Source organism: Coregonus clupeaformis, chromosome 40, assembly GCF_020615455.1.
Source record: "Coregonus clupeaformis isolate EN_2021a chromosome 40, ASM2061545v1, whole genome shotgun sequence".
Classification (NCBI taxonomy): domain Eukaryota; kingdom Metazoa; phylum Chordata; class Actinopteri; order Salmoniformes; family Salmonidae; genus Coregonus; species Coregonus clupeaformis.
The window spans coordinates 33,926,398-33,998,486 of NC_059231.1; the positions used below are offsets into that span (position 1 = coordinate 33,926,398).

At 43.9% G+C, this 72,089-nt stretch overlaps 1 long non-coding RNA gene across 1 annotated transcript; it reads right to left on the bottom strand.

Annotated features, from left to right (window-relative positions):
* Positions 1 to 34,570: 34,570 nt before the first annotated feature.
* LOC121554852 lies at positions 34,571 to 35,491 on the bottom strand. The gene is made up of 3 exons (XR_005997815.2): positions 34,974 to 35,491; positions 34,764 to 34,867; positions 34,571 to 34,636 (listed from the first exon to the last, which is right to left on the bottom strand). It is a non-coding gene; the product is annotated as an uncharacterized LOC121554852 (long non-coding RNA).
* Positions 35,492 to 72,089: the final 36,598 nt, after the last annotated feature.

The following is a 72,089-nucleotide window of genomic DNA, read 5'->3' on the forward strand; positions in this document are numbered from 1 at the left end:
CCATCTCGTCCAAAAAGTTGACTCAAGTTTGCCAAAAAGCACCTGGATGATCATCAAGACTCTTGGAAGAACGTTCTATGGACAGATGATTCAAAAGTATAACTTTTTGGACGACATGGTTCCAGTAATGCCTTGCGAAAACCAAACTCTGCAGTCCACAGTAAGAACATCATACCAAAGGTCAAGCATGGTGGTGGTGGTGTGATGGTTTGGGGATGCTTTGCTGCCTCAGGACCTGGACGACTTGCCTTAATAGAAGGAACCATGAATTCTGCCATGTATCAGAGAATTCTACAGGAGAATGTCAGACCATCCATCTGTGAGCTGAAGCTGAAACGCAGCTGGGTCATGCAGCAAGACAAGGATCCAAAACACACAATCAAGTCTACATGAAAATTGCTAAAAAGCAACAAATTGGAAGTTTTGGAATGGCCTAGTCAAAGTCCAGACCTAATCCCAATTGAGATGTTGTGGCAGGACTTGAAACGAGCAGTTCATGCTTAAAAACCCACACGTCACTGAGTTAAAGCAGTTCTGCATGGAAGAGTGGGCCAAAATTCCTCCACAGCAACGTGAGAGACTGATCAACAACTACAGGAAGCATTTGGTTGGAGTCATTGCAGCTAAAGGTGGCACAACCAGTTATTGAGTGTAAGGGGCAAATCGTTTTTCCCACAGGGGAATTGGGTGTTGCATAAATTTGTTTATGAAATAAATATGTAATTGTTGTGTTATTTGTCCACTTATGTTACCTTTATCTAATATTAGGTTTTGGTTGAAGATCTGCTAACATTCAGTATCACAAATATGCAAAAGTAGAGAAAATTAGAAAGGGGGCAAATACTTTTTCATAGCACTGTATATGAAGAATTGCCTTAGAATACAACTGCAGGTGAAATATTCTGTGTTCTGAAGTAAAACATAACGGGACATGGATTATGATGGGACCGTTGTATCGGGATCTGTAGGCCTACTGATGAGACTGCAGCTCAACCCATCCATGAGGGACGTGCAAGTGACATTTTCCAAGCAAACTATAAAATTGCAGATTTCAAGAAAAATCTGGGCGTCTGGAGAGACAGAGTGGATAGAGGCATTTTCGATATGTTCCCCCTATTCTCAACTCTGGCTGACGTGGTTGATGTAGACATGGATCAAATGCATAAAGTAATGGTGTCACTGAGCAAAACTCTGCTCATATTCTAGGATTACTTCCCCTCACAATCTGATCCACACCCGGGAAAGCAGTGGATGTGTAATCCGTTCACCAGCACTGAAGAGACTCACAGTTTGTCACCGGTTCTTGATGATAAACTATTGGAGCTGTCCTGTGACCAAGGCCTGGCGCTCATTTTAATGACATGCACTTGTCCACATTCTGGCAGTTCAGCAGCGGAGAATATCCGCAACTCTGGGAGAATGCAGTGAAGACTTTAATCCCCTTTCATTCTACCTACTTATGTGAGACCAGATTCTCCTCTCTTGCTGCAACAAAATAAAAATATCGCAACAGACTGGCTGTTGAAAACACCTTGACACCTCTGGGGTGTCCCTGGCACAAAAAAAGTTTGAGAAAGGCTGGCCTATGCTATACGAAGAGCATGCTCGGAGAAGCACAGGGCAAAGTTATATTTCTAAGAAAATGTACTTCCTTCCCGAGTTTTTGTGCTGATGGGATCAACAAGCTCTCACAGTCTCCCGTCATAATTAGACGTTCAACCATGTTTCTCAAACGTCAAATTTCAAAGTGTTTAAGGTTAAGTTTAGTTAAATTAACTCCACACTTTTTAGTTGAGGGTTATGTTTAGGCATTAACTCCAAAATCTTAAGGTTAGGCATTAACTGTGAATGGTTAAGGTAAGGGTTAAGGTTTGGAATAGGCTTAAAACTAAAATTTTAAAAACTACTTTCTATCACTGGATTTGATCATACAACCTTTTGCACCAGCGGCAGATGCTTACACCCATCTACTATCCCGATCCACAATGCCCTATCAAAACTGAAAACTACTTGAAGGTAATAGCGCTCACTGTTGAAAAAAAAGCAATATCTGTTCGCCCGGACTAGACCTACTGATGTCCTGTTCAGCTTGCGAGGGAGAGTGAGAAGATGAGAAGGAGGACAGGAGGTAAGCTTGCTATTGCTATAATTAATTTTAATAAAAACAATATATTTCATTGCCCATAATGAAGCTAATTATCATAGTTATTGACCTCACAATAAGCCATATTCGAGTAATTTACATTCATTACTACGAAGCGGCAGCCGTGGAGATGGACAGCGCATGGGTACTGAAAGTAGGCTAATTCAAGAAGACCTAATTCATTTAAACAGTTCATTTCAAATTTACTTTAGGCTACAAACAACAACAGGGCTTTCTTCCTATTCAAGAAATAAGAGGTAGGCCTACCTGTTTCACAGACAAAATTATAGACTACAATCCATAGATTTTGTCAGCCAATTCCTTCAGTCACCATGCACCTCCTAAATATCTCAGTGTCAGTGAAGAGCTTGGTGTGTTAAGTTAAAATCAGGGCTCGAATTAAAGGGGTATGTGAGGGTATTGTGGCTTTTGTGAAAGAAAAAAGCTTAAAGCATAGGCCTACCCCTTGTTAAATAAGGATTTTAAATAAATATGGACCTGATTATATAAAGCGATCTATAACGACACTTTAATCCGCAATGCTAGAATCAAGCTGTAAAATGCTGGGGAAAGACGTGACTCTGATGCACATGGGACATATTTGGTTTGTCTCTATGACATTCAGAGGCTGCGCTAAATCCTTCTATAGCTGAGGACGAGGAGATTTTTTAAAACTTTGCTTGGGATAAAGATTCTGTCACTATCAATGGATGTTCGACATTTCAACAGGCTACTAAACAACATACTAACTCTAAATCAGTCATGAGCAAGCCATGAGCAAGCCATGTTCCTAAGAAGGAACAGAAATTAATAATTTAGGCTATATTTAAGAAATAAATTGTGAAGCATTTCTGACACACTACATGCTGGCAGGAGCCCTCAGCATTTCAACAACACATCAACAACAGCACTTCAACAACATGCCTATACATTTAGCATTTAGGATGTATAAAATGAAATGTAATAATTACTCAGAATTAAAAATAATGAAACAAAAAATGCCTTATTAGGCTACGCTGTCATTCTACAGTGTCTTTGAATTCACACAAGTTTGACCAGTCTTTGGTTTGAGGATCATGTGGTGAGCTAGGCATAACTAGTTTGTTAATTTAGCCTAGAAGATGCTCTTATACTCCCATGCCCTAATCACGGTCAACACAAATCTATTTTGTAACAACAATAAAATTGATTAAAATATAATAAAATAGAAAATGATAGTTTCCCAAATGAAAAGTATGACAAGTGCATACCTAATGATATTTGGCTGCTGTGTTAAACAATGAATGGCTTTTTCTCTAAATCATTAATGATCAGATTCTTCAGTTGTAACTGGTTCTGTTGCGCTCAATATTTACAATTGATAGACAACTTTAGCACTGTTCCAAACTTAGACTATGTTATTTTTTAACAATAGCCTGTATAGAAATCAAAACGTCTCCGGTGCTGCAGCATGCGCTCATTCGTTCTCATGCTCTGTTGTGGTATTAAAAAATATTCTGTTTGTCTCCAGTCATGTAAAATTACATATAATTGCATGAAATGCGTTTATAAAAGGTCATTCTGTCTCAGACCGCAAATAAGATGATAGATTCATGCAGTGATTTTATTATAATGGATATCTTTTCACCCTTGTCAGCGGTGGTCTGCGAATCCACAACCTTCTGGCTACTTTTCCATGTAATGCCTACAAAACGAAGAACAGTTTCTAAAACTGCATATCTAAGGCTCTGGTCTGTCCTAGGAGTGAGGCTAAATGGTAGGCATGTTATATGCTACCCACTTTATGTTTAAATTATTATTTTGGGTATAGGGGAGTTTCTTTTTTCAAGCGTTCAGGGAGGGTAGGGTAAAAATTTATTTAACTGAAGGGAGGGCCATCCATTTTCATTTCAGAGAGGTCCGATTTACTCCATGTATCCCTCATTATAAATAATGTATAGTCCGTTACAATTCATCACATCATGGGTGAGCTCACCAGTGATCGAAATAATTAAGAAAAACACTTTCTAAAAGTCTAAAGTAATCCGACGGTGGGTAGTTTGTGCGCACTGCCATGTTTTTTTTTTTACATCAACCAAAGATAAGAAGAGGTGATGTTGCATGTTGAAGGGGGTGTGTCATCTACCATCATTCACTTCCAGAAGTTAACTCGAAAGACGAGTGAACCATCCCTTCACCTCGTTTTGTTATAATATCTTTGATCTGACAGACGTTTACGAGACACCCAGCATGCATTGTATGATGTCACACACATGGCACTGCACATAGGTGGATATTAGCTTAGCATTAGCTCATCATAATCAGTACAATCTTCAAAAATATATTTTACACATCATATGTGTCCATTATAATCTATGCAAGAATCAGAATGCATGATTTGTCATCAGTACTTGAAGGTGTGGATAAAACAGCAAATAAATAAATAATTACCACACAAACCATTTTCTGATAATGATTTATTGATACAAGTGGCACATGCCGGCAGTCAATCACGTAACCTCTGACACTCACTTGGAGCCATTCAGTGTTGTTGTTTATGTAAGGAGTTACTGGGCTAAGCTGTAGCATTATTTGGAGGAATGTATATTTTCCTCCAAAAGGCACAGGTTTTGTCCAGGACATTATAGTATACACAGGGTCTTCCACTGGCATCCAACATTATGTGGGGCTTAGGGTGTCCGGGTCCGTGATGATGATCATGCTGGCTCCTCATCTCGGGAAGGGCCACACTTTCTATGTGGACAATTGGTACAGCAGTCCCACATAGGGCTGTGGCGGTCATGACATTTTGTCAGACAGTTATTGTCATAAAAAAAAGACTGCGGGTCTCACGTAATTTACCGTTAATTAACATAAACACGTATAGCATCTCCAGGCCTCCATGCATACAAACTGCATACAAGCTGTTGATGTGCGCCTTTGAAACATCTACATTTAAAAAAGTTAGTTTCGATTTAGAATGGGCCATTATCAAATGGGCAGGAACAGGGCCAGGGGGAAAAAGACATGTCATCTGTATGTACTCGAATAGTGAATGGAGGCTGGGCGCTTTCTCGCTGGTCCATTTTTCAGTGATGCAGGGTAGGCTACTTCTGTTTTATAGTGGAGCATGTGCTTAATATGAGCTGCTGAGAAATAAATATAAGAACACTTATTTCATTCCAGGCATCAACCACTGTTTAAGGAGAATGCTCTTGCTGCACAATAGGTGATATTCCGCCCAAACTCTGTATGCTCTCCAACCTTGTTGCTGCATCTACCCAGTGCTTGATTTGGGAAACCAAGTGAAATCTGTTCGGGAACATCAATAATTAGCATGTTTTCGCAATGAAACATATTTCTCTAAACTGTTGACAGCCACTCTGTGTGCTTGAGAAAGTAGTGAAGGAGAGAGAGGAGGAGATGGAAACGCATGGTGGTGAGATATTCTGTATAGATAAAGGTAATGTGTCACCCAATGAAATATATATATTAAATATATATATATATATATATATATATATATATATATATATATATATATATATATATTACTAGGCTATTCAAAATCAAATACAAATCCACTATAATTGTAGGCTAACTTTTATTTGTCACATGCGCCGAATACAACAGGTGTAGACCTTACAGTGAAATGCTTACTTACAAGCCCTTAACCAACAATGCAGTTTTAGGAAAGAATACCCCCAAAAAATCACACACAAAAATACAATATAAAATAATATGAAATAAAAGTAAAAAATAATTAAAGAGCAGCAGTAAAAATAACAATAGCGAGGCTATATACAGGGGGAACTGGTACCGAGTCAGTGTGCGGGGGCACCGGTTAGTCGAGGTAATTGAGGTAATATGTACATGTAGGTAGAGTTATTAAAGTGACTATGCATAGATAATAAACAGAGAGTAGCAGCAGCGTAAAAGAGGGGGGGAGGGGGGCAATGCAAATAGTCTGGATAGCCATTTGATTAGATGTTCAGGAGTCTTATGGCTTGGGGGTAGAAGCTGTTTAGAAGCCTCTTGGACCTAGACATGGCACTCCGGTACTGCTTGCCATGCGGTAGCAGAGAGAACAGTCTATGACTAGGGTGGCTGGATTATTTGCAATTTTTAGGGCCTTCCTCTGACACCGCCTGGTATAGAGGTCCTGGATGGCAGGAAGCTTGGCCCCAGTGATGTACTGGGCCGTACGCACTACCCTCTGTAGTGCCTTGCGGTCGGAGGCCGAGCAGTTGCCATACCAGGCAGTGATGCAACCAGTCAGGATGCTCTTGATGGTGCAGCTGTAGAACCTTTTGAAGATCTGAGGACCCATGCCAAATCTTTCCAGTCTCCTTAGGGGGAATAGGTTTTGTCGTGCCCTCTTAACGACTGTCTTGGGGTGGTTGGAGCTTGTTGTGTCATCTGTAAGCTGCCCTGCACAATCAATGAACCAACAGCATCGCCTAGGGATATATGTTCTTCCCAGACTCATGGATAGAAATGTTGGAGCATAGCATAAGGTAACCAGTCCACCCTGTATGCATAATAATACAGTTCACACTCAAAGACGATTACTCAAATTTGTTTAATAATTTTGGAGTATAGGCTAGACAAATTATGTACCAAAGACATCTTAAATCAGTTTTGTTTGATGTATTTCTGCCATGAGTAATATGCATTAGGTTATCTATTGTATAACGGCACAATCATAATTTGTGCCGTTATAATTTGTGCCGATTTTTTTCCGGCCTTGGCCTCATAAGCCTATGTGTATGCATAAACTCTACTATGCGTATGGGTGTTTTGAATTAATCATCACCTTAGAAAGCACTGTCCATTTTGTTGTGTTAGGCTTTGAAACAACATCCACACTGACCAGGTTTTACATTCAGTTTCAACCTGCTGTTTGTTGAACTTCTTTCTTCAAATTGATCATCACAGTGAGGTGAGTTTTAAAAGCACAATGCTGTTTTGATGATAAGTGTTTGATTTGATTTTCAATTGAATTTGCATTGATGTCAGAGTGGTTAGAGGGACAATAGAGCCCTGAGTACCAAACTATTAGGGCCTGATGGTCATTAGTGAGGTAGGTACTACCAAGCATGTCCGAACAGGATGGGGATGCCGGCATTCGGAAGCAGGAAGATGCAGAGGGGGAGGTGGAGTTCAAGGAGCTGGTCAAGAGCTGGCAGCAAAGTGGCATGACAAATTAGACATCCATGTCCTCTCCACTGTCCATACAGCAACCATGTTTGACACAGGGAAGGTGGACCACCTGACGGGACAGAGAAAGATCAAACCAGACTGTGTGCTTGATTATAATCTCAAAATGGGGGCAGTGGATAAGGCGGACATGATAAACAGCTTTGTGGAATGCGCTCAGAAAACTACCAAGTGGTATAAGAAGATCTTTTTAGATCTGATCAACACTGCTGTCCTCAAAGGCCACATAGTTCACCGCCAGCTAACAAGGTAAGATGATTTATGTATTTAGGTTTATTTGTAATTGGGCATACAGTTCACATACAAATCACATACAGTTCCATTATGCAATTATAGACAATATCTCACCCACCTACCAACTCCCTTATCATCCTCTCCACTCCCTGATCCTCCTCACTCTCTCTCCCTCTCCCCCATAGCTGAGGTAATTACCTATCAAAAGACAGGGGGAAACTCATGAGAGAGCTCCTGGAGGAGCACCACACCGCTCGGCATCCATCCACTGGGGGCCATCCTGCTGCAAAAAATCCCCTACGCCTTACTGCATTTTCCCTCCGAAGTCCCTCAAACTGTACATGTGTTTAGCTTGTGACACACCCCTGTGTGTTGCACCATGCTTTGGGGAGCACCATCTGCAGAAATGACTGACTGACTGACTTGACAGGTGACCTGCCATGATTCTACACCTTTAGTGGTGGGGGGTGGGAATGCAGTTGTTGTTCAATCACAACATGAATATTGAAATATGGGTTTTACATATTCATAAGTTGTCAGTCTTTTCTTGCTGTTTTTTTTCCTTTAGTAAAACTAGTTTTTGTTTTTCAACCACTACCAATAGTTCAATAAAATAGACAGCCATTACATATAGGCCTATGTCTTTTCTTGCTGTTTCTTTCCTCCAGTAAAACTGTAAATTAGAGTATGTTCAAACAGTATGTTGCTAGCATACAAAGCTGTCCTCAGTCTTCGGCAAGAAAGATGTCCAGTTCCAGTTATGATGTTGGCAAATAACGTTCAATACTGTTTGTGTGTGTAGTTTCTGAAAGTACAGAATAAAGAGGAATTATTAGTAATTAGAATACAATTTCAGGATATAGCAATAAAACAATATTATAAAGAAGTAGCATAATAACACTGCTATAAAAAATTATAAATTGCATTGACAAAATCACAAAAGATGGGCGGAATTTTCGGCAAGAAAGATGTCCAGTTCCAGTTATGATGTTGGCAAATAACGTTCAATACTGTTTGTGTGTGTAGTTTCTGAAAGTACAGAATAAAGAGGAATTATTAGTAATTAGAATACAATTTCAGGATATAGCAATAAAAAAATATTATAAAGAAGTAGCATAATAACACTGCTATAAAAAATTATAAATTGCATTGACAAAATCACAAAAGCTGGCCGGAATTTTCGGCAAGAAAGATGTCCAGTTCCAGTTATGATGTTGGCAAATAAAGTTCAATACTGTTTGTGTGTGTATTTTTAACTCATGAATGAAAAGGTTAAGTGAAATTCTAAATCTAATTTGACCTATGCACTAACAAGGCTTTTCAGCATATGCAATTTATGCCTGTTAGAGCAGTGGTTCCCAAAACGTGGGACGCGTGGGTCGTGCAATTTCGAAATTGGGAAGTGCATTTATCAATTTTCCTCTTGTCATGTCAGTCATTGCATACCTAAGAGAGCTATTTATAACATAGAAATTAGACAAAATGTATCAGAATTGCAGGAAATATGTTTTAAAACCTGCAAAATGTTCTCTCCGCCTACAAGAGGGGTGTGAACAGTATGTGTCATGAACAGTGCTTGTGCCCATATAAATATACGTGGTGCGTAGGTGGGGCGCGGGATGTTCCCCAATGCTGGAAGGGGGGCTTGAGTGAAAAGGTTTGGGAACCCCTGTGCTAGAATACTGTAGCTCTATTGATCTACTGTACTTCAACAACCGATCACATTGGATGGGTTGATTAGGATTCAAATCTTCAAACAGCCTAATATATAAACTAGAGTAGGTTTACACAGATACTGTAATGTACTTGTTATTGTAAAAGGAATCTGTTCAATGGTCATTATCTTGGAATATACCCATTGCTTCTACTCTAAGAATATGTATTAGGCTGTTTGAGAGAAGGCTTGAGTCCTACAATCAAAAAAATGCTGGGTTAAAAACAGCCCAATTTGAGTTATTTGGTAACCCAGACCTGGGTAAATATTGGACAGAACAGACACTGGTTTATTTTGACCCAGCCAGTTGGGTTGCGTGAATAACCCAACATGTTGGGTTGTTTGGATTACACAAACATGGGTACATTTAACCATCAGTTGTAGTTATTTTTACCAAACCATCAGATGGGTTGACCCAGCAGCTGGGTCTTTCCTAATATAATCCATGGGTTATTGTCAGGAGGCATGGCCTATTAGGGTGTGGCCTTCAGATTATTATTTTATATAACGCCTGCAACCCAGAAGTTGGGTCAACCAAACAACCCAGCATTTTTTTGAGTGTAATCAACCCATCCAATGTGAATACATCTGTTCTTGAAGTACAGTTGATCAATAAAGCTACAGTAATCTAGCAGCTACTGTCACGGTTTCGGCCGAGGCTGCTCCTCCTCCTTGTTCGGGCAGGCTTCGGCGGTCGTCGTCCCCGGAGTACTAGCTGCCACCGTTCGATGTTTCATGTTTGTTTGGTTTTGTCTGTTTGTACACCTGTCCCTTGTTAGTGTTTGATTTTGTTTCCTATTTAGTTATCGTGTGTTGGGTCAGGTGTTATGTGTGATTGATTTTTGTCAAGCTGTTGCTCTCGGGATTTGCTCTCGTGTTTTGTTGTGTTTCGAGAGTCCGCACTGTGTGCGCTATCGTTGTTTTACGCACTGTGTTTATTTGTGCGTAATTTGTATTTTGCCTCCCGGTTGGGTTGGCTGTTCGCCTGTTTGGTGCTGCTTTCGTTGACTAAAGTCTGTTCACGAACACCCGTGTTTCCTGCGCTTGATTTCCACACCGCATCTACACTCAGCTACTGACAGAATCACACATCAACCCATGGAATCAGCAGGAGCAACCGCGCCAACGGACATCATGGAGGACCGTCTTCGTGGGCAGGAGGACAGGATCAACCAGATCGGTCACGCCCTGGATCGGGTGATGAACACTCTCCACCGATGGGAAAGCAGCGGGGTACCCACGCCCCCACCTACCGGACCATCCCCATCGGTCAGTCCTCCTGTCCCCCTTCCGGAACCCAGCGGGATTCGGCTCTCGCTCCCGAGGGCGTACGACGGCTCCGCTGCCGGGTGTCAAGGGTTCCTGCTGCAAGTGGAGCTCTACCTCGCCACCGTACACCCGGCGCCCTCGGGACACGAGAGCGTCTCTGCCCTCATCTCCTGTCTCACCGGCAAGGCGTTGGAGTGGGCCAACGCTGAATGGAGGAGAATAGACGCCGCTACTATTACCTATGCGGAGTTCTCCCGCCGCTTTCGTGCCATGTTTGACCATCCACCAGAAGGGAAGGCGGCGGGGGAGCGTCTGTTCTACCTCCGACAGGGGATGAGGAGCGCACAGGATTTTGCTTTGGAGTTCCGGACTCTAACGGCAGATGCAGGGTGGAATGAGCGGGCCCTCATAGACCACTTCCGCTGCAGCCTCCGGGAGGACGTCCAGAGAGAGTTGGCGTGCAGGGATATCACGTTGTCGTTTGACTAACTGGTCGACATGGCCATTCGGCTGGACACCCTGCTCGCCACCCGTGGACGTCCCGGGTGGGGGTTGCCCATTCCACCTTACGGCACCTCCGAGCCGAGCCCTATGGAGCTCGGAGGTGCTGGCGCTAGAGAACGGAGGAGTAGGAACCCGAGGGGGGCCGTTCCCTGCACCAACTGTGGCCGTGGAGGGCACACCGCGGCTAGGTGTTGGGGAAGGTCCCCCGGTGGAGGTGAAGGCAGGCCACGCATTGGGGAGTCCTCCCAGGTGAGTAGGCGCCCTACTTACCCAGAGCTTTCTGTCGTTCACATAACCTTGCCTGTTTGTTTCCCACAGGTTGCACCTCGTTCCCAGCATAAGGCGCTAGTAGATTCAGGCGCAGCTGGGAATTTTGTAGATGGCCAGTTCTGTGTAGAGTTAGGGATTCCTCTCCTTCCCGTTGATAAGCCTTTCCCTGTACATGCCCTAGATAGCCGTCCGTTAGGATCTGGGTTAATTAGGGAGGTCACAGCGCCCCTTAGGATGAAGACGCAGGGGGTCATGAGGAGACGATTCAGCTCTATCTGATTGACTCTCCTGCGTATCCGGTGGTGCTGGGACTTCCCTGGTTGATTACCCATGATCCTACTATTTCGTGGCGAGAGAAAGCCCTTAAAGGGTGGTCTGTTCAGTGTGAGGGGCTATGTCTGGGTGTTTCCATAGGGGCGACCTCGGTGGAGAGTCCAAATCAAATGCCCGCACTGCATATTCCCCCCGAGTATGAGGATTTGACACTGGTGTTTAGTAAGACAAGGGCGGCGCAGCTGCCGCCTCATAGACAGGGGGATTGTGCGATAGATCTCCAGTTAGGAGCAGCACTCCCGCGGAGCCATGTGTATCCCTTGTCTCAAGAGGAGAGGAAGGCGATGGAAACTTACATCGCCGAGTCTCTGAGACAGGGATACATACGGGCCTCCACTTCACCCGCTTCCTCAAGCTTCAATTTTTGTGAAGAAAAAATATGGAGGTTTGCGCCCGTGTATTGATTACCGCGGTCTCAATCAGATTACGGTGAAGTACAGTTATCCACTTCCTCTGATTGCGACTATGACGGAGTCATTACACAGTGCTCAGTTCTTCACAAAATTGGATCTCAGGAGCGCATATAACTTGGTGCGCATTAGAGGGGGCGATGAATGGAAGACAGCATTTAGCACGACCTCCGGTCATTACGAGTATCTCGTCATGCCATATGGGTTAATGAATGCTCCCTCAGTCTTCCAATCCTTTGTAGATGAGATTTTCCGGGACATGCAGGGGCAGGGAGTAGTCGTGTACATAGACGATATTCTGGTGTACAGTTCTACCCGAGCTGAGCATGTAGCCCTGGTGCGCCGAGTGTTGAGGAGACTGTTGGAGCATGACCTATATGTCAAGGCAGAGAAATGTCTGTTCTTTCAGAAGTCGGTCTCCTTTTTGGGTTATCAGTTGTCTGCGTCAGGGGTGAAGATGGAGGTTGACCGGGTGTCAGCTGTGCGTAATTGGCAAACCCCAACCACTGTGAAAGAGGTGCAACAGTTCTTGGGTTTTGTGAGGTTTATCCGGGGTTTTGGACAGGTGGCAGCTCCCATAACGTCTCTGTTGAAGGGGGGTCCGGTGCGCTTGCGGTGGTCAGCTGAGGCGGACAGGGCTTTTGGGAGACTGAAGGACCTGTTTACCTCGGCGCCGGTGTTGGCGCATCCGGATCCCGCGTTACCATTCCAGGTAGAGGTAGACGCGTCCGAGGCCGGTATTGGGGCCGTCCTCTCACAACGGTCTGGCACACCACCTAAGCTCCGCCCCTGTGCTTTTTATTCTAAGAAGCTCAGTCCGGCGGAGCGGAATTATGACATAGGGGACAGGGAGCTGTTAGCCGTGGTACAGGCCCTAAAGGTGTGGAGGCATTGGCTTGAGGGGGCTCAACACCCTTTCCTCATTTTGACGGACCACCGTAACCTGGAGTACATCCGGGCAGCTAGGAGACTGAATCCTCGCCAGGCCCGCTGGACTATGTTTCTAGCCCGGTTTGTGTTTAAAATCACTTACATCCCTGGGTCCCAGAACGGGAAGGCAGATGCCCTGTCTCGGCGGTATGACACGGAGGAGAGGTCCGTTGAGCCCACTCCCATACTACCAAAGTCTTGTTTGGTGGCACCGGTGGTATGGGAGGTCGATGCAGAGATCGAGCGGGCGTTACGCACCGACCCAAGTCCTCCACAGTGTCCAGTGGGTCGGACGTACGTTCCGCTCGAGGTACGCGATCGCCTCATTTATTGGGCTCATACGTCCCCCTCGTCTGGACATCCAGGTATCGGCCGGACAGTTCACTGCCTTAGCACTAAGTACTGGTGGCCAACGTTAGCCAGGGATGTGAGGGTTTATGTCTCCTCCTGTTCGGTGTGTGCAAAGTGTAAGGCGCCCAGACATTTGCCCAGGGGTAAGCTACAACCCCTGCCCGTTCCACAACGACCCTGGTCCCACCTCTCGGTGGACTTTGTTACAGACCTTCCCCCTCACAGGGGAATACTACCATCCTGGTCGTTGTGGATCGGTTCTCGAAGGCCTGTCGTCTCCTTCCCATGCCGGGTCTCCCTACTGCCCTACAGACCGCTGAGGCTCTGTTTACCCATGTCTTCCGGCATTACGGGGTACCCGAGGATATAGTGTCTGATCGAGGCCCCCAGTTCACCTCCAGAGTGTGGAGAGCCTTTATGGAACGGTTGGGGGTTTCGGTGAGCCTTACCTCGGGTTACCACCCGGAGAGTAATGGGCAGGTTGAACGTGTCAACCAGGATGTGGGTAGGTTTCTGAGGTCTTATTGCCAGGGCCGGCCGGAGGAGTGGGCGAGATACGTTCCGTGGGCCGAGATGGCGCAGAACTCTCTCCGCCACTCCTCCACCCAACTAACCCCTTTCCAGTGTGTGTTAGGGTACCAGCCGGTTCTGGCACCTTGGCACGAGAGCCAGATCGAGGCCCCTGCGGTGGATGAGTGGGTGCGGCGCTCGGAGGAGACATGGAACGCTGCCCACGTCCATCTGCAGCAGGCCATCCGTCGGCATAAGACGAGCGCAGTGAGGGGCCTGTATTCGCACCTGGAGATCGAGTCTGGCTCTCGACTAGAAACCTGCCCCTCCGCCTGCCCTGCCGGAAGCTGGGTCGGCGGTTTGTGGGGCCATTCAAAGTCCTGAGGAGGTTGAACGAGGTGTGTTACAGGTTAGAACTGCCTATTGATTACAGGAATATTAACCCCTCGTTCCATGTGTCTCTCCTCAGGCCGGTGGTAGCTGGTCCACTCCAGGACTATGAGATAGAGGAGATTCCTCCGCCCCGTTGGACATCGAGGGGGCTCCGGCGTACACTATGAGGTCCATCCTTGATTCGAGACGCCGGATGGGGGTCTCCAATATCTCGTGGAGTGGGAGGGGTACGGCCCGGAGGAGCGGTGCTGGGTGCCGAGGAGGGACATATTAGACCTGTCCCTGCTGACCGAGTTCCATCGGGGTCATCCTACGCGCCCTGCTCCGCGTCGTCCTGGTCGTCCCCGAGGCCGGGATCGGCGCACGGCTGGAGCCGCGTCAAGGGGGGTACTGTCACGGTTTCGGCCGAGGCTGCTCCTCCTCCTTGTTCGGGCAGGCTTCGGCGGTCGTCGTCCCCGGAGTACTAGCTGCCACCGTTCGATGTTTCATGTTTGTTTGGTTTTGTCTGTTTGTACACCTGTCCCTTGTTAGTGTTTGATTTTGTTTCCTATTTAGTTATCGTGTGTTGGGTCAGGTGTTATGTGTGATTGTTTTTTGTCAAGCTGTTGCTCTCGGGATTTGCTCTCGTGTTTTGTTGTGTTTCGAGAGTCCGCACTGTGTGCGCTATCGTTGTTTTACGCACTGTGTTTATTTGTGCGTAATTTGTATTTTGCCTCCCGGTTGGGTTGGCTGTTCGCCTGTTTGGTGCTGCTTTCGTTGACTAAAGTCTGTTCACGAACGCCCGTGTTTCCTGCGCTTGATTTCCACACCGCATCTACACTCAGCTACTGACAGCTACGTATGCTGAAAAGCCTTGTAAGTGCATAGGTCAAATTAGGTTTGGAATTTTCTGTCTTTTTCGCCTTTAGACAAAAGCTAATATTTCACTTAAAACATAATTTTTAGTATTAATATGAATAGTGATTATTTTGTTTTACACCAGCCATCAGTGTCACTACATGTATTAGATTGAAAATACCAAGTTGAACGGAAGTATTACAAGTCAATACACAAAAATCCATAAACATTTCTCTATCTACAGTATCTCAATAAATCCCTGGTGGCCTGAGAATCTTAGCAAAAGGTTCTGGACATGATCCAAAGCGGTGGAAGAAATCCCGACCACCTCTGTATGTGTGTTAGCTTTAATACACTGTCTGTACTGCACCGGCAAGCAAACATCCTCCCCTTTAATCAATTAGCCAATGCTTGTTCTATGCTTGTTCTATGCTTGTTCAGTGTTACTAATAGGCCTGCTGGATTCCAGATTAAATATGTTTGATACAAGTTGGGCATGACACAGGACAGTTAAGATCATTAAGGCAGATAAATCCTTGAGAGAAAGAGGGAGAGAGAGGGAGGAGAAGAGCAAGAGAAAGTGAGAGAGAGGGAGGGGAGCGAGAGAGAGAGAGAGGAGGAGAGAGGGGGAGAGAGGAGAGAGAGAGCAATAAAGAAAGTGATAGTGGAGTGTTCGAGAGAGATAGGGAGAGAGAGAGAGAGAGAGAGAGCAAAAAAGAGTTAGGAGAGAGAAAGAGAGGAAAAGTGTAGGAGAGAGAGATGGGTGTGGATGTGGGAGTTTGACAACTGTGAGTTAGGACGTTTTAGATGGGGGTGAGGAGGTGTTAAACTTGCGGGTTCAATCCCAGTGCTAGGCACTCATTATGTAATTTCAGTGTTTCTGTTTTAACCCTAGCCCAAACCTGAACCCTAACCTTAAACACTCTGAATGAAAGCCTAAACTTCACCCAAACCTTAATACTTAATGGCTAAAGTTAAAGAGCAACTGCCCCTAAAAAGCAACAGCCTATGTGGCATCGATATGAGTCAGAAACATTTATTCTACTGTCAAAATTGAAGTGTTAATAGGATCATTTTGGTCATAAAGTCAGTCTCGTCCAAAACAGAGTTTTGTGAGACTTGTGGTCGTGACTGCATCACAATGTAAATGAAGGTTGGGTTTGTTATAATCTTGCCCACAGCAGGCAGCACACAAGTAATCATCAATTTGGAGTGCAGCTGCACATGACCCAATCGTAATGCCCGTGGTAAATTTGGGTTATCTTTGGATATCCCTATTGGGCTAGTTACCGTCGGTAAATTACACGGTAATAGGACGATATGTTAAAATTCCAATTGCTCCAAATTGCAATGACTTAAAAACCTAAAACCAACTATGAATTGTAGAAATTCATATATAAATATTGAAAGCATTTAATGAGGAAACTAAAAGATGTGCAGCAATTAAATTAAATTATTGTCTAATTTACATTATGTAATTTATTGACGGTCCCTAACTAGCCCCGGAGAGAAGCTATCCAAAGTTAAACCAATTTTACCACGTTTGAATTCAATCATGTCTTAATGAACCAAATCTAAAACGAGAAAAATGCAAATTTATCCAACCTGCCTTGGACCTCCCCTTATGCAGGGACGGACTAGGACTAAAAAACGGCCCTGGACATTGACCCAGACCGGCCCACCACAACCGGCCCGCGGATACTCCACTGCTCCCACCCCGTCGACGTACGCACGCACACACACCACTGGTACCAGCCCCTAATACCACCACCTAGGTGCTTCACAGCTATTGCGCATTAATGCAGTGCTATTTTCTGAGTGCTATAGAACACATACTAAATTGTCATGATTAAACAACATCCCATCATCTGAAGCCTAGAATACAACAGAGAAAGTATAATAAGTAGAATACTAACTGAGACAGAAGCAGACATCATATTTTCCAAGTAGTATTATTATCAGTGGGCTTGGCAAATGACATACAAATTGAACAGTATAAAGCATGGCTTTCTTCGCTGTATGAAAGCCACTTCCGAATGGTGCCCTCTTTAAAACAGAAAATGTTCTGCATCACAGGACTTTTATATATATATATTTTTTTATGGTGGAAACAAAAAAACATTTTTAGGTCGTCTGATTTGTGTCTCTTGAAATAATCAAAAGTTGGGGTGGCATCCTGGCTCTCCCTGACTCTCTCTTCCACTGCAGCAGAACTGAGCCTATCATCAACTTGGACATGAATTAATAAACTAATGAATTACAATATTTTGACAAAATACAAACAATACAGCAGCAGCTCCACCATTTGACATACCCAAAATGAATGATTTATCATGAGAGGGCCATAAACAATAATTACTAATGCTGCATACTTCAAGAAAGACTAAAATCTCACCTTTCTGGTGAAAATAGTTCTAAATTGCTGAGGTGTACTCACTTTTGAGGACACAAGCTCAAGTGTATAGTAAAAATATGATGAAAATATGAAACTATGAAATATCATATATGATGCAGTTCCTATTCAACAAAAGTTGAGGAATAGGGCTTGAAATGACTGATATGGCTGGCATGTACATTAATCAACACACTGTCTGGCTGGCATTATGTTGCTGGTACAGTTAGTTTGATGTTGTGTTATCTATGTCTCCTTCCCTGCCCTGGTTCCCCATTGCCTATCGCTTCGGTTGCACTTACTTTGCTTGTGCTCGGCTCACAATCGTTGGCTATGCTGTCGCTGTCCTCTTCTTTTGATAGTACTCTTTGACCCGAGGCTGCGACATCCTCCATGGCATGGGCTACATGCACGTTGACATTAGCATTGGCACTGGCACTAGCACTAGTACCAGCACTACCGAATAAGTCAGTTAATTTCCTACGTTTGCTGCATCTGACACAAGGGACTTTTTGTCCCCTAACTTTTCAGCCCCACCTTTGCATGTTTTACTGTGTTATTGTTGTTTTTCAATGTTGATTTGGGATTTTGCCTAAGCGCACTTCTCTTGATAGCTACATCAAGGTCTCGTTGCTATGTCACTGTTAGTGTGTGTATGTGTGTGTGTGTGTGTGTGTGTGTGTGTGTGTGTGTGTGTGTGTGTGTGTGTGTGTGTGTGTGTGTGTGTGTGTGTGTGTGTGTGTGTGTGTGTGTGTGAGGGAACAGGGTGGGGTGGGGTGGGGGCTGGACCAACTTTCTAGCCCCCACCCAATAATTTGATCCATTGGGCCGGCCCATTTGTTATTTGTTTATTGTTTGTATTGAGCCGGCACGGGTTGACCAGCCTACCAGGAATTATCCCGGTGCTCCAGATTGCCAGTTCGCTACTGCCCTTCTAATACAAGCTGTATAAACCCACAGAAAACAGCATACTTTTATAGTCAATAGTTGTATACTCTCATCATTACAGCCCACTTTTCTTATCCAACTATTTAAGACTGGGCATAATAGGCTACGGTCCCAATAACATAAACCTGTCCACAGCCGTACAAATATATATTCAGAGAATCTCTCCCATCCCTAAAAAGTCACCACAAAAACGAGCTGAGTGTCTGTACAAAATACAATTAATGCACAGTATAAATTAAAATGACACTTAGGCCCTAATGCACACAGTAGAAACAGAAACAGGTTAAGGGCTCCATTTAATCTGTATCGCTGAAGCGTTCAAGACTATCCTATCAATGGCACCTGAAAAACTGTAATATCCTATGTTCATAAGTGTTGTGGCTGAACGAGAACATGGATATACATCTCGCTGGTTTTTCTATGCATTGTCAAGACCGGACGTCAGGCTCGGGGTAGGAATGAAGGAAGGAGGGGTGTGTCTATTTTTGTTAACAATAGCTGGTGTGCGAACTGTAATGTTAAGGTGTTTTTGCTCGCCTGAGTTAAAATAACCTCATGATAAACTGCTACTTGTTATTGTAGAAGTTATTTTTTTTTCATGTAAGACACACATGCAATCTGCCATCTGGGAATCTGTTCAATGGTCCTTATCTTGGAATATACCCATTGCTTCTACTCTAAGAGTATGTATTAGGCCGTTTGAGAGAAGGATTGAGTCCTACAATCAAAAAAATGCTGGGTTAAAAACAGCCCAATTTGAGTTATTTGGTAACCCAGACCTGGGTAAATATTGGACAGAACAGACACTGGTTTATTTTGACCCAGCCAGTTGTGTTGTGTGAATAACCCAACAGGTTGGGTTGTTTGGATTACCCAAACATGGGTACATTTAACCATCAGTTGTAGTTATTTTTACCAAACCATCAGATGGGTTGACCCAGCAGCTGGGTCTTTCCTAATATAATCCATGGGTTATTGTCAGGAGGCGTGGCCTATTATGGTGTGGCCTTCAGATTATTATTTTATATAACGCCTGCAACCTAGAAGTTGGGTCAACCAAACAACCCAGCATTTTTTTGAGTGTAACCAACCCATCCAATGTGAATACATATGTTGTTGAAGTACAGTTGATCAATAAAGCTACAGTACTCTAGCAGTTACGTATGCTGAAAAGCCTTGTAAGTGCATAGGTCAAATTAGGTTTGGAATTTTCTGTCTTTTTCGCCTTTAGACAAAAGCTAATATTTCACTTAAAACATAATTTTTAGTATTAATATGAATAGTGATTATTTTGTTTTACACCAGCCATCAGTGTCACTACATGTATTAGATTGAAAATACCAAGTTGGACGGAAGTATTACAAGTCAATACACAGAAATCCATAAACATTTCTCTATCTACAGTATCTCAATGAATCCCTGGTGGCCTGAGAATCTTAGCAAAAGGTTCTGGACATGATCCAAAGCGGTGGAAGAAATCCCGACTTCCTCTGTATGTGTGTTAGCTTTAATACACTGTCTGTACTGCACCGGCAAGCAAACATCCTCCCCTTTAATCAATTAGTCAATGCTTGTTCTATGCTTGTTCAGTGTTACTAATAGGCCTGCTGGATTCCAGATTAAATATGTTTGATACAAGTTGGGCATGACACAGGACAGTTAAGATCATTAAGGCATATAAATCCTTGAGAGAAAGAGGGAGAGAGAGGGAGGAGAAGAGCAAGAGAAAGTGAGAGAGAGGGAGGGAAGCGAGAGAGAGAGAGAGGAGGAGAGAGGGGGAGAGAGGAGAGAGAGAGCAATAAAGAGAGTGATAGTGGAGTGTTCGAGAGAGATAGGGAGAGAGAGAGAGAGAGAGCAAAAAAGAGTTAGGAGAGAGAAAGAGAGGAAAAGTGTAGGAGAGAGAGATGCGTGTGGATCTGGGTGAGTGAAAGAGTGTGAGATTGACGGAAAAAGTGAGTGCTGTTTTGAGCCTCGCATAAGGCAGCCCAGCTGGCATATCGTAGCGCGTCTCAGTCTAGCCTCAGTACATCTGGCCCAGGCTAACAGTACTCCTCACACACACACACACGCTCAACGTCCTCAGTTCCACTCTCATGAATACCACATTAGCGTAAGCCCATATATATTACCCAAGTGTTCCACTCCTAAAAAATGTACACCCATAGCTTTAAACTCTAATGCTACCTCCCTAACCTCTCGCTTACCTTTGACTCTCTTCTCCTGACTGTCCAGGTACAGTACAGTACAGTACGATTCGGTTTGGTGAGCCCAAACTCTAGTGCATAACGTTCTGTCAACCCGTTTTTGGAATGGTAGTGTTACGCAATCCATTTCCATGGCAATTTCCAACTGTCCACTAGGGGCAACCTGAGTGCCTGTTACCATCTAGTAGGCTCACCTGTGTGCAATCGAAGTGTCACATGATCTGTCACATGATCTCAGTATACATACACCTGTTCTGAAAGGCCCCAGAGTCTGCAACACCAAGGGGCACCACCAAGCAAGTAGCACCATGAAAACCAAGGAGCTCTCCAAACAGGTCAGGGACAAAGTTGTGGAGAAGTACAGATCAGGGTTGGGTTATAAAAAAATATCTGAAACTTTGAACATCCCACGGAGCACCATTAAATCTATTATTTAAAAAATGGAAAGAATATGGCACCACAACAAACCTGCCAAGAGAGGGCCGCCCAGCAAAACTCACGGACCAGGCAAGGAGTGGCGCAGTGGTCTAAGGCACTGCATCGCAGTGCTAACTGTGCCACTAGAGATCCTGGTTCGAATCCAGGCTCTGTCGCAGCCGGCCACGACCGGGAGACTCATGGGCGGCGCACAATTGGCCCAGCGTCGTCCGGGGTAGGGGAGGGAATGGCCGGCAAGGATGTAGCTCAGTTGATAGAGCATGGCGTTTGCAACGCCAGGGTTGTGGGTTCGATTCCCACGGGGGGCCAGTATAAAAAAAATATGTATTCACTAACTGTAAGTCGCTCTGGATAAGAGCGTCTGCTAAATGACGTAAATGTAAATTAATCAGAGAGGCAACAAAGAGACCAAAGATAACCATGAAGGAGTTGCAAAGCTCAATCCACCACATCAGCCTAAGCCGGCCTTCCGCATCTGCAGTGGAAAGTGGCAGAGCTACAGCGCTGTTTGTCAGACAAGGAGACATCCCATAAATCAGTCTTCTCACAAAAATGTCTGTAGCATCTGAAGGGTTTGGCCTACAAACCCTCAATTTTTCTCTACGACCCCCACAAGCCCCATGGGACTCTTCTGAAGTCAGTACTGTTGTTGTGCCAACATCTGTCTGTACCATCCTAACGGTTTGAGTGGCACAGTGGTCTAAGGCACTGCATCGCAGTGCTAACTGTGCCACTAGAGATCCTGGTTCGAATCCAGGCTCTGTCGCAGCCGGCCGCGACCGGGAGACTCATGGGAGGCGCACAATTGGCCCAGCGTCGTCCAGGGTAGGGGAGGGAATGGCCGGCAGGGATGTAGCTCAGTTAATAGAGCGTGGCGTTTGCAACGCCAGGGTTGTGGGTTCAATTCCCACGGGGGGCCAGTATAAAAAAAATATGTATTCACTAACTATAAGAGCGTCTGCTAAATGACTAAAATGTAAATGTAAATGTTTGGATAATATGACTCCAATATGGAAAGGAGAGACACAATGATTTTCTCCGGTTTGCGCTACAACCCCCACAAGTCTCACAGGACTAGTCTGAAGGTAACAATAAATTGAAATATGGAAGTAGTTTTGAGCATATATCATATGTAACATATCATATGTATACCAAAAAAAGTATATAAAATATCTATATATATTTCCTGATCTTTCTTATATCTCCTAGATATAGGACAGACACTTCAAGCTCTTTGGCATCAACTCAACTCGCCGTGTTTGGAGTAGGAGGAATGCTGCCTATGACCCCAATAACACAACCCCCACCGTCAAACATGGAGGTGGAAACATTATGCTTTGGGGGTGTTTTTCTGCTAAGGGGACAGGACAACTTCACCGCATCAAAGGTACGATGGACGGGGCAATGTACCATCAAATCTTGGGTGAGAACCTCCTTCCCTCAGCCAGGGCATTGAAAATGGGTCATGGATGGGTATTCCAGCATGACAATGACCCAAAACACAAGGCCAAGGCAACAAAAGAGTGGCTCAAGAAGAAGCACATTAAGGTCCTGGAGTGACCTAGCCAGTCTCCAGACCTTAATCCCACAGAAAATCTGTGGAGGGAGCTGAAGGTTCGAGTTGCCAAACGTCAGCCTCGAAACCTTAATGACTTGGAGAATATCTGCAAAGAGGAGTGGGACAAAATCCCTCCTGAGATGTGTGCAAACCTGGTGGCCAACTACAAGCAACGTCTGACCTCTGTGATTGCCAACAAGGGTTTTGCCACCATGTACTAAGTCATGTTTTGCAGAGGTGTACTTATTTCCCTCATTAAAATGCAAATCAATTGATAACATTTTTTACATGCGTTTTTCTGGATTTTGTTGTTGTTATTCTGTCTCTCACTCTTCAAATAAACCTACCATTAAAATTATAGACTGATCATTTCTTTGTCAGTGAGCAAATGTACAAAATCAGCAGGGGATCATATACTTTTTTCCCTCACTGTAGCTATTCTTAACTCTACAAACCAGCCATGGAGGCACGTCACCTGCCGTGGAAGTCGAAAGCGGCCTTTGGCAATATGGGCCTCCTTAGCGGTGGGAAGCCCAGACTGGATACAGAATTCAAACATCTTCGCAGATCTGAATCCAGAGGTTTCCGCTTCGAGATCGGATCCGGAGGAACCTGTGCTTTCGTCCTCTGCTCTGTCCCCCTCTCCGGTGGCTTTTACCTTGGGTTCAGATCTTCAGAGCTACCCCCCTCATCGGACAGTGAGGGTGTCTGAGACTCCGCCCCCTTCATTAGCCACGATGGATTTTACGGTTGGCTCGGGTCCATCGGGCCCCACCTCCCATCGGTCTTCGAGGGGTGTTCCAAACCACTCGAGGCGAAAGAACGGCCGGACCTCCTCAGCCATTTCACCAGCTGTCATCATCGGCAGCTCTATGGTGTGAAACATTTAGGTTCCTGGGGAAAAACTCTTTGCTATCCAGGAGCATGAGTACAGGACGTTACAAGGCTGTTTCCTACCATTCTACGACAGTTGCAAGGGGCTGACACTGTCATAGTCCATGTGCGGTCAAACGACATTAGGAGGGCTAGCACGGAACTGCTGGAATTTGATTTTAAAGAACTGATTCTAGCTCTGAAAGATTAAAAAAAACGGCAAATTATTTCAGGCAGGGTACCATCCCTGGGCCGCGGCTGTAAAAGATTCAGCAGGCTACTGGCATTACACACCTGGCTAAAAGACTACTGTAGCTCTGTTGGCATAAGTGTTATAGATAACTTTGACACCGTTGGAAACAGAAGATGCTCTACAGGAATGACAGAGTCCATCTAAATAATCTAGGCTCCTGGACCCTGTCCGCACATTTCAAGGCTGCGTTGAGACAATGACTTATCAGTGACCCAAGCCATGCTCAGATAATCCCTACCATTGTGTCGCTTAATTGTTGTAGTGCTGCTGCAAATGTACATTGTCCCAGGGGTGTTGGCAGTCATAATGTAAGTAACCTCATTTATGTCCTTCTAACTCCCCTGCCTCTGTCAATCCTACAGCATTTGTATGCAATAATCATGCACCTATGAACCTGAGTTATGCTGTTAGAACGGAGGCGGTTTGCCCTAGTAGGAAGTCCACTGCGTGCAACTCACCCTACACTATCAGCACTAACATAAATATCACTCTCATGTCTACCTCTGATAAGCCTCCTAGTAAAGCAATAAAAACAATCAAGAATCCCAGAATAGTGCTAAAAATAGCCCACATTAACATATGTAGTCTAAGAAACAAGCTTCATGAAATCATTAACTTGTTAATAACACATAACAGTCATATACTGAATGTCTATGAAACTCTCTTAGATAATAAATTTGATGATACAGTGGTAGCAATACATGGTTTCAACATCTTCAGAAGAGACAGGAATGCCAATGGTGGAGGTGTTGCTGTTTATGTTCAAACGCTGTTGAAGTAATATGGCTACAGGTTCACCTGCCTCACCTAAAGCCCATTCTTGTGGGAAGCTGCTGTAGACTACCAAGTGCTAACAGTCAGCATCTGGATAATACGTGTGAAATGCTTGATAATGTATGTAATATCAACAGAGAGGTATATTTTCTGGGTGACCTAAATATTGACTGGCTTTCATTAAGCTGCCCACTCAAGAAAAAGCTTCAAACTCTAACCAGTGCCTGCAACCTGGTTCAGGTTTTCAGTCAGGGTATTTACAAGCAGCACAGGAATTAAATCATCCACATTTATTGATCACACCTTTACCAATGCTGCAGAAATCTGCTCTAAAGCAGTATCCAAATCCATCGGATGTAGTGATCATACTATAGTAGCCATATCTAGGAAACGCAAAGCACCAAAGGCTAGGCCTAATCAGATGGCTCATTCATCAAAAATCCAACTGATATTGCCAACTACTTTGATGATTTTCTTATTTGCAAGATTAGCAAACTTAGACATGAAATGCCAAAGACAAATTCTGAACCTACACATCCATGCATAACTGACCAAATTATGAAAGAAAAGCATTGTAATTTTGAGTGTGGAAGAGGTTAAAATATTATTGTTGTCTATCAACAATGACAAGCCACCGGGGTCTGACAACGTGGATGGAAAATTACTGAGGATTATAGTGGACAATATTGCCATTCCAATTTGCCATCTCTTCAATCTAAGCCTACAGGAAAGTGTGTGCCCTCAGGCCTGGAGGGAAGCAAAAGTCATTCAGCTACCCAAGAATAGCAAACCACCCTTTACTGGCTCAAACAGGCAACCAATCAACCTGTTACCAACCCCTTATTGCAGCTTTCGACATTATCGATCATAATCTGCTGCTGGAAAAACATGTGTTATGGCTTTACATCCCCTGCTATATTGTGGATCAAGAGTTACCTGTCTAACAGAACACAGAGAGTGTTTTTTAATAGAAACATTGTATTTGGGACAAATCATTCACTAAACCCTACACCTCAATGAAATCTTGTAATGAATAATGTGAAAATTGAGCAAGTTGAGGAGACTAAACTGCTTGGAGTAACCCTGGATTGTAAACTGTCATGGTCAAAACATATTGATGCAACAGTAGCTAAGATGGGGAGTGGTCTGTCCATAATAAAATGTTGCTCTGCCTTCTTAACAACGCTATCAACAATGCAGATCCTACAGGCCCTAGTTTTGTTGCACCAGGACTACTGTCCAGTCGTGTGGTCAGGTGCCACAAAGAGGGCCCAAAACAGGGCAGCATGGCTGGCCCTTAAATGTACATGGAGAGCTAAAATTAATAATATGCAGGTAAATATCTCCTGGTTCAAAGTAGAGGAGAGATTGACTTCATTCTACTTTTATTTGTGAGAAGTATTGACATGTTGAATGCACTGAGCTGTCTGTTTAAACTACTAGCACACAGCTCAGACACCCATGCATTGCCCACAAGACATGCCACCAGAGGTCTCTTCACAGTCCCCAAGTCCAGAACAGACTATGGGAGGCGCACAGTACTACATAGAAACGTGACTACATGGAACTCTATTCCACATCAAGTAACTCATGCAAGCAGTGAAATCAGATCAAAAAATCAGATCAAAATACACCTTATGGAACAGCTGGGACTGAAAAGACACACACGCGCAGGCACAGACACTCGCATACACACACACAATAACATACACACTATACACACACGTTAACATGGATTTTGTGTTGTAGATATGTGACTCGTTTCAGGAAACTAGGCGTATGTCACGCGTCACTACTTCACAGGAGAGCCATTTGAACTTAAACTTTTCTTTAATTAAAATGTGTTTTTTGGCAGAAATGCCTTCTGGAACATGTGAACTTTCATGTGCCTTAATAACAAACTTGTATGCCATCTGTAAATATGAATAAAACATTTAAATTACGAGCCAAGTTGGTTTAGCCACAGAAAAAGACAGCAACCTTCCCGCTAGCCATGATTGGCTGAGATAATGAATGGGCTGGACATGCCGAGAGATCAAGTTTTGAAATCAGTGGAATTAGAGTATGATAGCTAAGGAGATTGAGAAAACACCTGTCTCTGGATTACATCTTCAAACTAAGAGCAACCATGGCATCCATGACAGAGAGGGAGAAGCTTCCAATCATGTATACTGGTAGGATAGTCTAGCTAGCTACATTTTCAGATATTACACGCTTCTAATTTTGTCCGAAAGTATTTTTCATTTCAAGTTAAAGTGTACTGTTAGCTAGCTAGCTAGCTAGCGTTAGCTGGCTGGCTCGCTAGCTAATGTTAAGTGTATGATCTGTGTAGTAATATTATTTGTATCTCAGAGCCATTTGCTTTGCTAGTTATAGCCTAATGTAGCTAGCTAGCTACAAGTCTTAACAAAAGACTCCACTATGCAAGTAACCATTTCAATAGAATGATCATGATGTCAATGCAACAACTGTTGATAGATGCAGCTAGTAAATTCGCTCTGGCTATTCAGAGCACTCTCGTCTGAGTGTGCCAGAGTGCAGAAAAACTGACGAATTTACGAACGCTCAACACCCGCTGAATATGGCTGGTGTCAGTAAATGTTGGCAAGAAAGTGTTAAATTGTTGCCAGAAGCACAGTTGCAGTCACCAATGCTCTGGATAACATAAAAACAGCCTAACCGGCGAGTAAAATGGTCAGTGAGCTGTTCTCTCATTTGTATCTGGAAGTAGCTAGCCAACGTTAGCCAGTTAGCTTGGGTGCTTGACTGCTGTTGTTAGGACAGAACGCTCCTCCGAGATGGGGATCCATAATAAACACAAATTCAGCTGCATGTGGACACACATACACACGCACACAAACACGCACCCCCCACCACCCTCCTCCCTACTCCCCAAATACCACCCCTCCCCTCCTCCGTCCACCCTCAGCAGCCTGTAGTCTAAGCAGGTTGTCATGCATTGTAGAGATCATTCTTATTGATATGTTTAGCTGGCTGATTTCCTGTGATTTCCTGTCTTCCGGGCCAGCCAATAAAGGCCAGTGCATGTCTATTCACTCAGTCCCACAATCAAAATGACCTTAAGGGTGACAACAAGGACGACAGCCATGGATTAGTTGTCAATTTGCCTGCATAACTGAATGATGTCCTTAGAAGATGAATTACTTTGCAAAGCGGCTGAGACAAGCCATGTGTGTATTTGTTTAAAGTTAGATTTATGTATTTAACAGCCCTGATGCTAGGCCTACGTGTCAGATTGCACAAATTGCATAATTCAGACATATTACAACTAACGTAGAGCAAATCTGACACTCATCACATAAAAAATGATTAATGGATCCAATGTACCCACTCAGAGTAGGAGGATAAAAAGGCTTTCAAAGATGTTTACACATCAACACTATTGTGTCAATCTGTCTGCTGGTCAACAATGAGAGCTTCAGGTTGAAAGGTTGTCAATTCTGATATAATTTAAACATTTTAAAGGGTTTTGGCTCAGTCGTGATAAACTCTGAGTTGAGTTGGCAATCTGAAAGGACCACGTGTTTGTGTGTGTGTGTTTGTTTGTCAGGTGTTTGTGCTCTATAAATGACTTTGTGTAGGTGTGTGTGTGTGCACGTCTATGCCCCCTGAGCGTGTATCCTCTCATTGAACAACACCCCTCATGTCTGTTTGCATGGCCACTTATCAGCCTAATGTCCCTGCCTCGCTCCACAGCTCCACATCTTCACGTTTGTCTCCACACACTCCGAATCTAACCGAGAACTGAGGGGCGTCCTGTTACTTCCAGATGGCTGGAACATGGAGCATCTGACTCTAACTATCGTATGCCACCGCGTTGTGCGCCCATTAGGTTAGCGACGCACCACAGCATCTCTTCCACAGGCTAATGTGATGTCAGCTTTTGTTATCTCTGTCACTGCCTGTTCTGCCACAATGCCCGCTTAACCCGGAAGCCAGCCGCACCAGTGTGTCGGAGGAAACACCGTACACCTGGCGACCATGTCAGCGTGCACTGGGCCCGGCCCGACACAGGAGTCACTAGTGCGCGATGGGACAAGAACATCCCTGCTGGCCAAACCCTCCCCTAACCTGGACGACGCTGGGCCAATTGTGCGCCGCCCCATGGGTCTCCCGGTCGCGGCTGGCTGTGACAGGTTCACAGCCTTTCTTATTCATTTGAGCGTTTCATTTTGGGCTGGCTACACATCAAACCCATTTAGAATAGACAAATTGATTCAATTCTCTCCATGTTTGTATCATTCCTTAATTCTGCCATGCCCCCTCAGTTAGGCGGAGTGTGAGACGAAACACGACATTGTTGTCGGTTTGTCTTTTTTGCTGCTTCGTGATGGGAACATCCAGGGACGACGATCGCCTTTTCTTTCTCAAACTGATTTAAATGTAACCAGGGAGATGAAGGCATTGAAAGAATGTGATTAATGTAAGTACAATACTAGGGTTGCATCCCAAATGGCATCCCATTCACTATAGTGCACTACTTTGACCAGAGACCTATGGGACTATGTAGGGAGCCAATTTGGGATGCACCCTGTGAGATTAGGACTAAGGAGCCGTGTAGCATTCATCTAGTTGGATGTTGAATTGTTAACATAGGCGTGATTGTTTTTGAGCTAAACAGTATACTTTTTCACTAAGTATTATCAACGGTCTGATGGATTTGTTATTACTTAAGACAGTATTGGAGGGAGGGGAGCTCAGGGAATGGGATACATAGGAATCTGTATTCAGAGCTGAGCTAATGCTTCACCAAGGGAAAGTAAACACTTTGAAACTGGTGCAGTGGCCTCTACATGTATAAAGACATTTTAGACCGTGACACTGTTCTCATTTCAGAACTGCTGTATTTTCCTGGGGGCCTGTCATGCCAAATAATGTCCCCCAGCCAAAAAGTGCCCCCCACGTCACAATGGGATTCTATAAACTATTAGCATCCGTTGCTATATCAACTGATTCAAATTTTGGAGATCATTACAGCCTATATGACGTTATTTTCATCCCCGCTGTGCAAACAAGGCTGATTTCCGCCACAATTTTGCTGTTTAAACAAGTTTTGTTTAGCTTATAAATTGAAAACATTACTTCGAACTACTTTTGAGTACCTTGTTAACATTACAACAACATGAAATCCATGTCTTAAACGTTGCCATGTTTCGAAAATAGCAAAGAAAACGTGTAATCTACTTGACACATTAATGTTACTTACCTTACAGATCACAAAGTCAGCTAATTTCCACTCCATTCATGTGCAAGTCAATTTGATTCATACACTGGCTTGTCTGGCTATCATATTTTTATTTTAACCTGCCCTTGCCTTATCTACACTGAAATAATATTATTTCAGCAGTCCTCTATTATGATTCATGTTTTTCTATCTCATATAGCTCATTAGTACACCCTTGTACCTATTGTAGGGCCTACACATATTTAGCAGATGTTATTGCGGGTGTTGCGAAATGCTTGTACTTAGGAGCTAGAAGCAGAGCTGCCATATCTGTCGGCGCCATCTTCATACAACAGGGAATAATGTGAAACTAATAAATACCATCAATGGATACCTTAGAATTTACAATAATGAACAACTTGTGAAAACCAACCTGGCAATATTTTAGATTTTAATATATAAACTTTGATATTTTTTTGGTACAGTTTTGTCATTCATTTATTTTCACAGATTTTATGTACACTCATATGGCAATCATAGACTAAAATACTGAAATCTGGTGTGTGGAGGTTCTGCCTTTCATTTGTTCTCAACAGGCAGCCAGTCTCGGAAGGGGGACTTGAAGAGGGAGACTGCAAAGTCCAGGCACTGCTGCTCTCTTTCTTCTGAGTGTTTGCTGTGCTAGTGTTTTTAGTTAATCTGTGTATCTCTCATATTATGTGACCAGCATGACAGAGCAAAAAAACTTTCTTAGCAGATAATGACAACATGACAATAACAGTAGTTGTAGATTATGTAATGAAAAGTTGGAGGGTGGTTGGTAAAGGAGGACATCAGGTGGATCCACGTCTGGGTGTTGGGCAGAACCCCTGGAGAACGGGAGCAGAGTTAAAGGGAACAGGGTAGGAGACAGAGACGTAAACAAGCAAACACACAGGTTACACTTTACTGTGAGAAAATGTGATGGATTAGTGCAGTGTTATAAATGGGAGATACAGAGCATTCAGAAAGTATTCAGACCCTTTGACTTTTTCCACATTTTGGTAAGTTAAAGCCTTATTCTAAAACTACTGGATCAATGTCCCGAAATCGGAACAGTTGCTAATCAATATGCGATATTTGACTAGAATGGCGTTGTACACAAAAGTCAACTTTCCGGGAAATAGAAATGTCTTATATGGTCAGAAAGCTTAAATGATTGTTAATCTAACTGCAGTGTCCAATTTACAGTAGCTATTACAGCGAGAGAGAAAAAACATGCTATTGTTTAAGGATAGTGCACAACAACAAAACACTTTTATCAAGGCAACTGGTTTGATACATTCAGTAATCTTGCTCTGATTTGTCATCCTGAGGGTCCCAGAGATAAAATGTAGTGTAGTTTTGTTAGATAAAATCCATTTTTATATCCTAACACGATCCATGTTGTATACAGTGTTTTACATGAATTACAACTCTTTCAACTTGCAACAAAACAATCTATGAAACGTAAACACTAAACCTTGTTTTACCCAGTCAATTCAGTTTCTGTGCAATCCTCAGATACTCTAGAAGGCAACCAAACTTATTTTATCATTCTACATAACGTATTGGCTACACAACACGTATTTTAGCCCAAGAAGGACAGACATCCTTACGCATCAATGAGACGGGCGGTGTGCACTTGATTGACAGTCTCTTGGTTCAATGACCACCTATCGTTTTGAAACATAGTTAGCTAGATAGCCAATGAGCTGGGCTTTACATGAGTATGTGATCGCCCTTTGTAGGCCATTGTCCTAAGGCTGTGAACAACATGGGTCATTCTCCATTGAAAATCCACAGGACGCACATTACGCATCGTATCGTTCGATTACTTCTACAACGTTTAAAAAAAGTACAACATGGCTACTAAGAGTAAATCGAACTTCAAGCATACACATTTGGATGAGATTATTGGAGAAATGGACCGGGAGAGTGACACGAGGAGTCATGCGCGCAAGAAAGATTGGAAGGAGAAGGTAATGTGACTTTTTTAGATCAGGAAGTAAAATACGATTTTGCTTCTCGTGCTAATCCAGTTGTTTAAATGGTTGCATATTCATTTCAGATATTTGTCTTTGATTTCTATATACAGTACCAGTCAAAAGTTTGGACACACCTACTCGCTCAAGGGTTTTTCTTTATTTTTACTATTTTTTACATTGTAGAATAATAGTGAAGACATCAAAACTATGAAATAACACATATGGAATCATGTAGTAAACAAAAAAGTGTTAAACAAATCAAAATACATTTTGTATTTGAGATTCTTCAAAGTAGCCACCCTTTGTCTTGATGACAGCTTTGCACACTCTTGGCATTCTCTCAACCAGCTTCACCTGGAATGCTATTTTCCAACATATGGAGTGCCCACATATGCTGAGCGCTTGTTGGCTACTTTTCCTTCACTCTGCAGTCCGACTCATCCCAAACCATCTCAATTGGGTTGAGGTCTGGGGATTGTGGAGGCCAGGTCATCTGATGCAGCACTCCATCACTCTCCTTCTTGGTAAAATAGCCCTTACACAGCCTGGAGGTGTGTTGGGTCATTGTCATGTTGAAAAACAAATGATAGTCCCACTAAGCCCAAACCAGATGGGATGGCGTATCACTGTAGAATGCTGTGGCAGCCGTGCTGGTTAAGTGTGTCTTGAATTCTAAATAAATCACAGACAGTGTCACCAGCAAAGCGCCCCCACACCATAACACCTCCTCTGTGGGAAATACACATACGGAGATCATCTGTTCACCCACACTGCGTCTCACAAAGACACGGTGGTTGGAACCAAAAATCTCAAATTTGGACTCCACCAGTCTAATGTCCATTGCTTGTGTTTCTTGGCCCAAGCAGGTCTCTACTTCTTATTGGTGTCCTTTAGTAGTGTTTTTTTTGCAGCAATTCGACCATGAAGGCCTGATTCACACAGTCCCCTCTGAACAGTTGATGTGTCTGTTACTTGAACTCTGTGAAGCATTTATTTGGGCTGCAATTTCTGAGGCTGGTAACTCTAATGAACGTATCCTCTGCAGCAAAGGTAACTCTGGGTCTTCCATTCCTGTGGCAGTCCTCATGAGAGCCAGTTTCATCATAGCGCTTGATTGTTTTGCGACTGCACTTGAAGAAACTTTAAAAGTTTCTTAAAGTAATGATGGACTGTCATTTCTCTTCACTTTCAAATAGTATCAAATAGTATCAAATAGTATCAAGAACATGCATATCCTTGCTTTAGGGCCTGAGCTACAGGCAGTTAGATTATGTATGTCATTTTAGGCAGAAATTGAGATGAGGGGTCCGATTCTTAAGAAGTTTTAAATAGTTTTTTCCCGTCATCAGTCTACACACAATACCCCATAATGATGATGCAAAAACAGGTTTTTCAAGATTTTTGCAAATGTATTACAAATAATAAATGGAAATATTACATTTACATAAGTATTCAGACCATTTACTCAGTACTTTGTTAAAGCACCTTTGGCAGCGATTACAACCTCAAGTCTTCTTGGGTATGACGCTACAAGCTTGGCACACCTGTATTTGGGGAGTTTCTCCCATTCTTCTCTGCAGATCCTCGCAAGCTCTGTCAGGTTGGATGGGGAGCATTGCTGCACAGCGATTTTCAGGTCTCTCCAGAGATGTTCGATCGGGTTCAAGTCTGGGCTCTGGCTGGGCCACTCAAGGACATTCAGAGACTTGTCCCGAAACCACTCCTGCATTGTCTTGGCTGTGTGCTTAGGGTTGTTGTCCTGTTGGAAGGTGAACCTTCGCCCGAGTCTGAGGTCCTGAGTGCTCTGGAGCAGGTTTTCATTAAGGATCTCTGTACTTTGCTCCGTTCATCTTTCCCTCAAACCTGACTAGTCTCCCAGTACCTGCCGCTGAAAAACATCACCACAGCATGATGCTGCCACCACCATGCTTCACCGTAGGGGATGGTGCCAGGTTTCCTCCAGACGCTTGGCATTCAGGCCAAAGAGTTTAATCTTGGTTTTGTCAGACCAGAGAATATTGTTTCTCATGGTCTGAGAGTCCTTTAGGTGCCTTTTGGCAAACTCCAAGCGGGCTGTCATGTGCCATTTACTGAGGAGTGACTTCCGTCTGGCCACTCTACCATAAAGGCCTGATTGGAGGAGTACTGCAGAGATGGTTGTCCTTCTGGAAGGTTCTCCCATCTCCACAGAGGAACTCTGGAGCTCTGTCAGAGTGACCATCGGGTTCTTGGTCACCTCCCTGACCTAGGGCCTTCTCCCCCGATTGCTCAGTTTGGCCGGGCGGACAGCTTTAGGAAGAGTCTTGGTGGTTCCAAACTTCTTCCATTTAAGAATGATGGAGGCCACTGTGTTCTTGGGGACCTTCAATGCTGCAGAAATTCTTTGGTACCTTTCCCCAGATCTGTGCCTCGACACAATCCTGTCTCGGAGCTCTAGGGAAATTTCCTTCGACCTCATGGCTTGGTTTTTGCTCTGACATGCACTTTCAACTGTGGGACTTTATATAGACAGGTGTTTGCCTTTCCAAAATCATGCGCAATCAATTGAATTTACCACAGGTTGAATCAAGTTGTAGAAACATCTCAAGGAAGATCAATGGAATCAGGATGCACCTGAGCTCAATTTCGAGTCTCATAGCAAAGGGTCTGAATACTTATGTAAATAAGGTATTTCTGTTTTGACAAATTTGCAAACATTTCTAAAAACCTGTTTTCGCTTTGTCATTTTTTATTAAATAAATTTTAAAATAAGGCTGTAACATAACAAAATGTGTCTGAATACTTTCCGAATCTACTGTATGTATTTTTCAACAGTTTTGGAAGGTATAGCCTACCTCAAGCTGGTCCCCCTCTGACTCAGAGAATCAGACTGATCCAAACCTACTGGCTCTGGTGGATGGGATACCTCCTGGGGGGATTGGACAGTCAATGGTCCAAAAGTCATTTGGAGAGGTAAACTGAAGAGGTAAATTTTTATAAGCTCAGCATATATACAAATTCTTCCTTTCTCAAATGTCAACCAAAGTTTAACATACTTTGTCTATTGGGATTCACCGAATTGTAGGGCGTCAGGGCTTTCAGTGGTCGACCGTCCAAATGCTCCAACTGGAGAAGATTGTTGGCTTCCACCGAGGTAACACTAGGAAGACAAAGATACAAATATCAGTGTTAGGGAAACTAAAACTAGCTTCATGTTATTTTGTGTGCAAAGGCAAATAGTTATTATTTGAGATTTTTATATTCACCTTAACAGATGGTGTCCCCAGATAGGAGTGAAATAGCTGCGAGGTTTCCCAGGTCTCGCCTTCCTTTGGTCCTTCTTCCAAACCAAGTAATTTGCCCGGATGTTGAAGCACTTGATCCCCTTCTTGATTCTTCTCCGGTAGCTCTCCTTCTGTTTCACCTGCACCTTGTCGATGTTCAGTCTCACCTTGATTGGTAACAGGAATATATGCAATTATATTTCATATTACAAATATATTTCTTACATATCTCTTGGAGGGCCAGAAAATAAATTAACAGCGGGCAATATTTTTTTCCTGGTCAAAAAACTCCACATCCTTCTCAGTCTGTGCATGAAGTTGGTCCTCGAAGGCATCCTGATCTGGTTCGACAACATCCACCACATCAGGTGGGGTTTCAGTGATCTGAAAGTACGTTATACAAAAATAGCAATAGACAAACAACACTAATTCAATCACAAATTTGAAAGACTACAGTATGCAATAATTGTATATACAATTGCATTGTTTACCTCAGTCAACAGCTGTGGCTCCCGTCCGTACTCGGTGGAGGCCTGGACACTGATTTTGTGTGCAAAGAGAATTACCTACAGGTTGTTTTTCCACCGTTCCTGGTACCCGTCAAGGGACTTGCCCATGGCAGTCTTGAGGGTATGGTTGGTCCGTTTACCCAAACCTGGAGGAGTGGGTAGGAAAGTGATATCTATTGACAATGTAAGATATTGAAATATGTCTGATTATGTACCATGGAGAAAAAAAAACAAAAAAACATTGGTGACAGAATATAACCTATAACATCTGTACCTTGTTCCAGCGTTCATGACCTCAGTCACTCAAGATGACCTCAGGAGAACCGTGGGTGTTGAAGATGTCCATCATCACCTTTGAGGTGGCCTCGCCAGTGTCGTCCTTGATGGGTATCATACAAAACGAAAATAAATGTTTGGTTCCAAGCACCCTTTTTAATGGGTTATGTTCTCTTCCTTTACTGACCTTAATTGGTTTTGCCCCCACCCACTTGGTAAAGTGATCGGTCGCCCGTCAGACACCAGCTGTTGCCACTCCTGGATTTCGTGAAGGGGCCGATAAGGTCCATCCCAACATTTAAAGTGTTAGAGAGAAGATTACTTTATTCTTACCCATTTATGTGTCATACAGTATGCAGATTTTCATATTTGTAAGGACACACACACACTATAATATTGAACTCTGCTGTGATCAAATAAAGCAACCACTGCAAAACAACTTATCAGGGCAAAATTTGAATTGGGACACTTACCGATCATGTGCCATGGTGAAACAACTTTGATGGGCTTCAACTCCTGTGCCACAGTCTTCACCCTCTCAAACTTCTGGCAGGCTAGAAAGGGTACTGACCTTTAAGCACAAAATGACAAATTGAAACGTTGTGTGCTCTCTGATATGACATTCATTGAAATTATAATAATTTAAGATATAATAGAATGTGATGATAAATAAAAGTTTTTTTCACTTGTCCAGCTGTCCACCTTCTTGACAATTCCACGCCAGAAGAAGTGTAGGTTGAGTTTGTCAATCATGCACTTCACTCCGAAATGGCCAGCATGCATCTCGGTCAGCATGGCCTCCTTCTTCTCCTTAGTAAAAATCACCCTCCTGTGTGGCTGGCCATCCTTCCCCGTATATACATATGATTGCCTAACAAGTCGGAAGAGAAGAGTTGTTGAAATACTCAAGTCTAAGTAAATTTGCACTGCTGTCTTTCTCTCTCTGTTTCTCTCTCCGTCTCTCTCTCTCTGTCTTCCACTCTCTTCCCACCTCTTTCTCTCCCTCTCTCACTTTTCATCCCCCTCTCTCTGTCTGTCTGTGTCTGTCTAGCGAAGACACCTAGGGCAGTTGGAATTACCATAATTGCTTGCATCTATCTATTTGATGAATCAGGTTTAAGTTATAGCTAGACACCTCAATATGACAGACATATGTATCGCTAGCAACATGTAGATGACCAACTAGCTAGATGGAAAATGGTTGTTGAAAAATAGATGTACATAGCTAAATCCGTTCAGTAGGTGGTCAGCAGGTAGTCACCGTCAAAAACACCGTCCTTGGAGAGCAATTCTGAGGTAATAATTTTGCGAGGACTGAGTGAGCGTTTATGAGGTGATATAAAACTAGAACTGCCCGCATCCTCCGTCCTACGCGACCACTATGAGGTAAAATAGAGCCAAGCTTTTTGGCAGGGGAACACAATTTGGCATGACAGGCCCATGGTGTTTAAGAGATCAAGTTGTTTACAAAACATTTCTGGGGACAAGTGATAGACTTTACTAGATGTTCCTTGTCAATGGAAAATACTTACCTTCATGTTTACAAAGTCAAAATCCCCATGAACATAATTTCACTCCATGATCTATATGTTGTTTCTCAATCTTTATGCTGCAAAAATTCCTCAACTCCAGTTTCACTAGGTCTCTTGTTTCTTCTCTCCTACCCCTCACGTCCCTAGCTAGCCGGCGCAGACATCCTCGAACATTCAGAAGGGTGTGGAGGACACTAAATCAATAGACTCCAGCGCGAACGAAAATGGTGCAGTACTGAACAACAGTTGCAAACCGGGGAGGGGTTAGGTGTTGAGTTGCGGGAACACTGTCAGCATGGCCACTGCCCTTTAAATACATTACTCATTGCTTCAAGCCACACATCGCAACACCCACCAAACGGGCGCAAACGTACCGCAAAGTCTGTTCAAGAACGTTTTGGGGAAATGTGTTGTTCAGTACAAACCATTCCGCAATGTAGCAAACATTCAAGGGAACTGAACTGAGGTTAATAGCGCTTGTGTTTTTGTAATCAAGATCATCAACTATTAATAAGCTAGTGATTAGAGTCAGCTGCTGAGAATTAATGGCAGCCCGGGGAAAGTATTGTCCTTGTCTCCACAATGACACAGCCGGGCGAGATGGGAGGGATGAAAGAGAGGGAGGGAGAGGAAGAAATAAAGAAAAAGGGAGAAAAGGAGGAGGGAGGAACAGAGACAGAAGGAGGGAAGTGGGAGAGAGGGAAGGAGAGGGAGATAGGAAGAGGATTGGGAAGAGAAAGAGGGAAGGCGGGAGGAAGAGAGACAGGGATAGAGAGAGACAGAGAAAGGTTAGCTTTGTAGAAATTGAGAGACCAGACTAATGATAAAGAGAAGAAAAAAGAAAGAAAAAGACAGAAACTGTCAAAAGTTTTTTTTTTGGGGGGGGTGGTCTCTAATCAGCATCGGTAATGGATCTATCTATCTGACCTGTCTGCTCTGGTCTCTCCTAAGATACTTTCTGACATGTCTGCTCTGGTATCTCCTGTGAGACCCATCTCTGGTTTGATCAGTTATTTTCTTCCCCCCAAAATCTGTATTTTTCAAAGCTAAATGTATTCATTTTCTTTCACTTTGCTATCAACGCCAGAGGTGGGAAAGCTTTGAAAAATCTGATTTGGTCTCATACGGATTCTCTTGGCTTTTTGGATATATGGTTATTGCTGTTAACTTTATTTTTATTTTTTACATGATAATTGGAATGCATACATCTTCAAAATGTACATTTCAAAGCAAGGGCTGAACAGAACACCAAGAGTATTGGATTGGAATTAGAATGGGTCGTATTCTCCTGTCTCTGTGTGGCTAAATGTTTGGCATTCAACTGGTCTTCAAAGTTGATGTCATCACTTCACTGGCAGGAATTGATTATTGGGTTTCCATTTGTTTCAGACTCCTTTTTCTAAAGTTCTGTTTAAAAATCCCTTTCAAAACTGATTTCTCCCCCAATTTATTTTTATGTCACAAATCTTTGAAGTAATGTCTTGAATGCAGGTTAGACAAAGTAGTGTTGATAAAAGGGGTTATGAAAGTTTCCGATACAAATCCCAGTCTTTTAATTTTGCTAAAAAAGCACAATCTAGCCCAAATAAACATAATTATCTCAGAACTCAGTCAGTGTTGACATGAAAACGCTGAAAATACAAAACATCTCTCAGCTTTACAAAACATTTTCAGTACATACAGTCTCTGAGAACTCTCAAGCACAATTATTGCTATAAGGTCAAAGATATCAGAGGAAAGGCAAACCTCAATGGTAAACCCTTATTACTTCTCCTTCCCTTGTGGATTGTATGTAGGCCTAACTGTAGCCAAGAAAATTATGTTTTATCATGCTCTAAATCTCAAGAACCATAAAATAACATGGCAATCAATATCATATTGTATGAGGTATATGTTTGATTGCTTATAGTAAATCTAAATAATATGCCTTGCGTACATTTCAAATGAATCAATACCTTTGCTCATTAACCAAATGCATACCGGCATAATATCTGCTAGCTTTATTCACAGCTAAGATGAACCCAGCAGGACAGAGAGAGTCCATCGCCTATCGTCTTATACAACCCCACTATTCCCCCATTATCACAATTTGCAAAATATGGTTAAAGGTTGTTCCAAATCAATGCTCCCCAACAAAAGCGACACGTTCAGACCTGATGCGCTGCAACACATCACAACGTTATGAAGAATTACGTAAAAAAAATTACAGGCTAGAGAGAGAGAGAGAGAGAGAGAGAGAGAGAGAGAGAGAGAGAGAGAGAGAGAGAGAGAGAGAGAGAGAGAGAGAGAGAGAGAGAGAGAGAGAGAGAGAGAGAGAGAGAGAGAGAGAGAGAGAGAGAGAGAGAGAGAGAGAGAGAGAGAGAGAGAGAGAGAGCTCTACATCATTACCGTAGACATTACTGGGAGCCCATACAGGCGTGGAGGGCGTACGGCTGGACACCAAGGCCATCAAAGATTATCATACTATAAATTCCCAACACTGTATAATAGGCCTGTCACTCTGAAAGCTGGGGCTGTGGGACTACAGAAATAATGCCCTGCAGATTTTATCTTCCATAGGACTACGACACGGGACACGGGAGAGGTTGTGTTTTCTCTAGCAGGAGGTAAGCTTGGCTTCTTATATGGTGTTGAGTAAAGCTTAAACCATGTATTTAGATTGTAGGTAGGTATTGTAGTTAGGTATTATAGGTAGTTTACTCAGGTAGTTATTGTAGGTTATTGTAGGTAATTATTGTAGGTAAGTATTGTATTCGGCGGACCCCGGCGAAGCACGAGGCTAGCTTACCCACTACTTGGACCAACAAAGCTAGCTAGCTAGCTAGCGGGTAGCTACTGGTAACTTTTAGCAACTGTGGTTAGTTGTTTCCAATGTTATTTCATGCTTAAGAGTACCTGTGATTGAGCCAGCTAGCTGCCACCATTCAGCTGTTTTTCTAACCTCATTATCCGAGGCATTAACGTTAGGTGGTTGGTAGCTGCTGTACTTAATTACAGCTACTGATAACAGTCTGCTGTAGTTTACAACAATTCTAATTTCTAAAGTGGAAGTTGGGAGAGTTTTATTCGGGTGGTTCAGTGAAACAATTATAGTTTCTGAGGTGGAAGTTGGGAGAGTTATATTTTTTTGGGGTGAGGGAGGCCTGCTCTCTCCTTTCCCAGATGTTTAGTTCATTTCATTCCGATCTCCTCTGCATTATTGTAGCCATCTGCTGCAGCCTGTCAACTATGCCTCTGCCTATCCCTGTTCTCTCCTCTCCGCACAGGCTACACAAACGCCTCACACCGCGTGGCTGCTGCCTCTCTAACCTGGTGGTCCCTGCACGCACCACACACCTGGAGTTCCAGGTCTCAGGCAGCCTCTGGAACTGCCGTTCTGCCGCCAACAAGGCTGACTTCATCCCAGCCTATGCTACCCTCCAGTCCCTCGACTTCCTGGCGCTGACGGAAACATGGATTACCACTGAAAACACTGCTACTCCTACTGCTCTCTCCTCGTCTGACCATGTGTTCTCGCATACCCCGAGAGCATCTGGTCAGAGGGGTGGTGGCACAGGAATCCTCATCTCTCCCAAGTGGTCATTCTCAATTTTTCCCCTAACCCATCTGTCTATCTCCTCATTTGAATTCCACGCTGTCACAGTCACTAGCCCATTTAAGCTTAATATCCTTGTCATCTATCGCCCTCCAGGTTCCCTTGGAGAGTTCATCAATGAGCTTGACGCCTTGATAAGTTCCTTTCCTGAGGATGGCTCACCCTTCACAGTTTTGGGGGATTTCAACCTCCCTACGTCTACATTTGACTCATTTCTCTCTGCCTCCTTCTTTCCACTCCTCTCCTCTTTTGACCTCACCCTCTCACCGTCCCCCCCTACTCACAAGGCAGGCAATACGCTTGACTTCATCTTTACTAGATGTTGCTCTTCTACTAATCTCACTGCAACTCCCCTCCATGTCTCCGACCACTACTTTGTATCCTTGTCTCTCTCGCTCTCCTCCAACACTACTTACTCTGCCCCTACACAGATGGTAACGCGCCGCCGCAACCTTCGCTCTCTCTCTCCCACTACTCTCTCCTCTTCCATCCTATCATCTCTTCCCTCTGCTCAATCCTTCTCCCTCCAATCTCCTGATTCTGCCTCCTCAACCCTCCTCTCCTCCCTTTCTGCATCCTTTGACTCCCTGTGTCCCCTATCCTCCCGGCCGGCTCGGTCCTCCCCTCCAGCTCCGTGGCTTGATGACTCATTGCGAGCTCACAGAACAGAGCTCCGGGCAGCGGAGCGGAAATGGAAGAAAACTAAACACCCTGCCGACCTGGCATCTTTTCACTCCCTCCTCTCTACATTTTCTTCATCTGTTTCTGCTGCTAAGGCCACTTTCTACCACTCTAAATTCCAAGCATCTGCCTCTAACCCTAGGAAGCTCTTTGCCACATTCTCCTCACTGCTGAATCACTTTGAAAAGAAGGTTGACGACATCCGATCCTCGTTTGTTAAGTCTAATGACACTGCTGGTCCTGCTCACACTGCCCTACCCTATGCTTTGACTTCTTTCTCCCCTCTCTCTCCAGATAAAATCTTGCGACTAGTGACTGCAGGCCGCCCAACAACCTGCCCGCTTGACCCCATCCCCTCCTCTCTTCTCCAGACCATCTCCGGTGACCTTCTCCCCTACCTCACCTCGCTGATCAACTCATCCTTGACCGCTGGCCATGTCCCTTCAGTCTTCAAGAGAGCGAGAGTTGCACCCCTTCTCAAAAAACCAACACTCGATCCCACTGATGTCAACAACTACAGACCAGTATCCCTTCTTTCTTTTCTTTCCAAAACTATTGAGCGTGCCGTCTTTAGCCAACTCTCTTGCTATCTCTCTCAGAATGACCTTCTTGATCCAAACCAGTCAGGTTTCAGGACTGGTCATTCAACTGAGACTGCTCTTCTCTGTGTCACGGAGGCTCTCCGCACTGCTAAAGCTAACTCTCTCTCCTCTGCTCTTGTCCTTCTAGACCTGTCTGCTGCCTTTGATACTGTGAACAATCAGATCCTCCTCTCCACCCTCTCCGAGCTGGGCATCTCTGGCGCGGCTCACTCCTGGATTGCGTCCTACCTGACCGGTCACTCCTACCAAGTGGCGTGGCGAGAAGCTGTCTCCGCACCACGTGCTCTCACCACTGGTGTCCCCCAGGGCTCAGTTCTAGGCCCTCTCCTTTTCTCCCTATACACCAAGTCACTTGGCTCTGTCATATCCTCACATGGCCTCTCCTATCATTGCTACGCTGACGATACACAGCTAATCTTCTCCTTTCCCCCTTCTGATAACCAGGTGGCGAATCGCATCTCTGCATGTCTGGCCGACATATCAGTATGGATGACGGATCACCACCTCAAGCTGAACCCTGGCAAGACGGAGATGCTCTTCCTCCCGGGGAAGGACTGCCCGTTCCATGATCTCTTCATCACGGTTGACAACTCCGTTGTGTCCTCCTCCCAGAGTGCGAAGAGCCTTGGCGTGACCCTGGACAACACTCTGTCGTTCTCCGCTAACATCAAGGTGGTGACCCGATCCTGCAGGTTCATGCTCTACAACATTCGGAGAGTACGACCCTGCCTTACACAGGAAGTGGCACAGGTCCTAATCCAGGCACTTGTCATCTCCCGTCTGGATTACTGCAACTCGCTGTTGGCTGGGCTCCCTGCCTGTGCCATTAAACCCCTACAACTCATCCAGAATGCCGCAGCCCGTCTGGTGTTCAACCTTCCCAAGTTCTCTCACGTCACCCCCCTCCTCAGCACACTCCACTGGCTTCCAGTTGAAGCTCGCATCCGTTACAAGACCATGGTGCTTGCCTATGGAGCAGTGAGGGAAACGGCACCTCCGTACCTTCAGGCTCTGATCAGTCCCTACACCCAAACGAGGGCATTGCGTTCATCCACCTCTGGCCTGCTGGCTCCCCTTCCTCTGCGGAAGCATAGTTCCCGCTCAGCCCAGTCAAAACTGTTCGCTGCTCTGGCACCCCAATGGTGGAACAAGCTCCCTCACGACGCCAGGACAGCGGAGTCACTCACCACCTTCCGGAGACATTTGAAACCCCACCTCTTTAAGGAATACCTGGGATAGGATGAAGTAATCCTTCTACCCCCCAGTGGTTAACCCACTGGCTATAGGGTGAATGCACCAATTTGTAAGTCGCTCTGGATAAGAGTGTCTGCTAAATGACTTAAATGTAATGTAAATGATAGGGATCCTTCCACCTCAAAAAGCACAAGAGGATTTTGACAACCACCATCTCAGATTGTTTTGAAATCATTTCTGTTGTTAAAAACAGATAATATTAGCATTCCTACAACATTATTTTGTTGAAATATAATTTCATCTCTGAGAAATTAAGCTAATGGATTACACCCATATTAGCATTTTCACGGTTCATGTCTAAAGAATCTTAAAATGTTGCCTATAGATTATTTGGATATGAAGCGAGAAAATCCTAATATAGGTAACATTGACTTGCACTGTATTTGTGCCACAAATTCTAAAAAGGTAGCATTTGAAACAGTGACCAGGTAAATAAAACCAAAGGATGGGTTGCTGTCCGAGCCACAGCTCCATACTACTTGTCAAACATAGAGAACTGATGCTACAGTATGTACTCGTTGTTGGGGTGGGATTGGCGTGGGGTGTGGGGGGTCCGTGGATGGCTTTTGACCACTTCTTTGAATTCCTCATGTCTTAGCCATTGTTAGAAAAAAGTTTGGTCCAAATCAGATGTTAGGTACTATCATTATTGGATATTATATGAATCCTATACAGTAAAATGGCCAATTTGGGTGCAATCAATTAATTCAATTTCTCAGAGATCAAGTTATATTTCAACAAAATAATGTTTCGGAAACGCTTATCTGATCTGTTTCTAACTACAGAAATTATTTCAGAAAAATCTGAGATGGTGGGTGTCATAGCTTTGCTGAAATGACATGGAAGGCCCTACAGTGCTTCTGCTGATTACTGTTAAATAAGAGCTCCTTCACTCTTTTATTTAATGGGCTCGTTGTAGATATGTCCAGGCTGCAGCTTCTTATTGTGATCGTCACCGTCCAATATGTCCCTTCCAATCACCACGTTATCGTTAAATCTAGATGGATGTGATGAGCAATTATAATTGTGCTACTCTTAACAATCACTTGGCTCTGGCTAGAACATAAGGTGCAGAAGCTATTGTATGAGAGAGAGCGAGAGAGAGAGAGAGAGAGAGAGAGAGAGAGAGAGAGAGAGAGAGAGAGAGAGAGAGAGAGAGAGAGAGAGAGAGAGAGAGAGAGAGAGAGAGAGAGAGAGAGAGAGAGAGAGAGAGAGAGCTGTTCTAACTAAACTGGATCTTAAATGTCAGTCGTATCTAACAGATTATAAACAGCTACTGTATTTAATCAGTTTTCTCTTTTTCTCTTCTTCAGCCATCCCAAACACACAATGATGACACATGCACGCACATACGCACGCTCACAGATGCGGGCAGACGCACACACACACACAATGAATGAATAACAATATGTCGTTATATGTAATTAATTCGGAATTAAGTGTGGCTAAATGACTAATAGGTTTGATAACCACTCTCTCCCTGTTTAAAGATCACATCTGGTGTCTCGCCCAAACAACATGGTGTCTAGACAATATATGGGGGCTCTGTGTGGGGGCGAGGGGGTATTTTCAGTCAGCCCCTCTTTTCGTGCTATTTGGCTGATTAGTCTCGTTAAGGTTAACTGTTCAAAACAACACCCCACTAATGAGGGAAATTAATTATGAAGTCGGCCTTGTCTTGTCTTCATCTGTCCTTAGTTTGTAAGGAGGTAAGCCAAGCCATATCTATCAAGCCCTGGTTATTACAGTCATAACAGAATTATATTTTCATGGCCAAAGTTTCACTATCCAATTATAAGGTAATGTGTCCTACCAGGATTTGAACCCCAGTTCTCCAGCATGCCACAAGACAGCTTTAGCCCACTAAGCTAAAGCCAATGCATTTCTCAGGGAGCTAACATAAGTCTTCACACAACCAATTTCCCAGTGTTAAATCAACACTGACAGTGTTCAATTTAACACTGGTCCAGTGTCAATACCGGTCCACACTTTTCAGTGTCTAATTAACACACTGCTTAGTGTAAAACCTTATTTGCATATTTCCCAGAGTGCCTTGCCTTTCAAGTAAATTGTAGAGTTACCACCCATGACTGTATTTGTAAGTGACAGAGACATGGTTGTTGCATTCATCCATTTTCAGTCCTGTAGCCTTCACGAAGTGAGATACTAAGCAAATATGTGAGATTCTAAGCACAATACAATAAGTATTAAATAAGACCTCATTTTCAGGACCTAGTTTCACCCTAATACAGTGGTCTGAAACTGATGGTCTTCAGGCCTGCAACTCACATTATAATTGTTTGTACAGTGATGTGTAATTCCTATTGGAATCTAGCCAGAGTGGGGATATCCAGCATTTGGAATTTTTTATTTACCCGCAACCAGGGGTGTAACGCTGCCGGAGTGTGGAGGAGCGGCGCTCCATCACTTTTTTCAATTTGAGAATAGAAGGAGCTGGTAAAACTATTTCTGAATAAATAATATTTAATTAATTTTAAATTCCATGAAAAACAATAGAACGACAAACCAAATAAATATGTATAGCAGCCTAGAGGTAGGTAAATGGTAGTTTCTTCCTGTCACGATCGTCGGGAACAGAGGAGGACCAAGGCGCAGCGTTGAAGGTGAACATACTCTTTTATTAGTGATTACACGACCAAAACAACAAATAGATAATGTGACGTCCACGGTCTAACACAAACCACACTGGAACAAGATCCCACAAACCACTGTGACAAACAGACTGAATAAATATGGTTCCCAATCAGAGACAACCAGCAACAGCTGACACTAGTTGCCTCTGATTGAGAACCACTCTGGTCAACATAGAAATACACTAACTAGAAACAAGAAAACTCACACCCTGGCTCAACATACAAGTGTCCCCAGAGCCAGGGCGTGACAGTACCCCCCCCTAAAGGCGCGGACTCCAACCGCGCCAACTAAATACCACAGGGGAGGGACCGGGTGGGCACTCCGCCTTGGCGGCGGATCCGGCTCCGGGCCTGATCCCCATTCCCTCTCCAACCCCCCAAAGTACCCCTGGTCCGGTCTGGCCCCGCTGGCCGGAGCTGGACTGCACACTGGTGGAGCGGATTGCTCTAGCTCCGGCGTGAAGCAGCTGACCGGTGCCGGACCAGGCACCGGTGGAACAGGCACGGGCCGTGCCGGACTGACGACGCACACCACTGGCTTGGTGTGGGGAACAGGCACGGGCCGTGCCGGACTGACAACGCACACCACTGGCTTGGTGTGGGGAGCAGGAGCGTGCCGGACCGGGCTGGCGACGCGCACCATTGGCTTGGTGCGGGGAGCAGGAGCGGGCCGGACCGGGCTGGCGACGCGCACCATTGGCTTGGTGCGGGGAGCAGGAGCGGGCCGGACCGGGCTAGCGAGGCGCACCATTGGCTTGGTGCGGGGAGCAGGAACAGGCCGGGCCGGGCCGGCGACGCGCACCATAGGCTTGGTGCGGGGAGCAGGAACAGGCCGGGCCGGCGACGCGCACCATTGGCTTGGTGCGGGGAGCAGGAACAGGCCGGGCCGGGCTGGCGACGCGCACCATTGGCTTGGTGCGGGGAGCAGGAGCGGGCCGGACCGGGCTGACGAAGCGCACCACTGACTTGGTGCGGAGGGCAGGAATGGACCGGACTGGGCTGGCGACGCGCACCACAGGCTCGGTTCAAGGGACAGGAACAGACCGGACCGTACTGGGGACACACACCACTGGCCCTACGCAGGGATCAGGAACGGGCCGGACCGGACTGGTAACAGACCCCAGTACCTCTCGCTGTGCCTCTACACCTTCCTTCCCCTTTTTGACCAGTGGCCCCCGTAACCTGGCGGCCTCCTCTGTCAACACGCTGGGCCGCTCTATCGCGGTCTCCTGCTGCCCCGTCGTCCACGGCGTGAGCCCCCCCCTAAAAATTTTCTGGGCCTCTCTCCTACCCGTGGACCCGGTCTCCATATTTTTCGCCAGCCTCTCGCCCTTCTGCTTCCAAGTCAAGCCCCTCTCTTCCTCACACGGCTTGACCCAGTCGAGGAGGCGAAGGAGATCCGCTAGAGATCTCCCTGGCGATGGCTCCTGGACACGCTGCTTGGTCCAGTCGGTGTGGGATCTTCTGTCACGATCGTCGGGAACAGAGGAGGACCAAGGCGCAGCGTTGAAGGTGAACATACTCTTTTATTAGTGATTACACGACCAAAACAACAAAACGATAACGTGACGTCCACAGTCTAACACAAACCACACTGGAACAAGATCCCACAAACCACTGTGGCAAACAGACTGAATAAATATGGTTCCCAATCAGAGACAACCAGCAACAGCTGACACTAGTTGCCTCTGATTGAGAACCACTCTGGTCAACATAGAAATACACCAACTAGAAACAAGGAAACTCACACCCTGGCTCAACATACAAGTGTCCCCAGAGCCAGGGCGTGACACTTCCCTGTCCTCTCTCTGGTGGTGGTGAGAATGATGAAGAACTATATAGGATACATGTATGCACTTTGGCCAATCAGAACTTTGAAAAATAAAACGAATTCATTGTGCATCTGCCTTTATATTGTGACAAGGTAGGAAAGGTATACCAAGACCAAGTCCATATAATGGCAAGAACAGCTCAAATAAGCAAAGAGAAAAGACAGTATATCATTACTTTAAGACATGAAGGTCAGTCAATGCGTAACATTTCAAGAACTTTGAACGTTTCCTCAAGTGCTGTCGCAAAAACCATCAAGCGCTATGATGAAACTGGTTTTCATGAGGATCGCCAAAGGAATGGAAGACCTCTGCTGCAAAAGATAAGTTCATTAGAGTTACCAGCCTCAGAAATTGCAGCCTAAATAAATGCTTCACAGTGTTCAAGTAACAGACACATCTCAACATCAACTGTTCAGAGGAGACTGTGTGAATCAGGCCTTCATGTTCTAGTTGCTGCAAAGAAACCACTACTAAAGGACACCAATAATAAGAAGAGACTTGCTTGGGCCAAGAAACATGAGCAATGGACATTAGACCGGTGGAAATGTGTCCTTTGGTCTTGAGTCCAAATTGGAGATTTTTGGATCCAACCGCCATGTCTTTGTGAGATGCGGTGTGGGTGAATTGATGATCTCTGCATGTGTATTTCCCACCGTGAAGCATGGAGGAGGTGGTCTTATGGTGTGGGGGTGCTTTGCTGGTGACACTGTCTGTGGTTTATTTAGAATTCAAGGCACACTTAACCAGCATGGCTACCACAGCATTCTACAGCGATACGCCATCCCATCTGGTTTGGGCTTAGTGGGACTATCATTTGTTTTTTAACAGGACAATGACCCAACACACCTTCAGGCTGTGTAAGGGCTATTTTACCAAGAAGGAGAGTGATGGAGTGCTGCATCAGATGACCTGGCCTCCACAATCCCCCAACCTCAACCAAATTGAGATGGTTTGGGATGAGTCGGACCGCAGAGTGAAGGAAAAGCAGCCAACAAGTGCTCAGCATATGTGGGAACTCCTTCAAGACTGTTGGAAAAGCATTATAGGTGAAGCTGGTTGAGAGAATGTCAAGAGCGTGCAAAGCTGTCATCAAGGCAAAGGGTGGCTATTTGAAGAATCTCAAATATAAAATATATTTTGAACACTTTTTTGGTTATTACATGATTCCATATGTGTTATTTCATAGTTTTGATGTCTTCACTATTATTCTACAATGTAGAAAATAAAGAAAAAACCTTGAATGAGTAGGTGTTCTAAAACTTTTGACCAGTAGTGTATATATGACCACTTGGTTACGGTGACACCGGTCTGCCGAGGACACCCAAACCAGAGTTGCAAACGCAAAGCCTAAGGAGCCTGACCCTCTCTGGAAGTTGCTGTAGACCCTGCTTGGGATATTTAACCTACATTGGCTATTGGTTGAGACGAAGGCCAAATTAAATAAAAAACAGAAATACGTTCTTTAAATAAGTAGTCAGACCCTTTGCTATGAGACTCAAAATTGAGCTCAGGTGCATCCTGTTTCCATTGATCATCCTTGAGATGTTTCTACAACTTGATTGGAGTCCACCTGTGGTAAATTCAATTGATTGGACGTGATCTGGAAAGGCACACACCTGTCTATATAAGGTCCCACTGTTGACAGTGCATGTCAGAGCAAAACTCAAGCCATGAGGTGGAAGGAATTGTCCGTAGACCTCAGAGACAGGATTGTGTCGAGGCACAGATCTGGGGAAGGGTACCAAAAAATTTATACAGCATTGAAGGTCCCCAAGAATGCAATGGCCTCCATCATTCTTAAATGGAAGACGTTTGGAACCACCAAGACTCTTCCTAGAGCTGGCTGGTGGCCAAGAACCCGTTGGTCACTCTGACAGAGCTTTAAAGTTCCTTTGTGGAGATGGGAGAACTTTCCAGCACTCCATCAATCAGGCCTTTATGGTAGAGTGGCCAGACGGAAGCCACTCCTCAGTAAAAGGCACATGACAGCCCGCTTGGAGTTTGCCAAAAGGCACCTAAAGACTCCCAGACCATGAGAAACAAATTATTCAGTCTGATGAAACCAAGCTTGAACTCTTTGGCCTGAATGCCAAGCGTCACGTCTGGAGGAAACCTGGCACCATCCCTACGGTGAAGCATGGTGGTGGCAACATCATGCCGTGGGGATGTTTTTCAGCATCAGGGACTGGGAGACTAGTCAGGATCGAGGCAAAGATGAACGGAGCAAAGTACGGAGAAATCCTTGATGAAAACCTGCTCCAGAGCGCTCAGGACCTCAGACTGCGGCGAAGGTTCACCTTCCAACAGGACAATGACCCTAAGCACACAGCCAAGACAATGCAGGAGTGGCTTCGGGACAAGTCTCTAAATGTCCTTGAGTGGCCCAGCCAGAGCCCGGACTTGAACCCAATCAAAGATCTCTGGAGAGACCTGAAAATAGCTGTGCAGCAATGCTCCCCATCCAACCTGACAGAGCTTGAGAGGATCTGCGGAGAAGAATGGGAGAATCTCCCCAAACACAGGTGTGCCAAGCTTGTGGCGTCATACCCAAGAAGACTCGATGCTGTAATCTCTGCCAAAGGTGCTTCAACAAAGTACTGAGTAAAAGTTCTGAATACTTATGTAAATGGGATATATCCATTTGTTATTTTTTATAAATTAGCAAAATATTCAAAAAACACTGTTTTGGCTTTGTCGTTATGGGGTATTTTGTGTGGATTGATGAGTGGGAGAAAACAATTTAATACATTTTTGAATAAGGCTGTAACGTAAAAAATGTGGAAAAAGTCAAGGGGTCTGAATACTTTCTAATAAAGTTTAGCAAAGTGTAGAAATGTATTCTTGCCTATAAATCTGTGGCCAATCTCTTATTTTCACAGATATGGTGGCATAGCAGGACATGTCAGGTTTCTGGCAACAAATACGTTTTAAGTTCAAGTCCAAGTAGAGCTTGAGTCCCAAGTGTGGTCACAGTACATCAATTTACAATATTGTACTGTATCACTTAGCATGCCAAATCACAATAACTTGCTGGCTACTGGGATGCAGTAAAAATGCAGTCAATACAATTTACAAAAGTGTTGTTCTGTATGGGTCTTTCTATAAGTAATGGGTCCAATGTGTGACATTGGGATAAACATTTCTACATGGTTTGAAACAAAAAAACAAAAACAAAATCATGCAGTTCCACATATGTACTTAGAGGAATTAAAGTGAATATATGCAAATTGGCCCATAACTCCACCTATACAACAACATAGGCCAAGTACTATACAGTGGGGGAAAAAAGTATTTAGTCAGCCAACAATTGTGCAAGTTCTCCCACTTAAAAAGATGAGAGAGGCCTGTAATTTTCATCATAGGTACACGTCAACTATGACAGACAAATTGAGAAAAAAAATCCAGAAAATCACATTATAGGATTTTTTATGAATTTATTTGCAAATTATGGTGGAAAATAAGTATTTGGTCACCTACAAACAAGCAAGATTTCTGGCTCTCACAGACCTGTAACTTCTTCTTTAAGAGGCTCCTCTGTCCTCCACTCGTTACCTGTATTAATGGCACCTGTTTGAACTTGTTATCAGTATAAAAGACACCTGTCCACAACCTCAAACAGTCACACTCCAAACTCCACTATGGCCAAGACCAAAGAGCTGTCAAAGGACACCAGAAACAAAATTGTAGACCTGCACGAGCCTGGGAAGACTGAATCTGCAATAGGTAAGCAGCTTGGTTTGAAGAAATCAACTGTGGGAGCAATTATTAGAAAATGGAAGACATACAAGACCACTGATAATCTCCCTCGATCTGGGGCTCCACGCAAGATCTCACCCCGTGGGGTCAAAATGATCACAAGAACGGTGAGCAAAAATCCCAGAACCACACGGGGGACCTAGTGAATGACATGCAGAGAGCTGGGACCAAAGTAACAAAGCCTACCATCAGTAACACACTACGCCGCCAGGGACTCAAATCCTGCAGTGCAAGACGTGTCCCCCTGCTTAAGCCAGTACATGTCCAGGCCCGTCTGAAGTTTGCAAGAGTGCATTTGGATGATCCAGAAGAGGATTGGGAGAATGTCATATGGTCAGATGAAACCAAAATAGAACTTTTTGGTAAAAACTCAACTCGTCGTGTTTGGAGGACAAAGAATGCTGAAATGCATCCAAAGAACACCATACCTACTGTGAAGCATGAGGGTGGAAACATCATGCTTTGGGGCTGTTTTTCTGCAAAGGGACCAGGACGACTGATCCGTGTAAAGGAAAGAATGAATGGGGCCATGTATCGTGAGATTTTGAGTGAAAACCTCCTTCCATCAGCAAGGGCATTGGAGATGAAACGTGGCTGGGTCTTTCAGCATGACAATGATCCCAAACACACCGCCCGGGCAACGAAGGAGTGGCTTCGTAAGAAGCATTTCAAGGTCCTGGAGTGGCCTAGCCAGTCTCCAGATCTCAACCCCATAGAAAATCTTTGGAGGGAGTTGAAAGTCTGTGTTGCACAGCGACAGCCCCAAAACATCACTGCTCTAGAGGAGATCTGCATGCAGGAATGGGCCAAAATACCAGCAACAGTGTGTGAAAACCTTGTGAAGACTTACAGAAAACGTTTGACCTGTGTCATTTCCAACAAAGGGTATATAACAAAGTATTGAGAAACTTTTGTTATTGACCAAATACTTATTTTCCACCATAATTTGCAAATAAATTCATAAAAAATCCTACAATGTGATTTTCTGGATTTTTTTTCTCATTTTGTCTGTCATAGTTGACGTGTACCTATGATGAAAATTACAGGCCTCTCTCATCTTTTTAAGTGGGAGAACTTGCACAATTGGTGGCTGACTAAATACTTTTTTTCCCCACTGTACATCCTTTAAGCAGGGTTCATACAGACATTGGCAAGTCAAATTCAAGGACTTTCAGGGACTTTTGGCAGGTAGCTTAGTGGTTAAGAGCGTTGTGCCAGTAACCGAAAGGTTGCTGGTTCTAATCCCCGAGCTGACTAGGTGAAAAATCGGTCGATGTGCCCTTGAGCAAGGCACTTAACCCTAATTGCTCTGGATAAGAGCGTCTGCTAAATGACTCAATTGTAAATGTAAATGTTTTGCAAGCACTTAATTGTAATTTTCAAGGACCTCAATGTTATACAAATGTGCTGTTGTTGCATCGCATGTGCTATTGTAGCAGGAGCAGTTTTCACCTGCATGTATTTGTATGAAGTTCGTAAAAATATTATATTCTCATTCTAAAGGGAGTAAATTCCAAGATGCAATCTCTCTATTCAAGGCTCTTATGCATTGTTCTTGCACTCTCTCCTGGTACAAACTGGTATTGGTCTGGTGTCAAGTTCACCGTTGCCGCCATATTTTAGTTCCCTTTTCTTTATGATTATGGCGAAGACGGTACGTAAAAAGTTGAGGTCCGCTCCTTTTTGTGATATAGCATGTCTAGTCTAACTGTATAAAGTGCCTTATGAATGTATATGGATCAAACTGTGTGAAGATCAGACTGTCAAAGATATTTTAATACCTCAGTATCTTGATTTATATTGTATCGTGATGCTAGCTAACTACTTGGTGCTAAACAAACGTTATGAGTGTTTACTTTGCTAGCTAATGGCTACCGTTACCACGAACGGTCAAGACAAAGTTGTGACTGTATTATAGTTTAATGTACAGGAGCTAGAGGAATGTAAACGCATAATCGGCTGATTAACCTCTTAAGGATTGGACCCTTTTTTTCAATTTTCACCTAAAATGACATACCCAAATCTAACTGCCTGATTCTTATGCATATTCTTGATACCATTTGAAAGGAAACACTTTGAAGTTTGTGGAAATGTGAATTAATGTAGGAGAATATAACACATTAGATCTGGTAAAATATAATACAAACAATAAAAAATGCGTTTTCAATTTTGTATTTTTTCATTATATTTGAAATGCAAGAGAAAGGCCACAATATAATATTGCAGTTTAGGCGCAATTTAGATTTTGGCAACTAGATGGAAGCTGTGTGTGTGCAAAGTTTCAGATTGATCCAGTGAAGCATTGCAATACTGAACTATTTTGTATCAAGTCTGCTCAAATGTGCCGAATTGGTCAATTGTTAATTTTCAAGTACATGACTATAGAGAACATATAAAAATGATCTGGTAATACAAAATGTAAGTTTACACACTCCCAGGAATGTCATAAATGATGGATCATTAGCTTATACACTAACTTTCACACATCTAGATGGCCGGGCGGGGTGGGTGTGGAACCAGAGACAGCAGGGGTTCAAACTGTAGAACCCAGTTCCTACATTTGAATATAAAAATGGATTTTATCACACAAAACTATACTACATTTTATCACTGGGACACTTAGGATGACAAATCAGCGCAAGATTACTGAATGTAAGTACATTATTTACCTTCAGAGAATGTATTAAACCAGTTGCCGTGATACGATTTTTGTTGTTGTGCACTCTCTTCAACCAATAGCATGGTATTTTTTCACTGTAATAGCTAATGAAAATTGGACAGTGCAGTTAGATTAAATCAAATCAAATCAAATGTTATTTGTCACATACACGTGTTTAGCAGATGTTATTGTGGGTGTAGTGAAATGCTTCTGCTTCTAGCTACGACAGTGCAGTAATATCTAACAAGTAACATCTAACAATTTCACAACATATACCCAATACACACCAATCTAGTAAGGAATGGCATTTAAGAATATATACATATATGGACAAGCAATGACAGAGCGGCATGGACTAAGATACAGTCGAATATTATAGAATAGAATACAGTATCTACAGTTGAAGTCGGAAGTTTACGTACACTTAGGTTGGAGTCATTAAAACTTGTTTTTCAACCACTCCACAAATGTCTTGCTAACAAATGATAGTTTTAGCAAGTCGGTTAGGAAATCTACTTTGTGCATGCCACAAGTAATTTTTCCAACAATTGTTTACAGACAGCTAATTTCACTTATAATTCACTGTATCACAATTCCAGTGGGTCAGAAGTTTACATACACTAAGTTGACTGTGCCTTTAAAAAGCTTGAAGAATTCCAGAAAATGATGTCATGGCTTTAGAAGCTTCTGATAGGCTAATTGACATCATTTGAGACAATTGGAGGTGTACCTGTGGATTTCAAGGCCTACCTTCAAACTCAGTGCATCTTTGCTTGACATCATGGGAAAATCAAAAGAAAACAGCCAAGACCTCCACAGGTCTGGTTCATCCTTGGGAGCAATTTCCAAACGCCTGAAGGTACCATGTTCATTGTACAAACAATAGTACGCAAGTATAAACACCATGGGACCACGCAGCCGTCATACCACTCAGGAAGGGACGCGTTCTGTCTCCTAGAGATGAACGTACTTTGGTGCGAAAGTGCAAATCAATCCCAGAACAACAGCAAAGGACCTTGTGAAGATGCTGTAGGAAATAGGTACAAAAGTATCTATATCCACAGTAAAACGAGTCCTATATTGACATAACCTGAAAGGCCGCTTAGCAAGGAATAAGCCACTGCTACAAAACCGCCATAAAAAAGCCAGACTACGGTTTGCAACTGCACATGCGGACAAAGATCGTACCTTTTGGAGAAATTTCCTCTGGTATGATGAAACAAAAATATAACTGTTTGGCCTTAATTACCATTGTTATGTTTTGAGGAAAAAGGGGGGTGCTGTAAGCCGAAGAACACCATCCCAACCGTGAAGCACGGGGGTGGCAGCATCATGCTGTGGGGTGCTTTGCTGCAGGAGGGACTGGTGCACTTCACAAAATAGATGGCATCATGAGGAAGGAAAATGATGTGGATATATTGAAGCAACATATGAAGACATCAGTCAGGAAGTTAAAGCTTGGTCGCAAATGGGTCTTACAAATGGCCAATGACCCCAAATATACTTCCAAAGTTGTGGCAAAATGGCTTAAGGACAACAAAGTCAAGGTATTGGAGTGGCCATCACAAAGCCCTGACCTCAATCCTATAGAACATTTGTGGACAGAACTGAAAAAGCGTGTGCGAGCAAGGAGGCCTACAAACCTGACTCAGTTACAGCAGCTCTGTCAGGAGGAATGGGCCAAAATTCACCCAACTTATTGTGTGAAGCTTCTGGAAGGCTATCCGAAATGTTTGACCCAAGTTAAACTATTTAAAGGCAATGTTACCAAATACTAATTGAGTGTATGTAAACTTCTGACCCACTGGGAATGTGATGAAAGAAATACAATCTGAAATGAATCATTCTCTCTACCATTATTCTGACATTTCACATTCTTAAAATAAAGTGGTGATCCTAACTGACCTAAGACAGGGCATTTTTACTAGGATTAAATGTCAGGATTTGTGAAAATGTGGCCAGTGATTTCAATAGGCAGCAGCAGCCTCTAATTTGCTAGTGATGGCTATTTAACAGTCTAATGGCCTTGAGATATATATATTTTTTTATTCTCTCGGTCCCAGCTTTGATGCACCTGTACTGACCTCGCCTTCTGGATGATAGCGAGGTGAACAGGCAGTGGCTCGGGTGGTTGATGTCCTTGATGATCTTTTTGGCCTTCCTGTGACATCGGGTGCTGTAGGTGTCTTGGAGGGCGGGTAGTTTGCCCCGGTAATGCGTTCGGCAGACCGCACCACCCTCTGGAGAGCCCTGCGGTTGCGGGCGGTGATACAGCCCGACAGGATGCTCTCAATTGTGCATTTGTAAAAGTTTGTGAGGGTTTTAGGTGCCAAGACAAATGTATTCAGCCTCCTGAGGTTGAAGAGGCTCTGTTGTGCCTTCTTCACTACACTGTCTGCATGGGTGGACCATTTCAGTTTGTCAGTGATGTGTATGCCAAGGAACTTGAAGCTTTTCACCTTCTCCACTGCGGTCATGTCGATGTGGATAGGGGGGTGCACCCTCTGCTGTTTGCTGAAGTCCACGATCATCTCCTTTGTTTTGTTGATGTTGAGTGAGAGGTTATTTTCCTGGCACCACACTCCCAGAGCTCTCACCTCCTCTCTGTAAGCGGTCTCGCCATTGTTGGTAATCAAGCCTACTACTGTTGTGTCGTCTGCAAACTTGATGATTGAGTTGGAGGCGTGCTTGGCCATGCAGTCATGGGTGAACAGGGAGTACTGGAGGGGGCTGAGCACGAACCCTTGTGGGGCCCCAGTGTTCAGGATCAGCGAAGTGGAGATTTTGTTTCCTACCTTCACCACCTGGGGGCGGCCCGTCAGGAAGTCCAGGACCCAGTTGCACAGGGTGGGGTTCAGACCCAGGACTTAGTACTTGGTGGCAAAACCCTTGTAGGCAATCACAGAGGTCAGACGTTTCTTGTAGTTGGCCACCAGGTTTGCACACATCTCAGGAGGGATTTTGTCCCACTCCTCTTTGCAGATCTTCTCCAAGTCATTAAGGTTTCGAGGCTGATGTTTGGCAACTCGAACCTTCAGCTCCCTCCACAGATTTCCTATGGGATTAAGGTCTGGAGACTGGCTAGGCCACTCCAGCACCTTAATGTGCTTCTTCTTGAGCCACTCCTTTGTTGCCTTGGCCGTGTGTTCTGGGTCATTGTAATACTGGAATACCCATCCACGTTCCATTTTCAATGCCCTGGCTGAGGGAAGGAGGTTCTCACCCAAGATTTGACGGTACATGGCCCCGTCCATTGTCCCATTGATGCGGTGAAGTTGTCCTGTCCCCTTAGCAGAAAAACACCACCAAAGCATAATGTTTCCACCTCCATGTTTGACGGTGGGGATTGTGTTCTTGGGGTCATAGGCAGCATTCCTCCTCCTCCAAACACGGCGAGTTGAGTTGATGCCAAAGAGCTCCATTTTGGTCCCATCTGACCACAACACTTTCACCCAGTTCTCCTCTGAATCATTCAGATGTTAATTGGCAAACTTCAGACGGGCCTGTATATGTGCTTTCTTGAGCAGGGGGACCTTGCGGGCGCTGCAGGATTTCAGTCCTTCACAGTGTAGTGTTACCAATTGTTTTCTTGGTGACTATGGTCCCAGCTGCCTTGAGATCATTGACAAGATCCTCCAGTGTAGTTCTGGGCTGATTCCTCACCGTTCTCATGATCATTGCAACTCCTTGAGGTGAGATCTTACATGGAGCCCCAGGCCGAGGGAGATTGACAGTTATTTTGTGTTTCTTCCATTTGCGAATAATCGCACCATCTGTTGTCACCTTCTCACCAAGCTGCTTGGCGATGGTCTTGTAGCCCATTCCAGCCTTGTGTAGGTCTACAATCTTGTCCCTGATATCCTTGGAGAGCTCTTTGGTCTTGGTCATGGTGGAGAGTTTGGAATCTGATTGATTGAATGCTTCTGTGGACAGGTGTCTTTTATACAGGTAACAAGCTGAGATTAGGAGCACTCCCTTTAAGAGTGTGCTCCTAATCTCAGCTCGTTACCTGTATAAAAGACACCTGGGAGCCAGAAATCTTTCTGATTGAGAGGGGGTCAAATACTTATTTCCCTCATTAAAATATAAATCCATTTATAACATTTTTGACATGCGTTTTTCTGGATTTTTTTGTTCTTATTCTGTCTCTCACTGTTCAAATAAACTTACCATTAAAATGATAGACTGATAATTTCTTTGTCAGTGGGCAAACGTACAAAATCAGCAGGGGATTAAATACTTTTTCCCTCACTGTACATAGGTATTCCTCTTGTCCAGATGGGATAGATGGCAGTGTGATGGCGATTGCATCGTCTGTTGATCTATTGGGGCGGTAAGCAAATTGAAGCAGGTCTAGGGTGACAGGTAAGCAGAGGTGATATAGTCCTTGACTAGTCTCTCAAAGCACTTCATGATGACAGAGGTGAGTGCTACGGGGCGATAGTCATTTAGTTCAGTTACCTTTGCTTTCTTGGGTACAGAAACAATGGTGGCCATCTTGAAGCATGTGGGAACAGCAGACAGGGAAAGGTTGAATATGTCCGTAAACACACCAACCAGCTGGTCTGCGCATGCTCTGAGGACACGGCTAGGGATGCCGTCTGGGCCGGCAGCCTTACAGTGGTTAAAATGCTTAAATGTCTTAATCACGTCGGCCACGGAGAAGGAGAGGCCACAGTCCTTGATAGTGGGCCGCGTCGGTGGCACTGTGTTATCCTCAAGGCGGGCGAAGAAGGTGTTTAGCTTGTCTTGAAGCGAGACGTCGGTGTCGGCGACGTGGCTGGTTTTCCTTTTGTAGTCCGTGATTGTCCGTAGACCCTGCCACATACTTCTTGTGTCTGAGCCGTTGAATTGCGACTCCACTTTGTCTCTATACTGATGTTTTGCCAGTTTAATTGCCTTGCGGAGTGAGTAGCTACACTGTTTGTATTCTTCCATATTCCCAGTCACCTTGCCATGGTTAAATGCGGTGGTTCTATCCACGGTTTTTGGTTAGGGTAGGTTTTAATAGTCACAGTGGGCACAACATCACCTATACACTTCCTGATAAACTCAGTCACCGTTTCACTGCATTCGTCTAAATTATTTTCGCAAGCTACCCGGAACATATCCCAGTCCGCGTGATCAAAACAATCTTGAATTGTGGATTCCGATTGGTCAGATCAGCGTTGAATAGTCCTTAGCATGGGTACTTCCTGTTTCAGAGTCTGGCTATAGGAAGGGAGGAGCAAAATGGAGTCGTGGTCAGATTTGCTGAAAGGAGGGCGGGGGAGGGCCTTATAACCATCACGGAAGTTCGAATAGCAATGGTCGAGGATTTTAGCAGTGCGAGTACAACAGGTGATATGTTGATAGAACTTCAGCAGCCTTGTCCTCAAATTTGCTTTGTTGAAAATCCCCGGCTACAATAAATGCAGCCTCAGGATATGTGGTTTCCAGTTTGCATAAAGTCCAGTGAAGTTCTTTGAGGGCCGTCGTGGTATCGGCTTGAGGAGGGATATACACAGGCGTGACTACACTGAGGGAAAAAAGTATTTGATCCCCTGCTGATTTTGTACGTTTGCCCACTGACAAAGAATTTATCAGTCTATAATTTTAATGGTAGGTTTATTTGAACTGTGAGAGACAGAATAACAAAACAAAAATCCAGAAAAACACATGTCAAAAATGTTAGAAATTGATTTGTATTTTATTGAGGGAAATAAGTATTTGACCCCCTCTCAATCAGAAAGATTTCTGGCTCCCAAGTGTCTATTATACAGGTAACGAGCTGAGATTAGGAGCACACTCTTAAAGGGAGTGCTCCTAATATCAGCTTGTTACCTCTATAAAAGACACCTGTCCAAAGAAGCAATCAATCAATCAGATTCCAATCTCTCCACCATGGCCAAGACCAAAGAGCTCTCCAAGGATGTCAGGGACAAGATTGTATACCTACACAAGGCTGGAATGGGCTACAAGACCATCGCCAAGCAGCTTGGTGAGAAGGTGACAACAGTTGGTGCGATTATTCGCAAATGGAAGAAACACAAAATAACTGTCAATCTCCCTCGGCCTGGGGCTCCATGCAAGATCTCACATCGTGGAGATGCAATGATCATGAGAACGGTGAGGAATCAGCCCAGAACTACACAGGAGGATCTAGTCAATGATCTCAAGGCAGCTGGGACCATAGTCACCAAGAAAACAATTGGTAACACAATACGCTGTGAAGGACTGAAATCCTGCAGCGCCCGCAAGGTCCCCCTGCTCAAGAAAGAACATATACATGCCCGTCTGAAGTTTGCCAATGAACATCTGAATGATTCAGAGGAGAACTGGGTGAAAGTGTTGTGGTCAGATAAGACCAAAATGGAGCTCTTTGGCATCAACTCAACTCGCCGTGTTTGAGGAGGAGGAATGCTGCCTATGACCCCAAGAACACCATCCTCACCGTCAAACATGGAGGTGGAAACAATATGCTTTGGGGGTGTTTTTCTGCTAAGGGGACAGGACAACTTCACCGCATCAAAGGGACAATGGACGGGGCCATGTACCGTCAAATATTGGGTGAGAACCTCCTTCCCTCAGCCAGGGCATTGAAAATGGGTCATGGGTGGGTATTCCAGCATGACAATGACCCAAAACACACGGCCAAGGCAACAAAGGAGTGGCTCAAGAAGAAGCACATTAAGGTCCTGGAGTGGCCTAGCCATTCTCCAGACCTTAATCCCATAGAAAATATGTGGAGGGATATGAAGGTTTGAGTTGCCAAACGTCAGCCTCGAAACCTTAATGACTTGGAGAAGATCTGCAAAGAGGAGTGGGACAAAATCCCTCCTGAGATGTGTGCAAACCTGGTAGCCAACTACTAGAAACGTCTGACCTCTGTGATTGCCAACAAGGGTTTTGCCACCAAGTACTAAGTCATGTTTTGCAGAGGGGTCAAATACTTATTTCCCTCATTAAAATGCAAATCAATTTATAACATTTTTTACATGCGTTTTTCTGGATTTTGTTGTTGCTATTCTGTCTCTCGCTGTTCAAATAAACCTACCATTAAAATTATAGACTGATAATTTCTTTAACAGTGGACAAACGTAAAAAATCAGCAGGGGATCAAATACTTTTTTCCCTCACTGTATAGCCTACACTATCACAACAGCTGTTCGTCACTTGACTGTCATTCGGAAAATTCCTTCCTGGATCAGATGATGATTTGTGAAAATATCACGGCGTAACTAATCAGCTGGACACCAAATGCGCGTCCAACAAGTATTATGCATAATTATTGAAGAATCACGTTAATGACAGTATCGATTTAGGTTTTAAGTATCAAGGCAAGGTGATTCTTTCGGTTAGAAGCATTCGATTTTGCAATGCAAACACTATTTTGGATTTGTGTGCCCATGAAAACTGTTTACCCCGTGACATAAGGCGCTACGAAATGTTACGTAGTTACACTGCATTTCTGAGATCTCTATACAAAAAACTTTCCGACAGCTAGATCCAGGATTCTTACAGGGTTCAAGTTCAATGTCTAATTTAACTGATTGATGCTTAATATATGATATAACAACAACTTACACTGCCATAAACGAGTGCAAGGACAGAAAAGTAATGTTTTATGTCACGCGAAAATTACAGGACATTTTTAGCAGTGCAGTTAACTGTAAATTATCATAAAACAACGGTACCAAAGATTACAGTAAGAGTATTTGTTACTGTAAAATTACTACAGTAGCATTATTGGTACCATAAATCAATTACAGTAACAGTATTGGATACCGTAAAATAGTTTACAGTAACATATTGTACCTTTTTTTACGGTAGATTTTTTTCTTACAGGTACAGTTGAAGTCGGAAGTCTACATACACCTTAGCTAAATACATTTAAACTCAGTTTTTCACAATTCCTGACATTTAATCCTAGTAAAAATTCACTGTTTTAGGTCAGTTAGGATCACCACTTTATTTTAAGAATGTGAAATGTCAGAATAATAGTAGAGAGAATGATTTATTTCAGCTTTTATTTCAATCATCACATTCCTAGTGGGTCAGAAGTTTACATACACTCAATTAGTATTTGGTAGCATTGCCTTTAAATTGTTTAACTTGGGTCAAACGTGTCGTGTAGCCTTCCACAAGCTTCCCACAATAAGTTGGGTGAATTTTGGCCCATTCCTCCTGATAGAGCTGCTGTAACTGAGTCAGGTTTGTAGGCCTCCTTGCTCGCACACGCTTTTTCAGTTCGTCCCACAGATTTTCTATAGGATTGAGGTCAGGGCTTTGTGATGGCCACTCCAATACATTTACTTTGTTGTCATTAAGCCATTTTGCCACAACTTTGGAAGTATGCTTGGGGTCATTGTCCATTAGGAAGACCCATTTGCGACCAAGCTTTAACTTCCTGACTGATGTCTTGAGATGTTGCTTCAATATATCCACATAATTTCCCTTCCTCATGATGTGTTCTATTTTGTGAAGTGCACCAGTCCCTACTGCAGCAAAGCACCCCCACAGCATGATTACATTTACATTTTAGTCTTATCCAGAGCGACTTACAGGAGCAATTAGGGTTAAGTGCCTTGCTCAAGGGCACATTTACGTCATTTAGCAGACGCTCTAGTCCAGAGCGACTCACAAATTGATGCATTCACCCTATAGCCAGTGGGATAACCACTTTACAATTTTTTTTTGGGGGGGGTAGAAGGATTACTTTATCCTATCCCAGGTATTCCTTAAAGAGGTGGGGTTTCAAATGTCTCCGGAAGGTGGTGAGCGACTCCGCTGTGTGGGGGGGGGTAGAAGGATTACTTTATCCTATCCCAGGTATTCCTTAAAGAGGTGGGGTTTCAAATGTCTCCGGAAGGTGGTGAGTGACTCCGCTGTGGGGGGGGGGTAGAAGGATTACTTTATCCTATCCCAGGTATTCCTTAAAGAGGTGGGGTTTCAAATGTCTCCGGAAGGTGGTGAGCGACTCCGCTGTGTGTGGGGGGGGGGTAGAAGGATTGCTTTATCCTATCCCAGGTATTCCTTAAAGAGGTGGGGTTTCAAATGTCTCCGGAAGGTGGTGAGTGACTCCGCTGTCCTGGCGTCGTGAGGGAGCTTGTTCCACCATTGGGGTGCCAGAGCAGCGAACAGTTTTGACTGGGCTGAGCGGGAACTATGCTTCCGCAGAGGAAGGGGAGCCAGCAGGCCAGAGGTGGATGAACGCAATGCCCTCGTTTGGGTGTAGGTGCTGCCACCCCCGTGCTTTGATGCTGCCACCCCCGTGCTTCAGGGTTGGGATGGTGTTCTTCGGCTTGCAAGCGTTCCCCTTTTTCCTCCAAACATAACGATGGTCATTATGGCCAAACAGTTCTATTTTTGTTTCATCAAACCAGAGGATATTTCTCCAAAAAGTATGATCTTTGACTCCATGTGCAGTTGCAAACCGTAGTCTGGCTTTTTTATGGCGGTTTTGGAGCAGTGGCTTCTTCCTTGCTGAGCGGCCTTTCAGGTTATGTCGATATAGGACTCGTTTTACTGTGGATATAGATACTTTTTTACCTGTTTCCTCCAGCATCTTCACAAGGTCCTTTGCTGTTGTTCTGGGATTGATTTGCACTTTTCGCACCAAAGTACGTTCATCTCTAGGAGACAGAACGCATCTCCTTCCTGAGCGGTATGACAGCTGCGTGTCCCATGGTGTTTATACTTGCGTACTATTGTTTGTACAGATGAACGTGGTACCTTCAGGCGTTTGGAAATTGCTCCCAAGGATGAACTAGACTTGTGGAGGTCTACCATTTTTTTTCTGAGGTCTTGGCTGATTTCTTTTGATTTTCCCATGATGTCGAGCATCGAGGCACTGAGTTTGAAGGTAGGCCTTGAAATACATCCACAGGTACACCTCCAATTGACTCAAATGATGTCAATTAGCCTATCAGAAGCTTCTAAAGCCATACCATCATTTTCTGGAATTGTCCAAGCTGTTTAAAGGCACAGTCAACTTAGTGTATGTTAACTTCTGACCCACTGGAATTGTGATACAGTGAATTATAAGTGAAATAATCTGTCTGTAAACAATTGTTGGAAAAATTGCTTGTGTCATGTCCTAACAGACTTGTAGATGTAGATGTCCTAACAAAGTAGATGTCCTAACAGACTTGCCAAAACTATAGTTTGTTAACAAGAAATGTGTGGAGTGGTTGAAAAACGATTTCTAATGACTCCAACTAAAGTGTATGTAAACTTCCGACTTCAACTGTAACTTGCTGCCAGTAAGTTACCATAAAAATAATAGGACATGTTTACAGTGTGGTTTTTAACACCAACACTGGGGTTCTTTTTCGACAATGAGTGTTAAACACCTGAATAAACACTAGAAATTGTTCATTGAAAAATCAACACTAGGTAACACTGGCCAATTTGCTGTGCAGGCATCACACAAGGTTACGCTAGCATGGTTAATCAAAACACTGCTGTTAGACACACACCTGTTGATCCATGAGGTTTACAGTAAATCAGCAGGTTGAGTGAATACCAACAGTCATCACAACACAATGTATCCAGCGCTAAGTGCTTTCCCCCCTTTGTACTGTACCATCAAACCCCATCCCCAAACAGAATCGGAACACTACTCTTTTTAACCATGCACGTACAGTACATTACACACATTTAACATCCCTAACATCTGCCTGCCTTGTCTGTCTGTCATCTCTCCACTATCTATTTTTGTTCCAATATGTGATCTGGTGTAGCCAAGGGATCCAATGTCTCCAACAGACTATGAATTAATGGCTGTGGTGGTGATAGTGGGCATAGAACTGAGAGAAGAGCAGAAAACCATAGAACCACGTTGGCTGGGTATACTCTCTCGGGACACAGTAATGAGACACCATGAAAGGGCCAGCTAGCAGCCTCAGAGACAGAACCAAAGAGTACAGAGCCAGGGCTGGAGCTGTGTAGTCTTACTGCAGCCGTAGATAGTTAGTTATCCACACAAGAGACAAAGAGCAGAGCAGTACGGCACTATAAAGCTCTCTGGTGCTGGTTGATCATTATTTGGAGTAAAAAAACTCAGGGTAATGAATAGCAAATGGCTTTGTGGATTTTCTCTTTTTTTTCCTCTACCCATCTGTTGTTGCGCTAGTTGCTTTCGCTTGAGTTAACTTCCTAGACCGAGGGAAGAGTAAAGAATTAACTTAGCTCATGTAAATGAACTGTAAAGTATTGAAGAACATGAAGATTAATAGGGCATAAACTCCCACTGTTTTGGGGAGTTTTAGTTAGCTTTATTCCTTGTACTGTATGGAGGAACCCTCTCTCTTCTTACAGCACACAATGTAACAGATATAGGAGATGGTGGTGGGTTTTTTTTCCGAAAGGTAATTTGTACTATTTGTCTCATTCAGGATTCTGCTCACAAAGACAGTGGATATAGCAACACAGCATACAACTTTGCCTAAGGCTTCGGACATTTCATAACCAGCGCAGGGCACAAGCAGCCGATTACTCAAAAAGGAAGGAAGAGCTCTCAGTTCTTCTTAAAGGTCCCACACAGTCATCCTGATTCCCATGTAAAATAGCCTTTTGAGTAACCAAAATATCACCCATAATATTGTTTCCTGATAAAAATGTTCTGAATTTGAAACATTTACTGAAAAGAGAAGCTGAGTTGGCAGGGAGATAATAGACTTTGACTGACAGTTATTTTAAACGCCAATGTCAAGCAACATGCCCACTCAGTGTTGCAGTGAGATCTCAACCATATTTGCTGATACACAAAGCAGCTCTAACAACATTGAAATTGCATGCAACATCCAATCTTGTCATACATCACATCATGGTTTCAAAAATTATTTGTTTATGAAACTGTTTGGTTATTGTAACAGTTTCAATACAGACAATATTATGGCTGTTTAATTTAGCTAGCTAGCCCAAATGGAATTCTCAGCACTGTTTAATCTTGGACAACTTGAGATAACATTGGACAGGGTGAGGTCTGGGTACAGTTCATAATACATATATATATATATATATATATATATATATATATATATATATACACTGAGTGTACAAAACATTAGGAATATTGAGTTGCATCCCCTTTTGCCCTCAGATCAGCCTCAATTCGTCGGACTCTACATAGTGTCAAAAGTGTTCCACAGGAATGCTGGCCCATGTTGACTCCTATGCTTCTCACAGTTGTGTCAAGTTGGCTGGTAGTGGATCTCTACTCCGAATAGCTCGTTCCATCTCATCCCAAAAATGCTCAATTGGATTGAGATCTGGTGACTGGGCAGGCCACTGCAGTAAGCTAAATTCATTGAGATGTTCATTTAACCATTCCTGGACAATCCTAGCCTTGTGGCATGGGGCATTATCCTGCTGAAAAATTAATTTGCAGATGAATACACTGCTGCCATTAAGGGATGCGCCTGATTGGCAATGATGTTCAGATATCCTGTGGCATTTAAACATTGCTCCACTTTTATCAAGGGGCAGAATGTGTGCCATGAAAACACAACCCACACCATCACACCACCACCAGCCTCCAATGATTTTTTGGGGGTTTGTATCATTTGATTTACACAAAATGCCTGCCACTTTTAAAATGCAAAATATGTTTTATTGTGAAACAAAGAAGAAATAAGACAAAAAAAAATTGAAAACTTGAGCGTGCATAACTATTCAACCCCCTCCCCCCCCAAAGTCAATGCTTTGTAGAGCCATCTTTTGCAGCAAGTTTTTCTCTTAGGGTATTTCTCTATAAGCTTGGCACATCTAGCCACTGGGATTTTTGCCCATTCTTCAAGGCAAAACTGCTCCAGCTCCTTCAAGTTGGATAGGTTCAGCTGGTGTACAGCAATATTTAAGTCATACCACAGATTCTCAATTGGATTGGGGTCTGGGCTTTGACTAGGCCCTGCCGATGAAAAACATCCCCACAGCATGATGCTGCCACCACCATAATTAACTGTGGGTATGGTGTTCTCAAGGTGATGAGGTGTTGGGTTTGCACCAGACATAGAGTTTTCCTTGATGGCCTTTAAGCTACATTTTTGTCTCATCTGACCAGAGTACCTTCTTCCATATGTTTGGGGAGTCACCACATGCCTTTTGGCAAACACCAAACGTGTTTGCTTATTTTTTTCTTGAAGCAATGGCTTTTCTATGGCCACTCTTCCGTAAAGCCCAGCTCTGTGGAGTGTAAATCTTAAAGTGGTCCTATGGATAGATACTCCAATCCCCGCTGTGGAGCTTTGCAGCTCCTTCAGGGTTATCTTTGGCCTCTTTGTTGCCTCTCTGATTAATGCCCTCCTTACCTGGTTTGTGAGTTTTGGTGGGCGGCCCTCTCTTGGCAGGTTTGCTGTGGTGCCATATTCTTTCAGTTTTTTTAATAATGGATTTAATGGTGCTCCGTGGGATGTTCAAAGTTTCAGATTTTTTTTTATAGCACTGATCTGTACTTCCCCAAAACTTTGTCCCTGACCTGTTTATTTATTTATTTTATTTATATTTTTTATTTCACCTTTATTTAACCAGGTATGCCAGTTGAGAACAAGTTCTCATTTACAACTGCGACCTGGCCAAGATAAAGCAAAGCAGTGCGATAAAAACAACAACAACACAGAGTTACATATTGGATAAACAAAATGTACAGTCAAAAACACAATAGAAAATCTATATACAGTGTGTGCAAATGTAATAAGTTATGGAGGTAAGGCAATAAATAGGCCATAGTGCAAAATAATTACAATTTAGTATTAACACTGGAGTGATAGATGTGCAGAAGATCATGTGCAAATAGGGATACTGGGGTGCAAATGATCAAAACAAATAACAATATGGTGATGAGATAGTTGGGTGGGCTAATTACAGATGGGCTGTGTACAGGTGCAGTGATCGGTAAGCTGCTCTGACAACTGATGCTTAAAGTTAGTGAGGGAGATAAGAGTCTCCAGCTTCAGAGATTTTTGCAGTTTGTTCCAGTCATTGGCAGCAGAGAACTGGAAGGAATGGCGGCCAAAGGAGGTGTTGGCTTTGAGGATGACCATACCATGAGATATACCTGCTGGAGCGCATACTACGGGTGGGTGTTGCTATGGTGACCAATTTGCAAAGATAAGGGGGGGATTTGTCTAGCAGTGACTTATAGATGACCTGGAGCCAGTGGGTTTGGCGACAAAAATGTAGTGAGGGCCAGCCAACGAGAGTGTACAGGTCACCATGGTGGGTAGTATATGGGGCTTTGGTGACAAAACGGATGGCACTGTGATAGACTACATCCAATTTGCTGAGTAGAGTGTTGGAGGCTATTTTGTAAATGACATCGCCGAAGTCAAGGATCGGTAGGATAGTCAGTTTTACGAGGGCATGTTTGGCAGCATGAGTGAAGGAGGCTTTCTTGCGAAATAAGAAGCCGATTCTAGATTTAACTTTGGATTGGAGATGCTTAATGTGAGTCTGGAAGGAGAGTTACGGTCTAACCAGACACCTTGGTATTTGTAGTTGTCCACATGTTCGAAGTCAGACCCACTGAGAGTAGTGATTCTAGTCGGGCAGGCGGGTGCAAGCAGCGTTTGATTGAAGAGTATGCATTTAGTTTTACTAGTGTTTAAGAGCAGTTGGAGGCTACGGAAGGAGTGTTGTATGGCATTGAAGCTCATTTGGAGGTTTGTTAACACAGTGTCCATTGAAGGGCCAGATGTATACAAAATGGTGTCGTCTGCGTAGAGGTGGATCTGAGAGTCACCAGCAGCAAGAGCAACATCATTGATATACACAGAGAATAGTCGGCCCGAGAATTGAACCCTGTGGCAACCCCACAGAGACTGCCAGAGGTCCAGACAACAGGCCCTCTGTCTTGAAACATAGAATTCTATCTGAGAAGTAGTTGGTGAACCAGGCGAGGCAGTCATTTGAGAAACCAAGGCTATTTAGTCTGCCAATAAGAATGCGGTGACTGACAGAGTCGAAAGACATGGCCAGGTTGATGAAGACGGCTGCAGAGTACTGTGACCAGCTCGGAAACCTGATTGCATAGCGAAGAAGGTACGGTGGGATTCGAAATGGTCAGTGATCTGTTTGTTAACTTGGCTTTCAAATACTTTCGAAAGGCAGGGCAGGATGGATATAGGTCTGTAAAAGTTTGAATCTAGTGTCACCCCCTTTGAAGAGGGGGATTACCACGGCAGCTTTCCAATCTCTGGGGATCTCAGACGATACGAAAGAGAGGTTGAACAGGCTAGTAATAGGGGTTGCGACAATTTCGGCGGCTAATTTTAGAAAGAAAGGGTCCAGATTGTCTAGCCCAGCTGATTTGTAGGGGTCCAGATTTTGCAGCTCTTTCAGAACATCAGCTGTCTGAATTTGGGTGAAGGAGAAGCGGGGGGGGGCAAGTTGCAGTGGAGGGTGCAGAGCTTGTGGCTGGGGTAGGGGAAGCCAGGTGGAAAGCATGGCCAGCCGTAGCAAAATGCTTGTTGAAATTCTCGATTATCGTAGATTTATCGGTAGTGACAGTGTTTCCTATCCTCAGTGCAGTGGGCAGCTGGGAGGAGGTGTTCTTATTCTACATGGACTTTACAGTGTCCCAATATTTTTTGAAGTTAGTGCTACAGGATGCACATTTCTGTTTTAAAAAGCTAGCCTTTGCTTTCCTAACTGATTGTGTATATTGGTTCCTGACTTCCCTGAAAAGTTGCAGGGGCTGTTCGATGCTAATGCAGTACGCCATAGGATGTTTTTGTGCTGGTCAAGGGCAGTCAAGTCTGGGGTGAACCAGGGGCTATATCTGTTCTTAGTTCTGAATGTTTTGAATGGGGCATGCTTATTTAAGATAGAGAGGAAAGCACTTTTAAAGAACAACCAGGAATCCTCTACTGACGGAATGAGGTCAATATCCATCCAGGATACCCGGGCCAGGTCAATTAGAAAGGCCTGCTCGCTAAAGTGTTTTAGGGAGCGTTTGACAGTGATGAGAGGTGGTCATTTCACCCCGGACCCATTATGGACGCAGGCAATGCGTCTGTGATCGCTGAGATCCTGAGTGTAAATTAGTCAGGATGATATCTATGAGGGTGCCCATGTTTACGGATTTAGAGTTGTACCTGGTAGGTTCCTTGATAATTTGTGTGAGATTGAGGGCATCTAGTTTAGATTGTAGGACGGCCGGGGTGTTAAGCATATCCCAGTTTAGGTCACCAAGCAGTACGAACTCTGAGGATAGATGGGGGGCAATCAATTCACATATGGTGTCCAGGGCACAGCTGGGGGCTGAGTGGGGTCTGTAGCAAGAGGCAACAGTGAGAGACTTATTTCTGGAAAGGTGGATTTTCAGAAGTAGAAGCTCAAACTGTTTGGGCACAGACCTGGATAGTATGATAGAGCTCTGCAGTCTATCTCTACAGTAGATTGCAACTCCGCCCTCTTTGGCAGTTGGAGAGCTCCTTGGTCTTCATGGTGCCGCTTGCTTGCTTGGTGGTGCCCCTTGCTTAGTGGTGTTGCAGACTCTTGGGCCTTTCAGAACAGGTGTATATATACTGAGATCATGTGACAGATCATGTGACACTTAGATTGCACACAGGTGGACTTTATTTAACTAATTGTGTGACTTCTGAAGGTAATCGGTTGCACCAGATCTTATTTAGGGGCTTCATAGCAAAGGGGGTGCACGCACCACTTTTCCGTTATTAATTTTTTATAATTTTTTTAAACAAGTTCTTTTTTTCATTTCACTTCACCAATTTGGACTATTTTGTGTATGTCCATTACATGAAATCCAAATAAAAATCCATTTAAATTACAGGTTATAATGCAACAAAATAGGAAAAACGCCAAGGGAGATGAATACTTTTGCAAGGCACTGTACTCATGCGGTTTTCCCCATACCCTAGTCCTCCCATTAGCATGAAACGGCATGAACCGGCATTCATCAGACCAGGCAATGTTTTTCCAATTCTCCAGTGTCCAGTGTTTTCATTCCTTAGCCCATTGCAACCGCAATGTCTTGTTTTTTTTTTGCAGAAAGAAGTGGAACTCTGTAAGGTCGTCGGCTGCCATACCCCATTCGTGTCAAGGTACGACGAGTTGTGCATTCTTTCATGGGTCTTTTGGCACCAATGTTGTACAGGACTCTCACTTGACTAACTGTAGCCCGTCTGTTGCACTGCAACATTTGTCAGCCTCCTTTGTCCTCTTTCATCAATTACCCATTTTCGACTACTGGTCTGCTGTTGGCTGGATGTCATTTGGGTGGTGGATCATTCTTGATATACATGGGAAAGTGTTGAGCAGTGTTGCAGTTCTTGACACACGTGCAGTTCTTAAACATGCACTGCTTAACTATGTGTGTACAGGTGTTTTTGGAGATCCCTCAGGCAAGAATGCAGTATTCTTTCTAGATTTGAACACGATATCCTAGAAACCCCAGCTCTCATTGTTAGTCGCCGCTGGGATGACGTAGCATCAAGATCTGTTCTGAGACTTTGTGGCTGTGGTAACTAGTGACAACCTAAGGGAGTCGGGAAATTTGAGACTGGATGTCGATGCTATTACAGTTATGGACAAGATTGAAGATAACTCATTCCATTTGAGAAACAATGTCTTAAGAATTGGTGCTAAAATGTTTATACATATAATATTCATGTTGTCAGAAAGGTAGCTAATTTTAACAATAGCATGGTACCTAGCTAGTTAACTTAGCTAGCTACGTGGTTGATAATAGCTACCTTTAATTTCTCTGCCTTGTACAAGATAGCAATATGACTATAGCTTTACTAC